The 72,089-nt window shown below is 37.8% G+C and overlaps 1 protein-coding gene across 4 annotated transcripts; it reads left to right on the top strand.

Moving 5' to 3' along the window:
* Positions 1 to 17,017: 17,017 nt before the first annotated feature.
* On the top strand, positions 17,018 to 71,816 carry TSC22D2 (TSC22 domain family member 2). 4 transcript variants are annotated; one of them, XM_079765003.1, is made up of 4 exons: positions 17,019 to 20,053; positions 32,951 to 33,022; positions 69,022 to 69,073; positions 70,052 to 71,816. In XM_079765003.1, the coding sequence occupies exons 1-4, from the start codon at positions 18,096 to 18,098 to the stop codon at positions 70,310 to 70,312; spliced, it is 2,343 nt and encodes a 780-aa protein (XP_079621129.1). In that variant the 5' UTR covers positions 17,019 to 18,095; the 3' UTR covers positions 70,313 to 71,816. The 4 variants fall into 4 exon arrangements, 3 of the variants coding, with proteins under 3 accessions (XP_079621131.1, XP_079621129.1, XP_079621130.1); XR_013813209.1 differs by lacking the exons at positions 32,951 to 33,022; positions 70,052 to 71,816 and adding an exon at positions 44,794 to 44,951 and having other exon boundaries at positions 17,018 to 20,053; positions 69,022 to 69,070; XM_079765004.1 differs by lacking the exon at positions 32,951 to 33,022 and having other exon boundaries at positions 17,020 to 20,053; positions 70,052 to 71,812.
* The last annotated feature ends 273 nt before the right edge of the window (positions 71,817 to 72,089 follow it).

The raw sequence follows: 72,089 nt of genomic DNA, 5'->3' as shown, positions 1-72,089 counted from the left end.
AGGGGTGACTGGGCCAGCAGGGGAGGACAGTCAGGGGTGACCAGACTGGCAGGGAAGGGCAGTTAGGGGTGACCAGGCCGGCAGGGGAGGGCACTTAGGGGCAATCGGGCCAGCGGGGAGCAGTTAGGCGTCGATCAGGCTGGCAGTGGAGTGGTTAGGGGTGATCAGGCTGGCAGGCAGAAGCAGTTAGGGGTATTCAGGCAGACGCAGGTGAGCGGTTGGGAGCCAGCAGTCCTGGATTGTGAGAAGAATGTCCCATACCTCAAGGGGTCCCAGATTGGAGAGGGTGCAGGCTGGGCTGAGGGACAGCCCTCCTTCCCTCCCCCCCCCCCATGCACTAATTTCGTGCACTGGGCCTCTAGTCTATATATATAAAACCCAGCGACTGGAACAGCAGAACCACCAGAATGACCAGTGGCTATAACACATACTGCGGCAACCAACCAGCCTGATCCGGCCCCCATCAGCCCATCAGCCCACAACACCTTGATTGGGGGTGGGGCTAGCCGACCAACCTCCTGTGACCCCTCCCCTCAGCCGTCCCTGCTCCCAATCGGCCCCCAACACCTCAATCGGGGGCAGGGCTGGCCAGCCAACTTCCTGCAGCCCCTCCCCATCAGGGCGGGCTAGCCAGACCCCACCCATGCACGAATTCATGCACCAGGCCTCTAGTTGGTAAATAAAAATGCCATAATTTCTGGGTGTTAATTTTGTATCCTGCTACATTGCTGAATTCATTTATTAAATCTAGTAAAAAAATAGTTTTTTGGTGGAGTTTTTGGGGTTTTCTATGTACAATATCATGTCATCTGTGAATAATGACAGTTTTACTTCTTCTTTTCCAATTTGGATGCCTTTATTTTTTTTTTTTCTTGTCTGATCACTATGGCTAGCGCTTCTGGTGCTATGTTGAACAGGAGTGGTGAAAGTGGGCATCCCTATCTTGTTCCTATTCTTAGAGGAAATGGTTTTAGTTTTTGCCCAATGAAAATGATGTTGGCTGTAGGTTTATCATATAAGGCTTTTATTATGTTTAGGTATGATTCCTCTATTCCCACTTTGCTGAGAGTTTTTATCAAAAAGTGGTGTTGGATTTTGTCAAATGCTTTTTCTGCATCTATTGATATGATCATGTGATTTTTTTTGTCTTCCATTTTGTTTGTATGATGTATCACATTTATTGATTTGTGAATATTGTACCAGCCTTGCATCCATGGAATAAACCCAATTGGTCATGGTGTATGGTCTTTTTAATATATTTCTGGATCTTATTTGCTAATATTTTGTTGAGGCTTTTAGCATCTATGTTCATCAGGGATATTGGACTGTAATTCTCTTTCTTTGTAGTATCTTTATCTGGTTTTGGAATTAGGCTAATGCTAGCCTCATAAAAAGAGGTTGGAAGTGTTCCTTCCTCTTGGATTTTTTTTCATAGTTTGAGTAGGATAGGTATTAAGTATAAACATTTTAATCCATGGTTCTATGTGTTTCTTGGGATCAATGTGGTTAAATACTTAAAGTCAACTCACATAGGCTCTCTAACTTTATTTCCCAAGTTAGATGAATAATAATACCTTACATTTATAATAATTCATTTGTTTTAAAAAGTTCATAATGCATTGAACTACTCTGTTATTAATTCTGAAGCATTTCTATAGACCTTGTAGAGGGCATCTATTAAATGCAGCTTACTAAATGGAAACCATGCCCATGGGCTGAGTGACTTGCCCAAGGTCACACAGGTATAGGGTTATAAGGATCAAATTATATGAAGCATGGCAAGAGTTTGACAACCATAAAGTGTTTCACAAATGCAAGATATGATAAGAGATATAAATAGGTCTGTAGTGAGTTCTTACAATTATTGACTGCTATTCATAATAGTTCTTCCCCTGGACTTTCTGGCCAGAACTAAAATAATACTTGCCACCAAAAAAAAAAAAATCTCATGGAACATAATGAGAAAGAAGAAGTTGAGATGTATACAGAACTCCTTGGAAATGAGTGGTGCCATGTTATTGGCACCATATAAAAAAACATGGTGCCATGTTATTTTTATGGATATTAATAATAACCCTGCTATTGAAATAACCTCCACAACTTATTTATTTATTTATTTATTTATTTATTTATTTATTTATTTATTTATTTATTTATAGAATAAGACCATTAAGTTTGGAATCCTGGCTAAACTCTAATTTGGTGATTAACTTTCAGTACTTCTGAATCTCTCTTCTGCATCTACTCAATTTCCTACTTGGCTGGAAAATTCTTGAAAAATCTTGTAGTGCTTTTTAAGTACTTACTACATGATGTTCTCTACACAGCTACAGAATACCAGCAAGACTTGTGTATTATTCTCCTTTATTCGCAGAACTTTTCAGAGTGTAATTATCTGCTTCAAAGGTGTTCAGGATGTGCCAAATACCATGGTTGCTATGAAAATTATCAACCAACTAGAAACGTTAGCTATTTTATGCCAAAAAACACACAACAACAACAACCCAGTGTCTTAACAATGATTCACTTTTGGTCATTAGCTGATTATTTGGAGTTCTCATTATCTTGAAACTATATTAGCCACAAGAAAAAAATATATTTTTTCATATTTGGCTTCTTTTATGTGATAGTTTCATCTCTCATGTACCAACCATAAATTCTTTGCCTTTGGGACTTCAAATGCTTCAGGATGTAATGGAAAATTAGTATCACATGGCAAGACATTTGTTCCCATTGCAGAGTGGGCCAGCTCTGAAATTCAAACCCTAATGAGAACAAGTATGTAAATGAGAGCAGCCAAACCAAACAGATGAAAAACAAAGCCAAAGGAGTCTATAAAAGACATTTTTTTAGCCAAGGTATTCATTAATCCACAGCTTTTAGACTCTGTGAATTCAAAGTAGAGCCTTTTTTCCCAATAATTTGTCACTATAGTGACATATCTATAGACTTACATTTTAAAAAACTAAATGATAAGAACTTTTTATCTAGAGTGGCTCTATTTATTAAATTTTATTGTAAAAATGTTATTTAAACTAGACTAGTATACCAAATAAAAATATTTTAATCACTGTGAATTAAATATGAATAAAAATGGCTTGTGTCAAAGGAATGTGTATCTTGATTAAAATTTTAATCTTATGCTTCTACAGAATACTGAAGTGCTATATTCTCAGAAAATAGAAATCAGCTAGAAATAAAGTTCATTAATAAGGTGGGCTATATAAGTTTGGGTAATATTTTTCAACCCATAATAAGGTGCTATTGTAAAGTAATATGATCAATGGTCATAAACTTCATAATTTAGTTGTAAGATAATTTAAAAGTTTTAGAATGATATTTAATAAAAATGCAACGCTAGAACATGTGATTCCCTCTAAAAGAAAGGCAACCCACCAATAACAAAATGTTTGACATTGCCTCCTACCCCTTCCATAAAGTTACCTCATCTGTGGCTCTTTTAAGACTTGCTGAATGCTTCAAAGCATCCCTAGATTTATCTATGTATATTTTTATCTATTGGAAAAATGAGGCTCAGCCTTGAGCCTCCCTAAAATTAGCTCTACTTGTTAGAAGTTATCCTTATCAGGTGGTCTAGCACACTTATCTACTAATTACATTTAAACAAAATTGTTCCCTTTTTAACTACTGTTCAGAGTTGCTTGTTGTTGTTTTTCAAGTGGTGCATTTCAAGTTCTTGAGTAATCAGAATCACTGCCTTAAGTTACTTAGGGTTTCATTGGAAAAAAGATTTCTCTCTTATAGGTATTTAATTAGTTGTTTTGCTGCAAAGTTATTAAATCTCTGTATAAGAAATGTCATGTAAATTCTTAAATATTTCTACCATTTTGGTACGATACAATATTATGTCCCTATAAAGATAGATTTATCTTTGACAGTGTAAGAGAAGTTTTTTTTAGACCTTTCTAAACATAATACTCAAAATATTTTAAACTATGAGAGGTAAAGAAAATAAAAAGGGTTCTTTTTTCAATGTAAATTCTCTCTTGGCTTCTCATTACATTTAAAATACAATGCAAGTTCATTTATTTGGCCACAAGGTCCATAGGTCTGGCTCTTGATCCCTCCAGATACCCTCTTAAATGCCCTGCTTCCTCTCAGATGCCCTGAGCTTCCTCCCCACCACACACTAGTTTCTACCACAGGGTCACTGTCCCCATGTCTCTCTTCCTTAAATACCGGCTATCCAAGAGCTTGCTCTTGGTTCTAAGAGCCTTTCCCCTCAGGTCCACTTGCCAGATGCCTAATGTGCCCTTGTCCTCACTTTCCACTGTTATTTTGTTTCTTCTTAACACATATAAGTATTTGAAATTACCACATTCAGTTGTTTATTTCTTTGGTATCTGTTCCTCTATTAAAATATAAGACCTATTAAAACAAGGGCTTTCTTTTTGTTGGCTAGTTCATAACTGTTTTCCCCAAGTCTAGCAAAGAGGCCTGCACATAGGAGGTTTCTAAATATATGCTGAATGAATGAACAAACAGATAGTTGGAGCTGCTTGTTCAAAATATAAGGTTGTTGTTACTGAAATTTATTTTTTATTTTTTCTTACACCAAAATAAAATATTTCAAATGAAATAGTAATAAGCAAAATTATTTTAAACACAGTAGTTAAGCTTAAAGAAATTCAGTGGAGCCCTGGGTGGTTTGGCTCAATGGATAGAGCATCAGCCTGCGGACTGAAGGGTCCCAGGTTCGATTCCGGCCAGGGGCATGTGCCTGGGTTGTGGGCTCGATCCCCAGTAGGGGGCGTGCAGGAGGCAGCCAATCAATGATTCTCTCTCATCATTGATGTTTCTATCTCTCTCTCCCTCTCCCTTCCTCTCTAAAAATCAATAAAATATATCTTAAAAAAAAAAGAAAGAAATTCAGTGGAGAGTACTTGACTAATATGAATCATCACTACATAATCTATCTTTCTTGAAAAGATGTATTTTTGTGGGATAGGTTGACTTTTTTTTTCCTTAGAGAGAAGTATTGTATTAATGGCATACCTATAAAATAGGCAAGGATGTAAAATTTATAAACTAAAAATCTAGAATCCGATCAGTTTTTGAATAAATATACACAATATGCAAAAAAATAAAGATTAGCATAAGAATACTGAAAAAATAGGGTGAAGATGGAAAAATATTCTAAATATTTGAAGATTAAAATATATTTTATATATCAATTTAGTTTAAAAATAGATAAGTATCACAAAATGGATATCATAGTAATGCTGTTCTAATTATTCATTAGGACTTTGATGGCCACAACTGGAATGACCCTATGGCTAATATTTCACCTGAATTTTGCATTTTCTCCTATTTATAACTATCTTCTTCTCCAAAGATCCATGTTACAGATGGGGAAGCAGAGTATTAATTTTCAGAGAAGCAGCTTATAACATAGCCATTTTAACTAACAAACAAATCCTTGTGCAAACATAGAACTTGTATTGAGCCTTTAATGAATATGAATGCTGTCAAGGTAGGATTTCAAGTATTCTAAAGTTAAATGCTAAGTGTTTTACTTCCAGTGACAAAAGAACTACTTATTTTGGAATTAAAACATAACCGGGAATACAAGGTAGTCAATATTCTATCTGTGCCTTTCAACCTTTATTCCTATGAATGACCTTCAGATAGATTATCAATTGAGAAAAAAGAGAAAGGACCAAAACAAATAAAATTATAAATGGAAGAATAGAAGTAATAACTGACTCCACAGAAATACAAAGGATTGTAAGAAAATATTATATGCCAATAAGTTGGACAATCTGGACAAAATGGATATTCCTAGAAACATACTATCTTTCAAAACTGTATCAGAAAGAGTTTGGCTCAGTGGATAGAGCGTCAGCCTGCAGACTGAAAGGTCCCAGGTTCGATTCCGGCCAAGGGCATGTACCTTGGTTGCAGGCACATCTCTAGTAGGAGGTGTGCAGGAGGCAGCTGATCAATGTTTCTCTCTCATCGATGTTTCTAACTCTCTATCCCTCTCCCTTCCTCTCTGTAAAAAATCAATAAAATATATATTTTTTTAAAGAAAATCTGAATAGACAGATTACAACTTGTGAAATTGAAGCAGTATTCAAAAAACTCTCAACAAACAAAATTCATAGACAGGATGACTTTATAGGTGAATTTTACCAAACATTCTAAAAACAACCAACACGAATCCTATTCAAACTATTCCAAAAAATACAAGAGGAGGGAAGACTCTCAGGCTCGTTTTACAAGGCCAGCATGATCCTAATTCCAAAATCAGATAAAGGAATTACAAAGAAAGAAAATTATAGGCCACTAACACTGATGAACATAGATTCTAAAATCCCCAACAAAATGTTAGCAAACCGGATCTAGCCGTACATGAAAAAGATCATACAACATGATCAGGTGGGGTTTATTCCAGGGATACAAGATTGGTACGTTATCTATAAATCAATAAATGTTATATACCACATACAAAATGAAAGATAAAAATCACATGATCATATTAATATATACAGAAAAACCATTTGATAAAATCCAGCATCCATTTATGATAAAAACTCTCAGCAACATGGGAATAGAGGGAATATACTTTAATGTAATAAAGGCCATATATGACAAACACTCAGCCATCATCATACTCAATGGGCAAAAACTAAAAGAGTTTCCCTTAAGATAGGAAATAAGACAGGGATATCTGCTTTCACCACATTTATTCAACATAGTACCAGAAGTTCTAGCCACAGCAAGAAAACAAAAAGAAGAAATAAAAGGCATCCAAATTGGAAAGGAAGAAATAAAAGTATCATTATTTGCAGTTAACATGATACCATATATAGAAAACCCTAAAGATTCTACCAAAAAACTACTAGAACTGACAAATGAATTCAGGAATGTAGCAGGATATACAATAAATATCCATAAACCAGTTGCATTTTTATACATCAATAATGAACTATCAGAACAGGAAACTAAGAAAACAATTCCATTTTCGATTGCATTTTTTAAAAAGAAATAAAATACCTAAGAATAAATTTAACCAAAGATGTAAAAGACCTGTTCTCAGAAAATGGTAAAACATTGAAGAAATTGAAGAAGGTACAAATAAGTAAAAGCATATCATATTCATGGATAGGAAGACTTAACATTAAAATGTCCATGCTATCCAAAGCAATCTATATATTCAAGCAATTCCTATCAAAATAACAATGTTGTATTTCACAGAACTAGAACAAATATTTTAACATATATATGCAACCACAAGAGACCCCAAATAGTCACAGCAATCTTGAGAAAGAAGAACAAAGTTGGAGGAATCATGCTACCTGATATCAAACTATACCACAAGACCATAGTAATCAAAAGAAAATTGTGCTGGCATATAAAAAAAGATATATAGATCAATGAAACCGAATAGAGAGCCCAGAAATAAACCCAGGCCTTCATGGTCAAGTAATATTCAACAAAGGAGGCAAGACCATACAATGGGGTAACGATAATCTATTCAATAAATGGTATTGGGAAAATTGGAAAGATGCATGCAAAAAATGAAATTAGACCACCTTCTTACACCATGCACAAGAATAAACTTGAAATGCATTAAAGACTTAAACATTAGACTTGAAACCATGTAACTTCTGGAAGAAAACATAAGCAGTAAAATCTCAGACATTTCTTATAGCAATATTTTTTTCTGATATATCACCTCCAGCAAGAAAAACAAAAATAAAACTAGACAAATGGGCCTAATCAAACTAAAAGTTTTTGCACAGCAAAGGAAACTATCAACAAAATGAAAAGACAAACCACTGAATGGGGGAACATATTTGCCAATAATACATCTGATAAGGGGTTAATATCCAAAATTTATAAAGAACATATAAAACTTAACACCAAAAAAGCCCAAACAATCCAATTTAAAAATGGGCAAAGGACCTGAATAGACACTTCTCCAAAGAGGACATACAGGTGGCTAATAGACATATGAAAAGATGCTCAATGTCACTAATCATCAGAGAAATGCAAATTAAAGCCACAATTGAGATATCACCTGTCAAAATGGCTAGCTAGCATCACTAAATCAACAAACAATAAGTGTTGGCATGAATGTGGAGAAAAGGGAACCCTCATGCACTATTGGTGGAAATACAGATTGGTGCAGTCACTGTGGAAAGCATTATGTAGTTTCCTCAAAAAATTAAAAAGGGAACTGCCTTTGACCCAGCAATTTCAGTTCTGGGAATATATCAGAAGAAGCCCAAAACACTGATTTGAAAGAATATAATAGCCATGATTTGGAAGCAGCCTAAGTGCCCATCAGTAAATGAGTGTATATAAAAAAGCTGTGGTACATTTACACAATGGAATACTACTCGGCTGTAAAAAAGAAGGAAATCTTACCTTTTGGGACAGCATAGATGGATCTAGAAATTATTAGGTTAAGTGAAATAAGCCAATCAGAGAAAGAAAAATACCATATGATTTCACTTTTATGTGGAATCTAATGAACAAAATAAATAAACAAAATAGAAACAGATTCATAAATACAGAAAACAGACAGACAGCTATTAGAGGGGAGAGAGATTGGGGGGCTGGTGAAAAAGGTGAAGGGATTAAGAAAAAAAACACACACAAAACCTCATAGACACAGATAACAATATGGTGATTACCAGAGGGAAAGGGGGTAGAGGGATGGGAGAGGTAAAAGAAGATATAAGGGGGATAAATGGTGATGGAAAGAAATTTGACTTGGGGTGGTGAACACACAGTACAATATATGAATGATGTATTATAGAATTGTACACATGAAACTTATATAATTGTATTAACCAATGTTACCCCAATTAATTCAATAAAAAATTATATATATACTAGAAGCCCGATGCATGAAGATTCGTGCAAGAATGGGCTTTCCTTCCCCTGGCTGCCAGCACTGCCTTCGCTCTGGCTGGAGCTGCCTTTCCACCTTCCCACGCTGCCCAGAGGCCCAGAGTGGCTGGGGTGGTGCGGAACACCTGCGTCATCGCCATGGCAACAACACAAGCGTCCTGCCCCCGACCACTCGGCGCCTTGTGTATGCAAATTAACCTGCCATCTTTGTTGGGTTAATTTGCATATTCACTCTTGATTGGCTGGTGGGCATCACGAAGGTACGGTCAATTTACATCTTTTTCTTTTATTAGTGTAGATGTGTATATATACATATATAAGAAAAAAGAACACTTAGACCCATGGTCGGCAAATTGTGGCTCGCGAGCCACATGTGGCTCTTTGGCCCCTTGAGTGTGGCTCTTCCACAAAATACCACAGCCTGGGCGAGTCTATTTTGAAGAAGTGGCGTTAGAAGAAGTTTAAGTTTAAAAAATTTGGCTCTCAAAAGAAATTTCAGTCGTTGTACTGTTGATATTTGGCTCTGTTGACTAATGAGTTTGCCAACCACTGACTTAGACCATTATTCATATCTAAAATCAGTTTATACAAGTTTCTACACCAAAATACATTTTCTCTTTTTTAAATTTTGTTTTTCAATTACAGTTTGCATTCAACACTTTTTTGTGCCAGGACCGGTTTGGCTCAGTGGATAGAGCATTGGCCTGCGGACTGAAGGGTCCCGGGTTCGATTCCGGTCAGGGGCATGTACCTGAGTTGCGGGCACATCCCCAGTGGGGGGTGTGCAGGAGGCAGCTGATCGATGTTTCTCTCTCATCGATGATTCTGGCTCTCTATTTCTCTCCCTTCCTCTCTGTACAAAATCAATAAAATATATTTAAAAAAAAAACAACAACAAAAAACAAACAAACACTTTTTTGTATTAGTTTCAGATGTACAGCACAGCAGATACACATTCAAGTTACAAAGTGTTCCCTCCATTAATTCAAGTGCCTAAGATAGTTATTATAGTACTAGAGGCCCAATGTACGAAATTTGTGCAAGGGTAGGCCTTCCTTCCCCCAGCTGCCAGCACTGGCTTCCCTCTGGCACCCGGGACCCGGGCTTCCCTCTGGCCACTGGCAGGCATCCAGGACCCGGGCTTCCCTTGCAGCCCCGGCTTCGTCCAGAGGTCGTCCGGAAGGACATCTGGTTTAATTAGCATATTATGCTTGTATTATTATAGACTAGAGGCCCAGTGCACGAAATTCGTGTATGGGAGGGGGTGTCCCTCAGTCTGACCTGCACCCTCTCTAATCTGGGACCCCTTGGGGGATGTCCCTTTCAAAATCTGGGGCTACTGACTCCTAACCATTCACCTGCTTGCTGACCTGATCCCTCTAACTGCTCTCCCCTGCCAACCTGATCATTCCTAACTGCCTCTGCTTTGGCCCCGCCACAGTGGCTTTGTCTAGAAGGATGTCCAGAAAGTCGTCCAGAAGATGTCTGGTCTAATTAGCATATTACCCTTTTATTAGTATAGATTAACTATATTCCCTATATTTTACCTTACATTCCCCTGCCTATTTTGTAACTATGAATTAGTACTTCTTAATCCCATCACCTTTTCTTTACCTCATCCCCCAATACCCCTCCCCTCAGGACTCCATCAGTTTGTTCTCTGTATCTGTAAGTCTATTTCTATTTGATTGTTTATTTTGTTCTTTAGATTCCACATATAAGTGATATCATATGGTATTTGTTTTTCTCTGTCTGGCTTATTTCACTTAGCATAATACCCTTTAGGTCACCAATTTTCAATCAGTGTGCCACAAGAATTTTTAAAACATGCAATTCCTGGCTATGTAGTCAGGGGCACTGACCTCTTTCTTTTCCATTAGATTGCAAAAAAAAAAAAAAAAATGACAACAGTCAACACAACCATAGTCATCTAGTGTGAATGCCCTGTCTTGAACCATATACATCTTATTGGTCATGTCACATAATAAGGTTGCATCTGATTGGTTAATTCTTGGTACCAGAAATCCTACATACAAGTATAGGCACCTGATTTTTTTTTGTTTGTTTGTTGTTGTTTTTGTTGTTTGTTAATCCTCACCCAAAGATTTTTTCCATTGGTTTTTAGAGAGAGAAGGGAGGGGGAGAGACAGAAAGAAAGAGAAACATCAATGTGAAAGAGACATCAATTGGTTGCCTCCTGCACGTGTCCCAACTGGGGCTGGGGATCCAGCCTGCATCCTAGGTACATGCCCTTGACCGGAATCGAACCTGAGACCCTTCAGTCCACAGGCTGACACTCTAACGACTGAGCAAATTGGCTAGGGGAGCACCTGACTTTTTAAAAGTCACTTTGGAGCAAAAAGGGTAGGTAATTACTATTATTTATTTATGTATGTATTTATTTATTTATTTATGTAAAGCACTAAAATTATACCTATTGTTTTGTCAAATTGGCAAAAAGTATATTTTTTTGGTGTGCTGCAGAATTTTAGTAATTAGTTTATGTGTGCCACAAGATGAAAAAGGTTGAAAGTCACCGTTCTGGGTCCATCCATGTTGTCACAAATGATAAAATTTCATTCCTTTTTGTGGCCAAGTAATAGTCCATTGTATATATGTACCATAAAAACTTTTTTTAAAAAATATTTTTATTGACTTCAGAAAGAAAGCGAGAGAAGCATCAACAACGAGAGAGAATCATTGATCGACTGCCTCCTGCATACCCCACACTGGGGATCGAGTCCGAAACCCAGGCATGTGACCTGACTGGGAATCACACAATGACATCTTGGTTCATACATAAGTCGATGCTCAACCACTGAGCCATGCCAGCCAGGCCATAAAAACTTTTTAAGCTGATAATAGCAACACTCAGAAAGAACTATAACCCAGAAGTCTAGAAATTGGCAATGTCTTTCAATGTTCTTTTATGTTAAAGTTACAACTTAAAATTACAAATATATTACCCACCACTTAGATATACAAAAAATCATGCCTGCTAATACACCAAATTCATATACACAAGAAAGACAAAATAGATGGTGATGACTCACCTTTCCAAAGTATATACTACTAAATATCTATAAATAACTTCTTCATCTATGATAGAATATGGCTTCTTCATAAAATCATGTACACCTAGCAACTGTTTTCTTTTTTAACCAACAAATGACATTGAAAATATCATTACCAATAGTATCACATTGAGTTGTACTCTTTTCTTCCAAAGATGCCAAAACACTACCATATGTGTTATCTTTTCCCATGCACTCTTTCAATGGGATTGGTAGTTTAAGAACTTATCAGCACCATGTTGCTTCTTTTTAGTAATGGGAAACTGAATGATTAACAGACTTATGAGCCGTCACAAAACAAGTTTATAGCAAAACTGGAGTGGGCTCTTGTTCTCAAGTTTTTTTCGAATTAGGCAATAGAGATATCTTTAATTTTATCCCAAGTGGTCACATCTATAATAATAAAAGCATAATATACTAATTAGACCTGAGAGCCGAACAACCTTCTGGACAAAGCTGGGACTGCGAGGGCCAAGGCAAGCCACTGCGGCTGCGAGGGCCGAGCCCCTTGCATGAATTTCATGCATCAAGGCCTCTAGTGTAATATAAAAAAGAAGAAATATAGTCATTAACAGATTTTTCTATTGAAGTTGCATACATTGCAGCATTTAAACTAGATTTCAGAACTGCAGAACTAATATTTTGGATTCTAAATTAAGTTCCATAATAAAAGAAAACAGGCTTTTATGGGACATTATATTTATTATTAGTTCAAAATGCACCCCCCCCCCCCAATTTCTATGTTTTGCCTGACCTTCAAAGGACTTTGGGACTCAAGGAAATCTTCACTATTTAAAAAATATATCATTGTTTCATAGTATAGCAAACTCTAGAAGAGTATCTTACAGAAATTACCTTAAATGTGAAAATTTTACACACTTCATTCTCAAGTAAAATTTGTGCATCTCAATCAGATTAAGTTTTTTGAAGAACTGACTTTTTAAGTACTTTTAAGTAAGTTATATGTACATATATTTTATTGATTTTAGAGAGGAAAGGATAAGGATAGAAAGATACAAGCATCAGGCTGCGTCCTGTACACCCCCAACTGAGGATTGAGCCCATAACTGGGGCATGTGCCCTGACCAGGAATAGAACCAGCGATCTCCTGGTTCATGAGTTGACACTCAACCACGGAGCCACACCCACCAAGCAGATTATGTTTTCCTTTATAAAAGCATTCATGGAATTTCATTAGTCGTAGTCCTTCTTTCATTGCATTTCTTTCCCTTTTTGGATAATATTACACAATGGCCTCACTGCAAGGGGTTATTAATAAGATATTGTTCCAGAAATGGAACCCAGATCATAGTAATAAATCAAGTACTACTTGTTTAGACAACTCATTTATTTCAAGTAAATGCTTTTTGGGACCTGAAAACTGTCTTTCTTTTTCTTTTTTTCTTTTTTTTTTAATATATTTTATTGATTTTTCACAGAGAGGAAGGGAGAGGGACAGAGAGTTAGAAACATCGATGAGAGAGAAACATCGATCAGCTGCCTCTTGCACACCCCCTACTGGGGATGTGCCCGCAACCAAGGCACATGCCCCTGACCGGAATCGAACCCGGGACCCTCCAGTCCGCAGGCCGACGCTCTATCCACTGAGCCAAACCGGTTTCGGCTGTCTTTCATTTTTTATTTTTCTAACAATTTGGTGATAAAAACATACAAAATAAATATAATCTATGTCTAAATCACAGAAAAAACTTGCTGACTGGGATACAGGCTGTCCAATTCCTAATGCACATAGGGAGTGCTCAATAAATGTCACTATCTGACTGATAGTATTACTTCTTAAGAGTTTCTTCTCTTAACCCAAGCAGTTGCTTAATTTGTACTGAAGGTCTGATTTTCTTTTCTCTATCCCAGCATATTTTGATTAATATACCACTACTATTTTAAATTAATATACCATTACTATTTTAATGCATTTATTTTTAAAAACAGTTTTTCTTGAGTATCTGCAGATCACATTCCAGGATCTTGTGACTATGAAACAATTTACCATCTGGTACTAATATCCTATATAATAAAAAGGTAATACGCAAATTGACCCTAATGGCAGAACGACCAGAACGACCACTCAACCAGTCACTATGAGGCGCACTGACCACCTCTCCGTCCCTTTCCCAGCCGACAGGCTCCCATCGCCCGATGGTGAACAGGGAACCAGTGGTGGGTGGTGGGGGACAGGGGCGCCACTGGTCGCCCCCCACACAAAGGGTGACCCGTGGCGGGGGCGGGGCCAGTGAGCTGGCGGGAACGGCCAATCTCTCGGCTCTGATCGATCATCTGATGGCGAACAGGGCGGAGGGGGGCAAGGGGCAGCTGGGGAAGATGGCCCTGATCGCAGGCCAGGCCTAGGGACCATACCGCGCACGAATTTCGTTTGCTGGGCCTTTAGTGGTTAGATAATAATCTAGTAGAATTTGGGGGTATGGTACTCTGAACTGATGAAAAGATCTTGCTGCAATAGTTTTTTTTTCCCATCGATAGAAAGTCCTTAGTTTCTAAGTCCTTCCCCCACCCCAACCCCACCCGTTTTGTTCTTCCTAAATGTACTTCCCATACATTGCTTCAAATTAAGTCTTTGAGGGAAATACCAGGACAGTCAAATTGGGGACTCTGGAGCAGTCAAATTGGGGACTCTGGAGCAGTAATCAAAGACAGTCAAATTGGGGACTCTGGAGCAGTAATCAAAGACAGTCAAATTGGGGACTCTGGAGCAGTAATCAAAGACAGTCAAATTGGGGACTCTGGAGCAGTAATCAAAGTTTTTACCTACGATTTCTGGGTGCAGGTATGGAGCTAGAATTGCATAAGACCCCTGGTTTTGAGGTTTGGGACTCCAGGGATCTCCCCATTTTCAATGAGTTAGGCTACCATGATTATTTGCTATCAATTCTCCACACACAGAGCATACATACCTAGACATAAATCCTGCTTTCTATAACTTTAATTATTTATGTGAAGGCTTTTAATCCTTTGTGAATCAAACATGAATCACATAGCTTTTTGTAGTTTCATAGTTATACAATTTTTTGTCCTCTGTAAAATGATTTCAAAGCTATTTACAACAACCAAAATTCTTACCATTCTTCATAGGAGTTTTATGCAATAAATACTCCCACATTTTTAAAGAGCACATGTATAAAAGAAACTAGGACCTTTAAAACCCTTGGAAAATTTACCTTTAAGAGAACTATTTTATTAGTTTAAACACACACAAATCTTTGAACATATAAGTAAAACATTTAACTTTATAAATCTATTTTTTTGCTAAGATGTCTTTTGACATTTCTAACCCCATCTTACCAGAAATATAGCTCACTAACTGATGATCTCTTCTAAATTATCTTTCTCATCACTTTAATTTCATAATAAATCCTTTACATGTTCATCAAGAAGAAATGGTCTTTCATATTAAGATTTTTCCTTAAACTGTGATTTACAGGTGCCATAACAAGAAATCAAGAAGATTATGTAATAAGAAGGTAATGGGACAAGTAGGCAAATGATACTTATTTTTCCAAAAGCTGAATGCATTTATCACCACTTTCAACAATCTGGTAAATCAATACAAAATTACATTAAGCTTTCATAAATTCACATTTTATTTAACCAGTTGATCTAACTTACTGATGAAAAGTGTCTCTAACAATTACTGAAATTACAGATTTAGAAATGAAACATTCCATTAGCTATCTGCCACAAAAGCAGCATAATGTTACACTTTGTTCCTTTTTTTCTCCCATCCCCTTAAGAAATAGGAATATTATGCGTTCTTATTTCACATCCTGACCTTAGGATGGGTTTAGAAGACATGGTTTCTACTAAGGTATCAGACATCTCTGTGTATTATTCACAGTAAGGACCTAAAAAATTCTCTGTAAATTTTAATTATCAAAACATCCTTTGCGTTAAAAAGTCTTTCTATTCTTCAAAGATTAAAGAACTGAGTATCATGACTAACTGATTTATGTAAGTGATCATATGACTGTTAAATCTGTAATAGAAATGACATTTTGATTTCTATCAAGATGTCTTAAACTTTACCTAAAAGATGCATTAGAATGTCAAAGTTCAAGAGCCTTCTTTTTCGTTTTTAAAAAACCGTTTAAATGGCTTTACCATTTTCATTTGCCAGAAAGTAGCTAAAAGATAATAAATTTGCCAGTACTTTCATAGTTGCTCTCTGTACTGGGATAGGAAAGGGTGCTTGCTGAATTGTTCGGGTTTTCATGACCCAATCCAAACCATATAATACTCTGGCTTCAACTAAGAATTTTAAAATAAACAAAAGAAAGAACTGTAACTATTTAACGCAGTAGGTTCTACATTTATGGAGCCCATAAGCTGATTTCCTGGGGAAAGTGAAAACAGTCTCAGGACTTTAAATGAACTCTTGGATGCTGGAATCACAGCAAATACAGGAAAATTAGGAATATGTTGGTAACCTCTAGTCTTTTTTTAAACTGACCTCACCCTGGGCAAGTAACCATCTCCTGATGCCATTGTTGGAGACAATTTCTGGCTGAAAGATCATTTTCTGACTCAATCTGGCTTGCTATTCTTGGTTAATCATCCCCATTTCTCTCATCATTTCACTCCTCAGACTATAACATTTCCTTGCAGGAAAGACTTTTTTAAGTGAGTTGGTACTTCCAGCCATCTCCCTCTTTATCCTAGCTAAATGCCCCCAGACCCCATTCCTATCGCCCTCGTTTCACGAAGATTTTGCTAAACATTATTAGACACAGCACATGACCTCTATCCAGTCTTTCAATGTCTCGGAACAGACATAAAGACATTCGATTGGTGCGGTTGCAGCTTCTCTATGCTAGGAATTTAAGAGCCATTAGCTCTTCTATTCTACTCTTAAAGACCTGCAAGGCAAAATTTAAATTTAAAAAAAATTTAAATAAAAAAAACCGCTCCCTTTTTTTTTTAACCTTTAGCCACGCCCACTACCTCCCTCAAGCCTCCACGCGAAACTGCAGGAAACCGGAGGGGGCGGGGCGGTTACGTCATGACGCCCTGCGTCAAGGAACGCCGGCGGCTGCGGCGCTGGCGGTGGCTGCGGCAGCGGCGGCATTTTAGTCGACAGCGGCGGCGGCGGCAGCGGGGCTGCTGCTCCTCCCAGCATCCCTGGCGCGGCCATTTCAGCCCCATCTTGGCCGAGGGGAGGGAGCTGCAGCCGCGGCTTCAGCAGTTTGAATTTCAGTTTCTCCGGGGTTTTGGAACCGGGCGCACCGAGGAGCAGTCGAAGAAGCGACCGCCGCTACCTCACACCTCCGGAGCGCCTCCGCTCGCCGGCCGGCCGGCCGCCGCCCCTCACTCTCCGGAGCTGTGAGGGGAGGCCGGGACTGCCGCCGCCGCCCGCGGGGGTGGCTCCCCTGTAAGGGGAGGACCGAGCCGGCGCTCCCCTCCCTCCCCTGGAGAGGGTTTCCGCCGGAGACGCTCGACATGTCCCCGGGGCTGAGCTCCGGCTAGTGCCGGGGAGGGAGGGCCTCCCGCCCGCGCCGAAGCCCCGCCGCCCGCCCGCCCGCGGACCTTCAGCCAGCCCCCGCCCGCGGCCCTGGGCCGAACCAGAAACCCCGGCTCCGGACCCGCCGCTCCTTGCCCTCCGCGTCCGAGCCCGGAGCTGACGCCGGCAGCGGCCAGAGCAGCCCGAGCGGGGCAGCACCGCCCCTCACGCCGCCGCCGCCGCCTCCCCTGCGCCCTCCCACTCCCGCCCCCAGCCAAGGCCTGCGGACCGCGCGGCGCGGGACTGACCGCGGCGGCCCGGAGACGGGAGGAGGACGCCGCCGGCCCGCCCCTGGGACCGCGCTCTCGCCGCCGCTGAGGGGATTGAATTGAGGCGCCGCGGCTGCGGGAGGCGAAAACGGAGGAGGAGCCGCTGCCGCGCGAGTGAGACGGCGGCCGCGCCGGAGACCGACGCGGAGAAGGAGAGGGAGAGGAGGATGTCTCCCGGAGCGGGCGCCCGGATCAGCCCGTGACTCCCCCGGCGGCGGGCCTCACCCCCGGCGCGGACTCGGACTGTGTCTTTGGGGGCCGTGCCCGGCCCTTCCTGGTTCCCAGCGAGTTCGCCGCGGAGCCGCAGTGCCCCTCGGCCCCCCGGCCTTCCCCACCATGTCCAAGATGCCGGCCAAGAAGAAGAGCTGCTTCCAGATCACCAGTGTCACCACGGCCCAGGTGGCCACGAGCATCACCGAGGACACCGAGAGCCTGGACGACCCGGACGAGTCGCGCACCGAGGACGTCTCCTCCGAGATATTTGACGTGTCTCGGGCCACGGATTACGGCCCCGAGGAGGTCTGCGAGCGCAGCTCCTCCGAAGAGACTCTCAACAACGTTGGGGATGCGGAGACTCCCGGGACGGTCTCCCCAAACCTCCTCCTGGACGGGCAGCTAGCGGCCGCGGCGGCTGCTCCCGCCAACGGAGGAGGAGCCGTGTCGGCCCGGAGCGTGATTGGGGCGCTGGCCAACACTCTGGCGACAGCTGCCACCTCAGCCCCCGCTTCGGGGGCACCCGGCGCCCCCCCGGCCGCGGGCTCGTCGGCGGGGCCAGCTCCATCGCAGCCCCCCACCACTTGCAGTTCCCGTTTTCGCGTGATCAAGCTGGACCACGGGAGCGGGGAGCCCTACCGACGCGGTCGATGGACGTGCATGGAATACTATGAGCGGGACTCGGACAGCAGCGTCCTGACCAGGTCCGGGGATTGCATTCGGCACAGCAGTACTTTCGACCAGACTGCGGAGCGAGACAGTGGCCTGGGCGCCACCGGAGGGTCGGTGGTGGTGGTGGTGGCCTCCATGCCGGGGGCCCACGGGCCCGACTCGGGAACTGACAATTCCCTGACTGCTGTGTCACAGCTACCCCCGTCGGAGAAAATGAGCCTGCCCGCTCCGGCCCCGCCGCCGAGTTTTGGCGTTGGGCAGCTCCAGCCGCCGCCGCCGCCGCCGCCCGTAGGTGGGGCTGTGGCTCCAGGCTTGGCTTCGAGGCCATCGTTCCCGGGAGCCGCGGCCGGGCCGCAGCAAGTGATGGCGGCTCCGCAGCCCAGCCAGCCCCAGGGAACCGGGCCGGGCGTCGTCCCCCCGGGGCCCAATGGACAGGGTCTTCCGCTAACGAATGTAACCCTGGCGCAACCCGGCGTGTCTCTGCCTCCGCAGTCTGGCCCGGCCGCCAGCGCTTCTGCGACGCCGCAGCCTCAGCAGTTCGCGTACGCCCAGCCTCAGATTCCGCCGGGGCATTTGCTGCCCGTCCAGCCCTCCGGCCCGAGTGAGTACCTGCAGCAGCACGTGGCCGGCCTGCAGCCGCCGTGCCCCGCGCAGCCCTCGGCCGCCGGCGCAGGGGCCAGCCTTCCGGTGGGCACTGGCCACAATGCCTCCTCGGGGGCCGCGCAGATCATGGGCCCCTCTTCCCTGCCCAATGAAGCCGTGGCTCCGGGGCCGGGAAACGCGCCAGGCGGGCAGGCCGCGCCTACTCAGCCGGCTGGAGTTCCCCCGGCTCCTGTGGGAGGCACGGTGCAGCCGGGCCTGGTTCCTACCGGGGCCGGGCAGCCCCAGTCCGCGCCTTCACCGCAGGTGGGAGGCAGCGGTGCGCCGTCAGCCGCGTCTGGTGGCCCTCACACCATGGTGCCCGGAGTTCCAAACGTGCCTGCCGCCGTGCCCGCTCCAAGCGTGCCCAGTATGCCTACCACATCTGTTACTATGCCACATGTACCCGCGGCCCTGGTCCAGTCGCAGCAGCTGAGCAGCCATACGCCAGTCAGCAGGAGCGGCAGCATAATCCAGCAAGTCGGGCTGCCTTTAGCGCAAGGCACACCCAGTGCACCAACAAGTCTACCACAGTCTGACCTAAGCCAGTTTCAGACTCAGACCCAGCCTTTAGTCGGACAAGCTGACGATACTAGAAGAAAATCAGAACCCCTACCTCAACCACCACTTTCTCTCATTGCTGAAAATAAGCCTGTTGTGAAGCCTCCTGTTCCAGATGCCCTGGCAAATCCCCTTCAGTTAACACCTATGAACAGTCTGGCCACCTCTGTATTCAGCATAGCTATTCCTGTTGATGGTGATGAAGACAGGTATGAAAATCTTATATAAAATATTTTATAGGAATGTTTGGTCAAACATTGTAGTTTAGGATGCAACTTTGGAAGAGTTCTTTTTTCAATTTGAGGCTGTTAGCAGTTTTAAATATAACAATTAGCGTTTAGTAAAGTTGATTTATCAATTCTTAAAAAAACACCTTTAGTTTTAAAGATTGCTCATGTAAAGGTGGCTAATGAGAGAATTAGTCTTGTCACAGTTGCTCAAACATACTAAAATGGATAGGAATGCAACATTTTTTATTCAAAAGGATGGATTTTATCTTAATCTTCTCAATTTAGAGATGGTAGCTAGTAGGTTATGCCCCACAGGATTGTCCCTTTTTTAGATGTCAATCACACTTGAACACTTATGGCAGACTTTTGTCAGTGTGAATTTTGAGATGAAACAATTAGAAGTTTGCCATTCTGGAAAACCAGAAGGTCCTTTAGTACAGAAAGATCCATGTAAGATATCTATCTCTGTATCTGGAAAGGCTGGAGAGATAATCTTGAAATGTCAAATCCAGCTTCGAAGATCATATCTTCGTTCAGCCTTTTAATGAAAGAGAATAGAAAGTCAAGAGGCTTCCCAGTGACTTACTTCTTTAGATACTATTTTTTTTTTTGAAAGTAAAAGTGTATCTGAAAATACTTCCATCATCAGTCTTTGTACTATAGGAAAGGGTGATATGAGCTGTAGTAAAAACCTGTAGTTCTTGGAATTAGAGTAATTTTATAGTAAAGGGGTAACTGTCAGCAATTGGCTCCATTTAAGGGAAGCTTCTTTAATTGTTTAAGTGGAAATTGGTGTATTTGCCATATCAATCCTACAACAGTTGATGTTTGGTTATTGTTTAATGAGGATTTTAAATGGTTTTGAGGAAATTAAAATGAAAAGAACATAATATACTTAACGCAAGTTTTAAAAACGGATTTGTCACAGCTTTAAAATTATATTTCAAAACTACAGAGAAAGTTTCAGGCACTTCACAGGTAGACATTTATTTGTTGGAGGTTTTGTTTTCAGAAAGGTTAATTTTAGATGTGTTAAAAGATCAAATCTGTTTTATGGAATAATTGGTATGTTTCCTCTGGGTTCCTTCATATACTTAACTTTTCATTTCTGTTTAGCCTTGTATTTTATATACTTCTGTTGGTTGGTGTGAAAAATGCTTACTGAAATTCATCTTCTCTGCTTTTTGTAATTCAAAGTTCATCTTTTTTTGTAGGTGACTTGCTTGTGGGGAGTCTTTCTTCTATTTGAGAACTCTTAGAGAATTCCACGTGTCCATAAGTGAGCTCAGCTAGCTAGTCATTGCGAAATTTTATGTGGATGGAACTACCAAGTAAAGAAACTGATTCCACAAAGCCACTCAGAAAAATCCCTCTTTTGCTCCCATATTTTCACACATAGGGCACACACCTAAAATGCAGATTGAGTTTAATTGTTCACCTTTGGTAATAGTCAACAGGTGACCTTCCCTTTTCTAGCTGCCAGAAACTATTTTTTTCTGGTGGGTTAGTAAATAAGCATTTGCTTACCTCCCTGTTCCTGTTTGACACTGCCCCCATATTTCTTCAAGAAATTATGACTGGTTTTCTAACCCACTCCCAAAACACCTGCACACCTGTGAATGAAGAATGTATTTTCTATTCTCTTCACACCTCTCTCAGTTTAGAGCATATGTAATTGCATTCCTCATAACTCTAATATCATGATGATATGGCATGAAGCAGAGAAATCTGTTGACAAATAGAAACTCTGGGATGTATTTTTAGAGTATACCTCTAAGATGCATTTATTTCTCCTCTCCTTATTAAAAGAGTTGATAATCTCATCTCATTTCTAAACATGTGAATGTTTGAACTGCAGATACTACTGTATCAGTTGCAACAGTTAATCCAGTGTAGGAATTTTGATGTGTGTGCAGTGCTATTTTAAATATGGCACTTCCCTCCCCAACCCAGCCTTTTAAAATCTGTTGCTTATCAAATGTTCATTTCTAATTTTTGTTATAGTCTTTCATTGGTTTTCAATTTAACAAGCTAGTTTCCAAGATGTAATGTTACACATTTGACTCTTTTGTCACTGCAACAAACATACCTGGTGAAGGAATAAATCCATTAACTAGAAATAGTTGTGTGTTTTTTAATGGGAAGCCTTTGGAAAAGAGGCATTTTAAAGTTCTGTGCTTGAAATTAAATAACACAGTTTTTCTAGGTGTATGTTTAAATTACTGATTGAGTACTTTTGAGGATAAAGTACTACTAGCACAGTCGTAATTTTAATATGGTGATTTGGGGTTGCTTACTAAATTAAAATCTGCATACAGTTTTTAAAAAGTTGTGTTGAATTTATTGGGGTGACTGGTTAATAAAAGTATATAGGTTATATGCAGTTTTATTTACAGTCATTCAAATGTAAAATAAAATGAAGTGAGAAGTCTTGAGTAATTACGAATTAAATTTTATGAATAGGTTGAGACAAATTTTAGATCTTAAGAAAATATTTGTAAAGTAAGGTGTTTGCTTTAAAAAAGATGAGAAAAGAAAGGAAAATGGAAGATTAACAAAAATGATTGAGGTGATTTTGGTTGATATATTGAAAACTTTATGTTGTCATTTTGGTTCCATTACTAATACAAGGCTCTCCATATTGGCTCATTTTGAGACTGCCTATTTTAACGAATCAGAAAAGAGCTTATATTATTACATCATAATATTATCATGCCTTTAAAAGGGCTGATGTTTGTTTATACAAAGTAAGAAAATATCATAAAGTTCTTGGTTAACGTTGCCCATTGGCCATATATTATTTATCACCATAAAGTTAGCTTTTCTCATTAGGCATATGATCATTTGTTGAGATGCACCAAATTGATTTTGTGTAAAGTGGAGGCTATAATGGTGGTTGAAAATATATCATAGAAAAATGTGTAGCCATTTTTACAGTGAACGTTATAAAATTTGTTTAAACTACATGTATACTTAACAGGCTCCTTTTTGATAAGTGGGGGAGGTACAAAATATTACTGACCTTTTTTGAAAACGAATGCAGTACAGATAATTTTCCATAGATAGCTGACCAATGTGAACTCTGTAAGCCACATTCCAGGAACTCTTATGAATGGCTGCAATTGTGAACTGTCAATTGCAACCAAAACACTGTTGAAAACATGATTGTAAGTCCTAAATCAAGGAAGGGTATTAGAAGGTGTCAGGTTCAGACAAAGAACTGCAGAATATAAAAACCAGAGACAAAGGGACACGAAACATATTTTTTTTAGATTGATTTTCCTATTAGAGAGAGAGAGAGAGAGCAGGCTTTTCCCATTTGGGGCCCCTCCCCAGGGGGTGCCCTTTGGGGACACCCCTGCCCAGATGGAGTTTGTATATGCTTCCAATTAACTTCTACATATTTATTTAAAAAAACAAAACATGATTGTAAGGATCCCTTAGTGGCAAATATCTCTGTATTTTGTTCATGGTTTTATTTGTGTTTGTTATTTATTACTGGTAAGGTATTATAAATTGTAATTGGTTGGTGATGTGTCCTGGTATGTTGCTATAAATAGAAATTTTGTTTGTACAGTTTTAGACATATATACGTAAATGTATATCAGGAGGCAGAATTATAACTCAATAGATAATTAGAGCTTATTTTTCTTTATCTATATTGAATTGTGGAGGTAATTTTGCCCTTCCAGCTTTATAGTTGATATTTAAATTACACAGTAGATGCCATCTATACTTATCTAAGTACTCTTACCAAGGATTTTGTAATCCAAGTATAAAATCACGTGTATGAGTGACATATTATTTACTAAGAACTGATGTTGATGTACACTCATCAGAGTGCCATGTCGATGACTAAAATTAAGGAAATTATCATTGATTCATCCAGAAAGGCTGATGATCACAAAACCAAGAGTTGTATGAGTAGGAATATGGCCTTTTAAATTCAGTGACACATACATTGTTTAAAAGTTTGGACTAAATCATATAGGCTGGACATTGATTAACTCTTTAGAAAACATGGGCTTGTATGTGTGAGGATAAGACGTACTCGAAGTAACTGTTTTAGTTACCCCTGTTTTTTCCTTGCAGGGGAAGGAGTGTATCTTGAACTTAATTGCTTTTATGAGAAGTCATTTTTTATAGTACTGGTAGTGGGGTGGGGTATATATGTTCTCTTATTCCTGAGAATAAATTTTAATACCAATCTTTTGATAGCACTAATTTGGAAACAGTAAAACATGGTACTGGATTTATGGATCTGGTACTTGCTAATTTGGAGTGGTGTTTAAGTCTTTCTCCGTACCAAAGGAGATTGGAAGCAGTCATGCTCTCTAGTGCCCTCCAGTAGCAAAGAGCAGCCCCACCTATTAGATGGTAAAGAAACCAAAATGAATCTCTTTCCTGAGGAATGGTTGCTAGGGAAGTATTAAAGGATCTTGACTTTTCTTTCCTAAAATAAGAAAATTGGGGGGAGGGCGGCGGGGGAATGTGAGGGTAGAGAGTGACGGCAGATAACCAAGACAGAAAATATAGTGAAATGACATGAAATGTGATCTCAGAAGGATAGGAGCACTTGTTACTAGTGAGGAACCATAGTCTAATTACTTCTAATAATTGTTTAACCAGTATGTATTTCCTTTTCTGAACAGAAACTGTTTATTTCTTAATTGCATTATTCTTGAGTATGAGGAAGAGAGGCTTTAAATAAACAGGTCTGGTTAAATGTAGCCTGAATGAATATGTATCCTAAGTCATTTCCTATTAATGGGAAGAGCAGATTTTTAATAAGAAATCTTTATAATTGACGGACAGTATTAAAGGAGTATATGTAATACAATTCTTGAATTGGAATAAATCATTTAAGTTTGTTTTAAATACTAAACCAGTGGACTTGTGATTAGATGGTATAATATGAATTACTACATCCACAAAGAATATGCCTACCTGAATTGTTATAATTTAGATCTTTCCACAGCAATTTTTGAACATATCAAATTATTACTCAATTTTATTATATTATTTTTGCCCCCATTGACCCCCTCCAGTCCCTTCCCCCACCCTCCATCCCCCCAGGCCTTCAGCACCCTATTGTCTGTGTCCATGGGTTATGCATATATGCCTACAAGGTCTTTGGTTAATTACCTCCCACCCCCTTCCCTCTGAGATTCCACACTCTGTTCCATGCTTCTATGTCTCTGGATCCACTCCTATTTGTTATATTCTTAATCTTAATTCTTAAGACAAAAATTGGGATTCTTTCATAAAGATTTAGGAATAGTAACCAATTTGTATCATTACCTGACTTTCATTATATATGTTAATGTATACACTTTAAATTTGATTGATAATGTTAAAGATATATTGATTGTCTGCTTAACCTGTAAAAGGTATGTGTATAATTTCTACTTCTAAGTCAGGTGAATTAAATTTCACCTGTGCACTTGGATTATTTACCTTTCAAATTTAATGCCCAGAATTAGATACAAGTTTTTAGTTTTCTTTGTACTCAAGCTAACATCTGTTTTAAAAAATGAACTCTCATCCATTAAGTTGTACATTTACATATGATGGTTATGTGACAGTTCTGCAGGTCATTGAGTTAATTTTAATAAGTTCACCTAGTATACAGATTATTAGTAAGTGCCTTGCTAATATATACTAATCAGAGTAGACAAGACACATAGTTTGAATGTTAAGTTGCATAAAGTCTCCTTTCCCATAAACTCACTAAAATTTGACTAAAGATTTATTGATGTCTAGAAGAGAAATTGATTAGTATGTCGATTATTATAAATGCTGGTTATTTTTAATATTTTAGGCTATCCCTCTTCGTTATCACACAAGTTAATCATTAAATTTGTGAATGAGGGATACCCAAAACAAAGTTTAAAGCCAACTAGTTTCTAAAGTAGAATTAGAATTCAGTTTTACTTAATGGTTTTGTAAGGTAAACCAAAACAAATCCTTGCTTGGTATATGGTCTACCTGGACTTTGAAAACAAAACCAAAAGGGAGAGGGAAACTGTTCAAAGAAAATCAATGGTGTGTTTAATTATAGCATTAGCATGTTATATGACTGACAATTACAGATAATGGAGTCAGATATGTCTGGGACAAAATCCAACTTCCTTCATACTTGAGGCATCTGTCCTTGAGCTATTTATTTAGTCCTCTAAGCTTCTTGTTTCTCCCTTTGAGAGTTTGAGAGAATTAAATAAGTTATGCAATTTGTGAACTATCTGCTCATAACATAAGGCAGTATGTATGGCAAGCATACATCATAGAAACGTCAGTATTTCAGTGTCCTAACTGCCCTCCCAGATCACCTCTGACATGCTACAAATCATACCAAGAGTCTTCTGTTTTGATCTGAAAGTGTAATTGCATGGTATGGATGTAATCAGAAGAGGAGATATTGTTTCAGGCCAGAAGTATGGCAAATTGTGTTGTAATCTTGGCTCCTCTACCACTTAGCTGGTTTCTTTGGTCAGGTCATTTAATGTCTCTCAGTTTTCCTCTTTGGTAAAATTAGAATTTGAAACTTGGTCAGGTTTTTTAAGTTCCCTATGTATGAGTTCATATATTTAGACATATTTCATAATAGAGCTGCCGTCAAACCCTTTTCCTACCACCAGATTATTGTTTGACCAAAAAAATGACATTTACAGCCCTGTGTGGTGTGGCTCAGTTGATTGGAGTGTTGTCCTATATAAGAAAGGGTCTTGGGTTCGATTCCCAGTCAGGGCATTGATCCCTGGTGAGAGTGTGTACGGGAAGCAGCCAATAGATGTTTCTCTCCCTTCCTCTCTCTCTCTCTCTCAAAATCAATAAAGAAATATCCTTGGGTGAGACTTAAAAGATTTTTTTTAATGAAGTTTACAAATAGTAAGTAGGTTGAATATCCAAGAAGACATTTAAAGCAATGATATATCAATCATTCAACTACCTTTGAGCTCTCTGAGTCTGAGTCCCGGGATACAGAAATAGGACTATTCTGTCCTTAAAGATCTCAAGCTGTCTGAAAATAATTAGTAAATATAAGGTGCTGATGGAAACAATTTAGGATATCCATATATCAGTTTGGTGTGGGGAGGAAGTAGTTAGACTGACTTACAGTTTAATTTACTCTCTGCATAGGTAATAAATATATTTATACAGTTTAAAAGGCAAAATGTACAAGAGTATAAATTGAAAGTGTCTCTGACATCTCTTTCCTCTAACTACCCAGTTTCTGCCCTCAGAAGCAACCCATTATTACCTGTGCAGTCTTCTGAAGCTAACTCTTGAACTGAATCTTAAAAGGCTCATTCATATTAGGCCACTGATAAAAGAAGGGGATGATTTTCCAAGTAGAGGGAGAAGGCAGTTTGTATAATAGTGTGGAAGAGTGAGACTATGTCAGATTTGGGAAATGATGCGATTAATTTGACAAGAACCCAGAGTGATGGGCTAAAATGTCATGGTAAGAAATTTTAGATTTTTATCATAACTGTATGGTTGCTGTTGAAGATGTTTCTTGAAGCTTTTATTATTAAAGTAGTATGTATATTGAACCCATTGCAATACACTTTTCAGTGAATATTCTGTTTTTAATTAAAATCTTGTGATAAAATTGTGTACTAGTATAAGGAAATCCTAGGGGCGCTCTGAGTCCCAGAAGTCAGGATTCTCATTCATGGGAAAGTACTAAATAGCTCTAGCTTAAATATTCTGTTTACCTTAAGTAGTTTGTTTGCCTAAATATTACCTTAATAATGATGAAGTATTTTGGTATATGTTAAGATAGTCTACCAAAAAAGTATTTTTTATTTTTATTTTTTTATTTCTTTATTGATTAAAGTATCACATATTTGTCCTCACCCCCCCCCCCCCATTCCCATCCCACACCCCTCCCCACACATGCCCCCACCCCCCTGTTGTCCTTAACCGCTGGTTAGGCTCATATGCTTGCACACAAGTCCTTTGGTTGATCTCTCCCCTTTACCCCCACCCTCCCCGACCCTCCCTCTGAGGCCCGACAGTCTGATCCGTGCTTCCTTGTTTCTGGGTCTGTTCTTGTTCGTCAGTCTATGTTCATTATTTCCCCTAGATGAGTGAGATCATGTGCTGTTAGAAATACACTTATAAGAACCAAAAATGAGACAAACAATAATGGTTACGGTGACAGGCAAATGAATCAGTCTGTAGTGAGTTTCTTTCTGGGCCAACAGTTCTTTTGAGACCCAATTTCAATGTCCAGCAGTTCCTTATGTGTACATGTCAGCACTGACATTTCAGTTCGGGATGGTGGACAAATGGTGGTAATGCAGGTCCGACTCTCTCTGGTTTGGTCCTGGGCAACCTGCAGTGATGCACAGCTGCTGACTGCTAGTATGGCAAGGTGACGTCAGCGTCTTCCATCTCTGGACTGCTTCTCTTCTGTCTTCATGGCTGGAGTAGCCCAAAAAAGTATTTTTAATACAGCATGCCTTGGAAACTAACTCTATATTAAACACAAACCAAGGTTGTTTTAGGCTGTATGTATATGTAATCTGATTTGATCTGTTAAGCAACTCTAAGGAAGTGTTTCTACCCCTTTTTTATGAATTAAAGAAACTGAGGCTCTGAGGATTTGAGTCTCATAGATATTAAGTGACAAAGCATAGATTCAGACTCAGGCCTTCTGACTCCAAAGACAGTGCTCTTGGATATTCCCAGAGTTAGTTTGTTATCATTATTATTATTATTATTATTGCTTTGCTAACTGTAAGGAGGAAGGAAAAACTTACTATAGCCACTGATCTGTTGTATTGTTACCCATTACCTAAAGGATATATTTAATCATTTAAAATCCCTAGATGATAGATAATGTTGGAGTGGCCCTTGCTGTTCCTCTGCTTATTGTATTTCCCTGGTTTCTATTTAGAGATCTCTAAAGTTGAGTTTTGACATAGAGAAGAAGAAATTTGCTGAGTTCTGGGCTCATGTATGTACTTCATCCTTTAAACTTCTACAATTTTTGTAGCTTAGTTTTGAGGTATAGTATATATGTATGTTTTTTTCTCTCTGTTATAGTTAGTTATCCTACAAAGGTAGTACTTTAGTAAAGCAAGTAGACAAATGTCACATTTGAGTCAACTTTCTGATGTATTACTTTCGTGTCCTTGGAAATTAACATGACAGACTATTTAGTATATAAAGTAAGAGAGAAAAGAATATGTTCATTGGTTTTGAAAAATGATCAGGCCTGTCTGTATTTACAAATGGCTCTTTTGAAATTCTTGGTCAGCTAGGTTTCACAGACTTGACTCCTTTAACCTGTGCCTGTTAATCAATGTTTTGAGACTAATTCTTGTTAAATTTGCTAAAAATCCCTCAGTTAATGGGTAACACCCCAGCTGAAGTATTCCACAAACCCAAAATTTCATATGTTATACTACTGTCTTTATCCTTGGAATATACTGAGTTTTTCTGTAGTACATAGATTGTATGACTTCATATAGTTCCTTCATTTTGAATATATGTAGGAAGTGATTTTTAACTGCAAACTTTAGCAACCTCACTATTGGTTCTGACATTTAGGTTCATTTATAGTAGGGGTGGGGAACTTTTTTTTTGCCAATGGCCATTTGGGTATTTATAACATTATTCACAGGCCATACAAAATTATCACCTTAAAAAATTAGCCTGCTAGCGGACTGGCAAGAGTTAATGGGGGGAGAGAGGGTTGAGATGTAATACTTTCAACAATATAGAATTATTTTTTTTTTTAATTAGCTTGCTATATTTGGTCAACCATTTAATTAACTCACCCCTAATGCCTTGGCAGGGCCAGACCAAATGATTTCTCGGGTCTTATATGTCTTATACGGCCCGTGAGCCAGACATTCCCCATCCCTGAATTATAATATTTTATTTCACAGGTTCTTTTCTCACCACAAGATATATGACTAATGACAGATAACTTCTTTTTTCACTTCTACATTTGACTTTGAGAACATTTCATTATTAGTTTATGCTGTAAAAATACTGGAATTTCATAACTTAAGTCATATGACTATTTAAAACCAATTTATTTGGCATATGAATTTTATTCAGATTAAATATATGTGTGTTTTTCCAAAGTCAGGATCTGAATTTCTTTTAAAGAATGCTATCCTTATAAATATATTGTAAATACTCTTTAATGAATTTTAAATTTCAGGCTTGCAGAATAATTTCCAAGTTTACTCTTTGTTACTCTCTTGTATTTACTACTTTCCCTTTTTAAGTCAATCTGTTTATTTTAAACCCAAGGTCTCCAAACAAACCTGTATGAATAGCATACTTGTTCCCATGTGGTCCTGGGTAAGCCTTGTAAAAAAGCCAAATTGAGTTTTCAATTGGTTCAGTTGGCTTTCATTTAATTTGGCAGACCAATTCTAAGTACAGTGGAAAAAAGAGACCTGACAAATATATCTTGAGAGAGGATACAAGCTGTTAAATAAACAGTAGTTAGCAGCCTCTTAATCCTTTCTTGATATCTAATCAGTGCCTTTGATTGCCTTAGTCCTAGTCAAGAGAAAAAAGGTTAAAAGAATAGAAAGGAGTTGAAGTAGGACAAGCAAAAAGAAGTGCACATACTGAAGACTCCTAATTAATCAAATAGTTGCTTTGGTGACACTCTGGCATCTGCTTTGTGTCTACCTTTCCTAGTTTTGGATCACCTTAAGAGGTACCCTACCATTTAAAATTTTTTAAATGCCTCTTAAAAATTTTTGTGTGTGTGTGTTTTCTTTTTAACTCAGTAGATAACACAGTGGGTCTTAATCTGATTTTTGAAGTCATGGAATTTTATTATTTTGTTTGATCATTGATATTTGATTGCTATTCTAGTAGAACTTGGAAATAGTTTTCTTATTGTAATAACACTGCAGAGACTCTCTTAAGGTACCTGGTAGGGTCTCAGAAATGTCATATTGTATCTGAACCTCACTTTTATGATAAAATAATAGCTGTCATTTATTAAGCATTGTCTATCCACCAGGAGCTTTCCATATAGTCTTTACATATGAATCACTCTGCATTATTTAACTGATAAAGTGACAGACCTAGAGAGATTAAAATTTAACTCTGCTATATATTTAGCATAGTGATTTAGGAGTATGAACTCTGGGACCAGATTGCCACCTAACTAACTGTGACATAAGGCAAGTTACTTCTATCTGACCCAGTTTTCTTATTTGTGAGATGGGAATAGTAATAGCACCTACTCTTAGGGCTGTTGTAGAATTGAGTTAATAAATGTAGAAAAGTTAGTGTTGAGTATATAATCACTCATATTCTTAGCACATGCTGCTGTTATTCTGCTGAAGCATGAATCAAGAATTTTAGACGTGATGTCTCAAGTTTTTGTTAGTTCCCTAAAGTACAGGTTGGGAGTGGGAGAGACTTTAGAAATATGCTGCACTGGAGGGGAACTGTAAGAGCAGGTTTGTCAAAAGTTTAGTCTCCTGCCAGGCTTCCCTGGCTCAGTGGTTGAGTACCTACCTATGAACCAGGAGGTCACTGTTTGATTCCTGGTCAGTGCACATTCCTGGGTTGTAGGCTTGATTCCCAGTGTGGGGCATGCAGGAAGCAGCCAATCAATGATTCTCCTCATTGATATTTCGATCTCCCTCTCTCCCTCTCCCTTCTTCTCTAAAATCAATAAAAATAAAAATAGAGATTAGTCTCCTGGAAAGCCGTTACTGAGATGTGAGGTAGATCATGCTAGCTGTGAGCCTGCCCAGGTGAGCCCATCAGTTAAGATTCTATAGTTAATAGCCCTAGGGCCGTAGTCGGCAAACTGCGGCTCTTTGGCCCTTTGAGTGTGGCTCTTCCACAAAATACCACGGCCTGGGCGAGTCTATTTTGAAGAAGTGGCATTAGAAGAAGTTTAAGTTTTAAAAATTTGGCTCTCAGAAGAAATTTCAATCCTTGTACTGTTGATACTTGGCTCTGTTGACTAATGAGTTTGCCGACCACTGCCCTAGGGAAAGTGTCCCTAGGGAATAGTAGAGATGGAAGGTAATTAAGATGCACCAACTGTTACCCCTTAAAGGGTCACACTACTAATACTAGAAGTTAGAAAGCTGCCATACAATTCAGCACCATTTTTTGCCCTACCTGAGAGAAACCACACATAAATAGACTCTGAAGGTGAAAATTTTGTTAACCTAGAAAAGGACTCATTGTTCATCATCAAACCCTATCAAATAGATCCTATGAAGAATTTTGTATTATGAAGGTACAACTTATTTTACATGTACCTCACAACAGCTTTATTAAACTGCTAAACACATAGGGATTTATGAAAGTATCTGATAAAGGGTAGTGTTGATTAGGCAATGAACTGGTCACATTCATGTATATTATATATAAAGGTGTAACCACAAACATAATTGAATACTAGCTAATATTTGATTTGATTTTTATTACCCTTTTCTTTTAGAACTGTGATCCTGAATTGTCAGGGTCTGCTGGATTATTGTGCAGTTTTAATTTCACTCAGAATGCCTTTTTTTTTTTTTTTTTGAAATTTTATTGATTTCAGAGAGGAAGGGAGAAGGAGCGAGAGATAGAAACATCAATGATGAGAGAGAATCATTGATCCTGCAACCCAGGATGTGACATTGACTAGAATCGAACCCGGGATCCTTCAGTCCACAGGCGACACTCTTTATCCATTGAGCCAAACCAGCTTGGGCTCAGAATGCTTTTAAGCAACCTTATTATGGCTCTCACTCTCCCTCCCTCTCTCTCTGGAAGCTGTTATACTGTATTAAAAATCTGAAATCTTCCATCTTTTTTTTTTTTTAAGTAGTGAATTTACTATATTTTCTCAACCTCATCTCAAATTCTTGGATCTCACAGGAATCCTTCAACTGCTTTCTACCAAGCGTTCCATTTGAGCACGTTTCAGGAATCAAAGAACCTCTGGGATAGGTATGAATACTCACGTATGGAATGTGTACATGCAAAGGTGTATGCATGAATTGCTTTGCACTGTACTGGTTTCTCATCACTAAAACTGATATTTCTTATTTTAGAGGGGGACTCGTGTTTAGCATGGGAAAAAGCAGCAAAATAAACCAAAAGGACAGTCTATATTTTATATAGGCTATAAACATTTCTTCTTACTGAACTTTTAATTATATTTATTTTTGGAAGGATTTACATATTCTATTGGATTTTATTATATGAAATATTTACTTGCCCTTGTGTATTTTAATGTTAAAATATATTCTATAAAATAAAGTGCCTACAGTTATTTTAATTTTGTGCTACTTTTATTTCTCTGTAAAAGCCTTAGTGACTCAAAGCAAAATGTTATTTTATATTAAGAAATTGGAGGAGGGACAAAACCAAGGAATTAAAGTAGTAGTCATTGTTTAACTCTTGGCGAGATACTTTACCATCAAACTTGTTTGCTAGAATTCATTAGATCTGCATCACTGTTTTATAAATCCCTAAAACGGTTTGTTTTCTCACAGAAATGTGTACATTTTACTTTTAACTTTTAAAAATATTGAATAAAGTCGAGTTCATTTATGGTAAAAGATACTTTGGTTTATCTTTCTGCGTAATACACATTTTAAGTAGTATATGCTCTGTTGAGTTATTTTGCTAAATGTTTATTAGCACTCCATCATTCTGTGTCTAATTAATAGAAGTTGAGCGCAAATAATGTTTTTAAAATTCTCACAAAGCTTTGTAAAGTTCTTTCAACTCTGCCTGGCAACGCATTTGTGTCCTCTGGCATAGTTTGGATAACACTCATGGACTCAACTCCATCTCTTTCATTTGGAAAGAGTATTGCTAAGTGCATGTCATGCTTAACATGTCATGTTAAGACATGGTCTACGTTGCCTAGAAATAGTAACAGTCTTCTAATTCTTTGGCTTGATTTGCTTTGTGTGTCACTCGAAAGAAATTTTCTAACAAACTGTCTTTTTTGTGATGTGTTCCTTACTTCACTAAAAATGTTTTTATAATAGTTACTTGTAGAATAAGACATTTTAAAATTTATAGAACCATGTTTATAAATTCCATTTTTAAATTGTTCAGCTAAAATTAATAAGTAAAATTGTTCCACTGTAGCAATAAATTAAGGCATAAATGTAAATTGTGGTATGAAACAAGCATGAAGGTTTAATCATTCAAATGGCTTGCCAGATGTAGCCAGCCAGGGTGAGTACTTTGGTGTATATTTCATACTTTTCCCTTAGAAAAAGGAAGAATAGCACTCTATATAGAAATGTAAGAATAGTTTTCACATGTATAATTTATTCCAAATAGTTAACTTTTGTGAGCTGCCATGACATCAGTATGAAAGATAACTACTTTCATCAAATCAATGTAGAAAGGTTTGAGCTTTTTTTTAAAATATAATTTGTATTTAATACTAAAAGATTGCTTTTGTTTCATTATAAAACAACCATAGAAATTACCTGCTCTTCATTTGTTTTTACGGCTAAATGCTCCTTATCTGTTTTGTTTTGTTTTTAGATACCAGAAACATTTAAGGTATCAGAAATGAGGCAAGTTACTGTATCTGTAGTTCCTCATGGGTTGAAATATATTCTCTTTTCCTTGGAACCTGTTTTCCAGAGCCAACAAAGTTAACGGATTATTGTCTATAGTATGTTAAAGCCAAAATATAATCAGAATTCATATTCTAGATCAGCTGTATTCAATGTAAATTGGCCTGTTGGTACTGAGGCTACAAGCCTGACCTGGTAGAAACTGACCAGTGGCTTCCTTTTAACTTTTTAACCAGCTTATTAAATTTTCAATTGAGAAGAGTAGTAGCAACTAGCTTTATTAGTTCCAAAACATCTACCACATCACTTGGCAGATATCTAGACTTTTGAATTAGCTAAAAAAGTATTGTGGGACTATTTATTCTTTTTCATTGCAGACAGAGGTTGAAGATTTGTATGTGTTAAGCTTTTAAAAATATTATAACTTTTCCTAACCTCATTTGTATTAGATCTCACCAAATTGTCTTGTTCATTTTTACTATTATTAATTTTTAAAAATTTTACAACTAATTTGGCAAGTAAGTATTTAATAGAATCATTCAGTATTTAATAGCGTTTAAGGGACTGTAAATCCCTTACATCTTCTACTTGCTTTGAGGTATAAATTTGCCTATTTAAGTCTCCTATTTATGAAGTCTTGGAAATCATTTTCGGTAGGGGAAGCTTTTAAGCCCTGTACCAGTTTTCATTAAGCCTGCCCTAGAAATCCGAAGAACCCTGGTTTTGCCTACTTCAAAGACTGGGATCTTTTTCTAGGATTCTTTTCGTAGAGTATCTTTTAATCAAAATATAAGTAGCTAATTTACCTTTCTCACATTGACTTAGAGTTCTCTCATAGCCCCTCTGTTTTCTTCTCTATTTTAATTAGAATTACCAAGTTGAGAAGCTTTTCACCAGTCTGCTTCTGCCTATATTTAAACATTCTCTTTCCTTTCCCTTTTACTGTAGGTGCCATCATTGTTTTCTGGCTCCCCATTTGTCATTTGCAAAGTCCTCAGAGAATCATTCAGCCGAAACTGTCACTAAATGTGTATAAGGACAGTAAATACTGATATGTCAAAAATAAAACAGGCCTTTCTTAGGAAGCCCAAATGTTTGTGTGGACTATTTATTAAAATGAATAATGTAGCTTCCATAGTTAGCTTTGTGGGGATTATTTTACCATGAAGAGGTTCATTTTTAGTGATAGCTTAGCCAGTGGTTGGCAAATTCATTAGTCAACAGAGCCAAATATCAACAGTACAAGGATTGAAATTTCTTTTGAGAGCCGAATTTTTTAAACTTAAACTTCTTCTAACGCCACTTCTTCAAAATAGGCTTGCCCAGGCCGTGGTATTTTGTGGAAGAGCCACACTCAAGGGGCCAGAGAGCCGCATGTGGCTCACGAACCGCATTTTGCTGACCACGGGCTTAGCCTATTAGCATTTCATTATAGTAGCTTTAAATTTTGACTTTCTATTTTCCTGCTTTAAAGAACTGCTTTCCAAATTTAAATATTGGCATTGCTTTGTTAAATCAATAGAATTATTTTTGAAACTTAATCACTAGGGAGCAGGCACTAATTGTGAGTCTTTCGAATGCAAAGACTCAGAGTAAGAATTTACAACAATTTTATTCTCTTGTAAATATCAGGTCAGTAAGGTAGAAAGTACTAGAGGGAAGAAACTTTAGCTCAGGTAGATTAAACAGGAAATCAGGTAGCTTGTAAGGATTTAACCTAATTGATAAACAACTTGCAATATATCTGTGTTAGTGAAGAAAATGCATAAATGTGGTTAACAGATAAGAGTTATAGTTGCTAGTTGCACCATCCCCTTGAATCAACTTGTCCTTCTTTATGATAGCACCAATATTTTAAGAGAAATAAAGAGTAGTACACATGGGTTATTAACTTAATGTCTAAGTAAGTTTATGGTATGTCTTTTACTAGATACTTGATGATTTTGCTTAAATTTTATACAGTAATTATTTATAGCTAGTTTTAAAATCATTAGGTTAGGAAGAACTTGTGTTTAAATAACCTAAAGTATTTTATGGTAGAAAAAGCTTCCAGTATTTTCTATCACTTTTCTGATGAGATTTTATTTTTGAAATTAGGAGTAAATTAAAACTAAGCTGCTTGTGTGAGACTCTTTGTGTTGTTTTACTCATCCACCAAGAAACTTTGATTCATTATTAACACCCACCAGTACTTGTTAACCCAAATGGTAAAACTCAGGTTTCAGAACTTGGCTAATCTAATCTATATTTTGAATGCTCAGTGATACATCTTTGTAAAAATCATTTTATGGAAATATAATTTGTATCAGAAAAGTACACCATTCATAAATGTACAGCTCAAACTGAACACACCTGTGCAACCAACATCCAGATCAAGATGCAAAATATTATAAGCTTAATGACCCCTTTCTATCACTTCCCACCTCAAACAAACTTCTAATAAATAGAATAATTCACTATATATTTTGTGCCCTTTGATCCAGTATTATGTTTAAGATCCATCTATATGATTCAGCATAATTGTAGGTGTAAACTACATACTTTTCAAGAATCACCAATAGTGGATAACTTGTCTGAGATTGTTAATGGTTTAATGTCCTCTACTAGCGGTTATATTAGTTCTCTCATAGCCCCTCTGTTTTCTTCTCTATTTAAATTAGAATTACCAAGTTGAGAAGCTTTTCACCAGTCTGCTTCTGCCTGTATTTAGATATTCTCTTTCCTTTCCCTTGAGTATATGAATCTGAGCTGTTTTATAACCACCTTAAATATATTCCTTAATAATTTGTATCTAGTACTTAGATAATTTATTATCTGATTACATTTTTACCTATTCTAGTTAAGGATATCTAATAGAGGATAATCAAAGACACTAAAAATTACAGGACAAAATTTCTATAACCTGTCACCTTTTAGTACTGGATCTGATTTTAATGAAAACCTTAAGGACATGCTTATAAAATGTTCAGATGACATTAAAGCAGGAAGTCATAGCTATTACTGGATGATAGTATTTATAAATTTAATAATCTGAAGCATGAACAGAAATTGAAAAATTGAAAGAACTTGTATGCAAATTTGGGAAGGTTGAATAAGTAGAGTATATTAGTTGACAGCATTTATAGTTTTAGTTAGCGAGTGACAGGCCTGCTACAAAAGCTAATGAAATTTTAGGCAGTGTTTTTATAACTAGAATAAACAGGAAAAGATGGTGGCAGGCCTATTATGCTCCATTTCTATATATAGTCATGGCTAATGCAAAGCTAACTAGACAATCTACTTAGCATACTCTTATCTGGACAACCAAGTGGGTGTTTCAGCAGGCAGGCTGGAGCTAACTTTCTGAAAGTGGATGGGCCCCCTAGAAAATAGTTTTGCCATCACTAGAAAAAATAAAACTGTCTTACTGGCTGTTAATTAGGAATGTTAACTTTGAGTAAGATTTAGAGCCAATTACTTTTTTTTTTTTTTTGCCAATGTATATGTTTAATACTATAAGTTTTCCTCTCAGCACTGCTTTAGCTGCATGCCAAAATTTTTGGTATGTTTTACTTTGATTTTATCCAGATTAATGTATTTTTTGTATTGTCTAAAGTTTTACATGTCTCCTTTTTTATAAGCCAGTTGGAGAAAGATAAATATCACATGATCTCACTCATGTGGGATATAATGATCAACATAATTTGATGAACAAGAATAGATCAATCTAGAGACAAATGGTAGGGGAGGGAGGAGAGCAACCAAAGGACTTGTATGCATGCATATTAGCATAACCAGTGGACACAGACACTAGGGTGTTGGGGCTTACCCAGGGTGGGAATGGCTGGCGGGGGAGTCCATTGGGGGAAAAGGAGCCAATTACTTTTTAAATCCCTACTCTTGTGAAGTTTTATTTCCCTTAGTTCTAAATGGAAAAGAGGCCAGAAAAGCATTAGAATTGAGGTTTTTTACTTCTTTTTTGTCATTGGCCATGTTATCAGAAAACCTCAGAAAGTTGTATATTTGCTTAAGGAATGGAAGGCTAGCAAACTATTCTCCATTCAGAAAGAATCCCATATCATAGACAATTAAGTGGTGGTCCCAAATAGAGAAACCAATGAGCTGTGTCTTAATATGGAAAAAAAAAAAAAAAACACAGGTAAAAACATCATCATATGATTGAAAGTGATAACTATCATTTAGAATTCAAGCATTTTATACCTCAGTATAGCTGGAGGGATTGTTCAAGGCTTCTTCTTTAGGAGGTGGCTTTTTGAGTTGAAACCTGAAAGGTGAGTAGAATTTTGTCATGAAGAGGTAAAGAACTGAGGGAAAGAGGGAGCATTCATTCCAGTTAGAGAAAATACTGTGAACCACTGTGAAAGTACAGGGCTAACGTGATAAGGATGGTTAAATTTGATTGGTCATAAAATAATGGAAGACAACAGAGAAGAGATCTTGGATTGGATAGATACTAGAAAGGTAATGAAGGCGTTAATTAGACAATGAAGATGAAGAGAGTGGTTATCAGAAGTTAGGAATTACACAATTTTGCAACAGATTGGATATGATATGATAGGGAAGCGGTCAAATTTGTCTGCTTAATGTCACACTTAATTGAATGAGGGAATGATGGCACTAAAAGAATTGGTTTGGCCCTGGCCTGTGTGGCTCAGTGGATAGAGCGTCGGCCTGCGGACTGAAGGGTCCCGGGTTCGATTTCCGGTCAAGGGCACATGCCCGGGTTGTGGGCTCAATCCCCAGTGGGGGGCGTGCAGGAGGCAGCCGGTCCATGATTCTCTCTCATCATGGATGTCTCTCTCTCTCTCTCTCTCTCTCCCTCTCCCTTCCTCTCTGACATCAATAAAGATATATTTAAAATAAAATAAAATAAAATAAGAATTGGTTTGGAAAGAAGAAAATAGTGATGAGATTCTGTTTTTAGCTACTTTTGGATGAGTTGAAGGGCTGATGGAGAGTCAAGGTGGAAATACTTGGGATATAGCCGGAGCTGCAGATCTACAGCTTGGTAGAGAAATTAAGGCTAGAAAAGACTGAAGGTTGATTGACATATTTATATATAGCATTTCTTCTCTCTGAGCTTTGCTATGGCTAGCTGAAATGGGACACCTGACATGCTAACATTATTTTCAGCGCATGACAGAACTTCAGAATTGGTGATGAGAAATTATTAATTGCTCATCTATTATTATATGCTTCTGCACATATGTTTACCACTTTCCTCTTTACTTAGTAATTTTCTTAACGTAAGTCACCACAGCCTACTCTTGACAGGTCATGGTAATTATTTTCAGAATGAAATCTGAGAAGCAATTGAAAAAGGTGGAAATAGTTGGTAAGGTGTTTATTTTGTTTTTATTTTTCACCAAATGGGTTTTAAGTAAACCAAGGCTTTGAAAAGAACAGAAACTTGTGTGCTTTTGTTTTCATTAAAATTTGAGTTGATAGTAGTAAGATGAGAGAAATGGCTAATATTCTAGCTCAGTGGTCAGCAAACTGTGGCTTGCGAGCCACATGCGGCTCTTTGGCCCCTTGAGTGTGGCTCTTGCACAAAATACCACGTGCGGACGCGCACGTACAGTGCGATTGAAACTTCGTGGCCCATGCGCAGAAGTCGGTTTTCTGCTCTCAAAAGAAATTTCAGTCGTTGTACTGTTGATATTTGGCTCTGTTGACTAATGAGTTTGCCGACCACTGTTCTAGCTGACATTTGTGTGTGTGTGTGTATGCACACATATTAATATTCTAAATCACTTAAGTCAGGAAATATATTAGATCTTGTGATTGATTAGAGCATGTAAATGTGTTAGCTTACCAAAAATTAGCTTCTGTGTTTAGGTATCAGTTGACTACTTCTAAAATATTTTTCATATTTGACAAATTCATTTAAATGTGATAATTTAAATGTGTATCATTGATTAACATCCTTAAGAGCCAGCATTTCTATACCATTTTGTTTCCTGATTGTTTCTAAGGTTGAATATCATTATAAATATTTAACAATTCAGAAGGTGCTCACTGTCATCTTTTTTTTTTTAAGTTTTTAATTGTGATAATTGGCCCAGAAATAGTGATGTATATATAACCTGTGTCCTGGAATCCAAAAATACATCTTTCTACATTTTTACTTGGTAAAAGTATAATATGCTAATTAGACTGGACAGCTGAACGACCTTCCCGATGTCCTTCCAGACAAAGCCGGGCCGCAGCTGCCAGGGCCAAGCCCTTTGCACGAATTTCGTGCATCGGGCCTCTAGTATCAAGATAAATAAGGTAGTCTCTCCCAAAATCCACACACTATTAGAAGGGGAACAAGGAAGGAAAAGAGTTGATCTGACTAATCCCATTCCTTCTATTCACAGTGACTATTAACCATTGAGCTTCAGAAAATTCTGTCTTTATTTGGAGCAGCTGTTTCTGTTTTATTTATTTTTATTTTATTGTTTAAAGTATTACATGTCTCCCCTTTTTCCCCCATTGACCCCTCCCCGGCCACTCCCACTCCCCAGGACAAGCCCCAGTGTGCATGTCCATTGGTTATGCTAATATGAATGCATACAAGTCCTTTGGTTGATCTCTTACCCCCCTGCCTTCCCTCTGAGGTTTGACAGTCCGTTCGATGTTTCTCTGTCTCTGGATCTATTTTTGTTCATCAGTTTATGTTGTTCATTATATTCCACAAAGGAGTGAGAACAGATGATATTTATCTTTCTCCAACTGGTTTATTTCGCTTAGCATAATGCTTTCCAGGTATATCCATGCTGTTGCAAATGGTAAAAGTTCCTTTTTTATAGCAGTGTAGCATTCCATAGTGTAGATATACCACAGTTTTTTAATCCACTCAACTGCTGATGGGCCCTTAGGCTGTTTGCAAATCTTAGCTATTGTAAATTGTGCTGCTATGAACATAGGAGTGCATATATCCTTTCTGATTGGTGTTTCTGATTTCTTGGGATATATTCCTAGAAGTGGGATTACTGGGTCAAATAAGAGCTGTTTCTATTTTAGATATTGCTTAGTTTTTCAGGGGGAAAAAAAAGTTAGTTATATATCTGTGATAATCATAAACATACTTTGTTTTAAGAAATGAGATATCAATTCTTAAAGACTTAATATGTGGTGATACCTTAAATTTTAAGAACAGTTATATCTCCTTTATGTTAGCTGTTATTAATAAAAGCTCAGAGTCAAGTGTTCAGCTTTCTGTTAGCAAAGCCTGCAGGTCCTTATTGCATATATTTGAGTGATACATAACTGGCTTCCACTTACTTTTCCATTTTTATCTTCTTTTCCCACCCCCATTTTCTTTCTTTTTTTGTATCTCTATAAACTTTTTACTTTTGAAAGAATGAGTAGTATAAGTCATTTGTGAATAAACATGGTCTATTAAAAATATTGATAACTTATCTTACTAGAGCTTTTCATAACTGTATTAATGACATTTTTTAAGCCATACATTGTATTTCTTCCACCAGTAGATGCATTTGATATAATGCATAACATGCTTAGCAACTATGTTTTATATTTAGTATCTTGGCTCAACCACAGATATATATGAGTTTTCCTGTAATTGTGTATGTCTTTTTATATGTGAATTTCTTAGAATACAGTCTTTCTAGTGTTTTCATTCTAATAGGTACCTTTGGACTGATTATTTTCCATAAATTTATCTTTGATATTTCTTGCATTATTTCCCCAATACATAATGTATGGAAAGACTGTATGTAATTTATTGGAGGCATACAGAGTTACTCCACTTTCCCATTTCTCCATTCAAAAATAAGCATTTCTGACCTTTAGAGAAGCAAGCATTGATTTATCATGTCCAGGATTCCTTAAAACAATGTGTAGTGAACTTTTCAAAGAATGTGGTTAATACCTGAAAATGAAATTTTGTATCAAATGAAGCTAAGCATATTTATTCAAATAATTTCCTTTAGGAACACTTTTAAGTTTGTTTGATTTCACATAACAGTTTTGAAATAATGACTTGAAAATTAAATCATCTACCTTTTTGCCCCTGTGCTATTTTGTTTCGTTAATATCAATTTGCCATAAAACTATCTAAATAATGGTGAATATAAGCCTAGTTCTTGCTGGACTGTACTATCAGAACTTTTAATAGCATATTCTCAATTAAGTGGGATTTTTCCTCCCAAATTAAAGGAGAATGATAACTATCAAAGTGATCAGGATTTGTTTTTTATCACAATCTTGAGACAGAATCAAGATTATGATTGATATATTCGAATAGATTTCTAAGTAAATACTCATTTTTAGGAGACTTCTAATTTCAAATTAATTTTTAGATGATCTCTAATTAATCTTAATTCATTCACAAGCCCTTCAGTTACCTAAGTTTATTTTAGATTTTAATAAGAATTTTTTACATGTTGGAATTTCGTGATTAGATATCAAGTGTGACCCCTGTACTTAGTAGCAACTAATTGTGAAAACCCATGCTCAGGAAAATTTTGATATAGAAGTTTTATCTTTTTTAAATGTATATAGCTCTTAAAGTTAAATTTTACCGTGCATTTGTGTAATGCACACACACTTTAAAAATTTTTTCTGTAAGCTGCATTAGTGAAGTAGCTAAATTTGCTTTTTATGGCTGGTTTCTATTCTGGTTTCCAAGGCTTTCCAGGCATTTGTCATAACAATGCTTGTTGTTGGCAGGCCTTTTAAAACCAAGTGTCAGGTAGTTTGCCCTTTAAATGATCAGCTCATCAAAGCCTTACAGACAAGCAAATTACCAGCATACATATATTTCAGGAAAAATTTACTTTGCTTAATATGGCTAGATTTTATTTCTTCTCATGAGGCTTGTTTCACAAAAGAGTAAATTATCAAAATAACACTTTTAAAAATGTAGTACTTTAATGGTGGTATTTTGGTTGGTAGGAGACAAGAGTTGCATTAAACTTTCAAAAACCATTTCGGTAATATGATGATGAAATGACCAACTTTAAATTACTATTTATCTTCATAAACATGGATTTTTGCCTTCACCAGGTGATTACATTATAAGGCTGTGCTTTGACAAATGACAGTAAAGTTGTATGATTTTATTGAAGTCAAATGTGTTGTGAGATTACATTTGGAAAGATATTTATAAATTGGAAAAATCCTAATAGTTCTTCAGATTATGTTAGAGTCTAGAATGACACTTTGCAATGTAAAAAATGCCATTAAAAGTTTAAAACTTATAGCCTAACTCCAACCCCTACATTTGGGTCACATATCTCTGGAGATGGCTGCAGATTTTCTTTACAATGCTGTCTTTGAGTCTTCTATAACTTTGCACATATTGATATTCCTTAACAATGTCCTTCCCCCACCCCTCAGCCCCATGACATCATTAGGTAGTTAATTTAGGCAAAAATATGCCTATATATATGTGGTTTGCCTTTTCTGTGGATTACTGGCAACTGAAAATATAAATGAGCATTCTTATCAGGAAGAAAATTTTGTTAATATTACCCTTCAGTGATTAAAACAGATGCCCAATTTAAAGCTTTCTTGTAAAAATTTAATAAGATTATATTCTTAATGAAGTAATTGATGCCATTATTAACTCTTCCTACTCCCAATTTTCTTAATGTGCCATACACAGATGAACAGTAGGACCACTTCTGAATAGGACACATTTTATGGCTATTATAAAAACATATAAAATAACATTTTATTCTTTCTATCATGTCTAATTTTAAATTGGGGGTGGTAGAGACAGACTAGGATTTAGGTATAAAAATTGCTGTCTTAAATGGTCAATATAGATCATAACTAATCCAGTCACCTGTGCTATAAGTCTAGAGACTCATAGATGGACGTGGACCAAACAATAGAATTCCAGTGCCATTCTACAGGACTACAAAGCTGTCTATAGGAAGTTATGGTGTTAAATCATAATTTCTGGATCATGATCTTAAACCTATAATTGATTCCATTTCTATTGACTCTTTACTAACAAGTATTCCTGATGGCCTCAAAGTCCATGCTGAAATTTTAAAGTTTGAAGTATCCAGATTAAATATGAACTTATTTTACATTAAAAAAATACTTAAGTGCAAAATATCAGTTGTGTAATCATGGTAAAACATAAAACGTTGCTATAAAAGATTTTTAAAGGCTATTTGATTAAAACATTTATTTACTTAAACTCTTTGCTAGAATTTTTTTTAGAATTCAGCATCGGAGGAGGAATGTGACATAATAATGATGAAAGCCGAAAGTTTAAAAGTTGTGATGCCCTCACATGGTTGGAGGGTAATTCTAGCTTCTAAGGACTGAATGTTGTCCACAAGAGTGTCTCATCAGGTCATAAATTGGTAAGACATAATGGATTAGATTTTATGTATTATACCTGATGTTATTGTATTGAGATGACTATTTATGAACAAAGTGAGCACATTGTATAACTAAATATAGTATTAAATATAAGTTAAAACTTAGAATTTTAAATACTTGATGTAATCCTTTTCAAAGTCTCATGAAGCTAAAGGCCATATGTTTGCAGTGGTGTTTAATAAATAATCAGGTTTTAAAATAAAGTGGCATCCTGTATTATAGTAAGATTATGTAAATGTTGCTTTTGCATCTGCTATGGATGCTTACTATATAGGTAAGAGCCCCAAATACTTTCTAATTATTATCGCAGGAGATAATTTGAGAAATAATATATTGATTTTTTTTAAACTTATATTTATTTTCTTTATAAACTAGTTTAAATTAGTTTATTGCTTTGGGGATTTTATTTTTCTTAATAAAAGGCATCTTTCTTCTTGATGTCTCTAAAAATAAAGCCAAGAAAATTTTCTCAGTTCTTGCACAGAACACCTAAGATGCCATTATCAAATGAAAATATGTTAGAAGTCAATATACATTTTTTGTATGCCCTGAAAATTAAACTATTTCCTTTCAGATTTTATTCAGCTTAGAAAACAAATTTTTAAACTGTTTTGTGTGCCTACTTACTTTGCTTTGTTTCTTACACAGCTATATTTTACAGGGGGTTTCTTGGAATAATACAGTTTAGATTAGGAAATCTTGATCTGCAATCTGAAGATAATCGTATTTTGCAAATGAAGAAAAAGAATTTGGTTTAAGTTATATGTCATGGTCATATAGTTGAAGAATTAATATTTTCATTACAGTGCGCTGCACAGATCCTGCAAGTCTCTTAAAGATTATTTGACATTATCATGTAAACAGGCTACTGTATCTACTTGTGACTTTATTCTTAACCAGAGATAGGTTATTCTCTCTCTTTCTCTCTCTCTCTCTCTCTCTCTCTCTCTCTCTCTCTCTATCTATCTATCTGTCTATCTATCTCTCTCTCTTTCACTCAATCACTCACACCCATCCTTATTTTTTAAATAATGTTCTACATTGTTTCTGATATGGTATTCCATGACTTTATACGGATCATATTCTATAAACTTAGATTTCTTAAACCAGTCATTGTAGTCAATGGTAGTCTAGAAGGAAATACAATAAAGTAACAACAGTTGTCCCTTATTTTATATACCCTTTTTTTTTTACTTTCTACCATAAATTGTGTAACTTTGGTAATTAGGAAAATAATTTCTAACTTTCAGTGTAGCATGTCCATATTTAGTAGTCAGTGAGTGAGCTTCAAAGGATCACGACCCCTATGGAATTTTGGATTGAATGTTATGTATGTTCAGTTTTCAGTGAAAGGTTCAGAGTATTTGTCAGATTTTCAAAAACAGTTGAGTAACATTGCTATTGAATGTGTGTGTCTAAGGGCCAAAGCCTTGTTAGACACCTCAATGTGTAACTTATAAAAGAAATTTTTAATGAATACACTGATTGTAACTATTACTGATATTTATCCAAGACTGGTTTATTATAAATGACCATTAGACTGATGGAACAAATAGATCCTACCTGCTCTTAGTGTACTGTCAGTCTCTGTGCCCAAGTGTTGATTGGATTTCTCCACAGAGTAGTTGTTTTTGGTACTGAGTGATTACTACAGTCAGACATAGCTGAGTATTTTTGGCATGTTATTTAATTTTCACAACAGCCATGTTATATAGATACTATCAATATCCTCAGTTTACCGAAAAGGAAATTGAAAGTTTTAGAGAGATTAAGTAACTTGCTCGGGTCACATAGCTGTTAGCTCTGATGCAAATCTAGCTTTCTAACTGGATCTTGGGCTCTCAGTTGGTATGGCAGTATGCAGAGTAACCCTGGAAAATTTGAAGGATAACCTGAGAATTTTAATGTATGTTGATGTAAATACATGAATTTGATTTCCTTTGAACTTCAATAGTGATGGCCCATCCTCTATTATAAAACCATCTTTTAAAGCACTTGCCAAAAAATAAATTTGGTAAGTTGCTTACTATCTAAAATTAAGTATTTATTGTATTAGAAAATAACCTATTTAATGCTTATAATTATAAGCACATTTATTATGTATTATTATAAAAGTTTTAGTACTGACTAGAATGGTAGTGTAGTACTAACTACTAAGGAACTCACCCTTTAATATTTAAGGTTTATTAATAGCAAACACTGGGGAGGGGTTTAAAAACCTACTTTAAGCTACAAATGTTTCTTGGTAGAGGAATGAATCCCAGGTAAAACCCTTTACTAAGTGCTGAATTAGTTTCCTATTTGTCCTTAGTTGTGAATAATTCCATCAAAATCTTCTTTTATGTCTACTTTTAAAATAATTATGCAGCAAAATCTATTTTTTGAATATGTGGAATTTTTTATTGAGCACCTACTTTATGTGAATTCTTTAGGTTAGTTTAATTTTATTCTCAAATGAGCTCCAAACCTTATAACCATTTTCCTGTTTTTAAGTGTTTATAATAAAGTTCCTTTGTCTAAATATGGCTTAAATTTGAATACACGATAATACTGCTTTAAAAAAAAGTGAAACCATAAGAATTTGTTTATTTTTTCAGTTAAATTTAAACAGTCTCCAGATCAAGTATAAGCTTAATTTCTTCAGTGCCATTGTTCAAAATATATAGACAACTTGATATGTCATCAGAAAATGAGAATTCTACCTTAAAAGTCTTCTTTTAGATAATACATTCGTACATTAGCTCTTTAGTAGTAAAATAGTTGCCTTTTCAAAATTGAAATTATGGAAGGTTTGAGAAATAAAATCAAACCTAATCCTTTCTCTGACTGACTTATTTCACTTAGTATGTAATACCTTAATAAAGAAAATTTTTTTAAAAATGAAACCTAGTCCAAGTTTTTAACACTATTACTGTTACAATGTTCACATATTCCTTTCCTGACCTGGAGTATATTTGCATGGACACTAATAATTGCAGTCATGATTAAGTAGCTCTTAAGTAGTTTTTAGTGTTCCAAATATCTGTCTATTTGTACACAGCTAATAGTGATATGTCATAGGTTTTGAATTTTGGACCGATATTCTGACATCTTTGAAATCATCCCTTCCAGTTTTTTGTGTTTTGTGTTTTGTTTTGTTTTTTTCCTACCTCTGGTTATTTCTCCTCAGTACTCTTAGCAGACTTTTCCTTTCTATTTGTCCTCAGTATTTTTGGTGTCCTCAGGATGCTGTCTAGACCTTCTTTTCACATTCTTCCTAGGTATCTCTCCTTACATTCAAACTTCCCTGGTATCACATAGCTATTTAATCAAATAGTACTGCCATGCTTGTCTTCTGAGTATTTCTTTACCCTTTTCACTTCTCTCATTCCCATTCAGGGCACAGTCCTTTCTTATGAGGAAATTCAAAACTGGTCTTCATTATTTGAATTTTCTAACATGGTCAACTGTACCTATTGTTTTTACTTGGGATATTTTTGTGTGTGTTCTTTTCATCTCTGCCCAGCTGTGGCACTTCCTCTACTAAACATTCCTTCCTGACCCTAAATCTTGATATGTGCCCCAAAAATACCCTGTAAAATCTTTTTCTGTCTTAGCATTTCTCACATCTCAATTTTGTCTGTCTCCTGCACTAGACTGTAAACTCGAACTCTGGGATTTTGTTTATTTGGTATTGTAACCCTGTAATCAGCATTTAAGTACATTAAAATCCTTTGTAATGTGGTATCTGGAAAGAATGTTAGAAATTATTACATATAGTCAGAGCAATGAGCCAGATCACCTGACTCCTAAGTCAATATTCTTTGTGTATTTCATTATATTTAGAGTTTTACCATAAGCTTTACTAATATATAGTTAATGTATTGAGTGCTTACCATGTTCCAAACACAAAACTAATGCATTATTTCACTGAATCTCTGTATCTGGTCCTATTATTATCCTTTGGAGAAGCTAAGTAACTTGGTGAAGTCATATTGTAAAAGTGATAAAGTTTGGACCATCTCTGAGTTTATCTTCTGGGTCTAGATTATAAATCTGTCTTGGGAGGGAATTTAGTAGTATTTATTGCAGCCACTTTTCTTACACATGAACCATGTTTACCTACATCTTTAAAGTTGTCTTTTGAACACTTCAAGTGATGTTTATCTTGGCATCCTGGTCTTTCTTTTCCCATTTTATGTTCAAACCTTTTATAAACCATTTCCTGTACAACAGGGAATCTAAAATGTGAAGCAGAAAAACCAGATGATTGCCATTACTAAAAGCATTTAGGAAAGGAATTAGGTTTGTGTGAAAATATAAGCTGCACTACAAAATCTGTGGAAACGCTGAGCTGAAAACATTCTCTAATTAGTTCTTTGGTTTCATAGCTGCCATATTTAAGAATATGGGTCCCTGTTCATGGCTATAAGTTATTGGTATTAATACAAAGGTAGCTCTAAAGGTATTTTGTTTTTTCAAAAATGAATAAGGAGACATTAACATTTAGCGATCACAAAAATGTTTTCCCACTGCGTAATTAATTACTGGTTATGCTGATGATGCAAGGATTTTTTGGGACTCCTTTAGGTGTGCTTTGATCCACTCATGTAAAAAGAGTGAAGTGCATCTGAATTTCTTCAGAGTCTGGGATCTAGACCTTCTGTTTGTTCATGAGGCATGTTTAAAGGCACGGCAGTTTGAATTGTCTTCTATATCTGACCTGATCAAACCAGCAAGCTTTTGGCCTCCTTTTTCCACCTTCAGGGATAGCTGTTGATTTCTTTTATTTCTCCCCTTTAGATTCAGTTCTAATTGTCTGTAGAATATGATATTGGGCATTTGAGAGAACCCACATGAGGTATGATTATACATTTAAGCCTTTCACTAAGTTTACAGTACGATTTCTCCCTGAATCCATGATTCTAATGTAAAATCTGGGATCCCTCTCACAATCCAGGACTGCTGGCTCCCAAATGCTCGCCTGCCTTCTTGATTGCCCCTAACCGTTTCTGCCTGCCACCCTGATCACCCCTAACAACTCCGCTGCCAGCCTGATTGATGCCTGACTGCTCCCCTGCCAGCCTGTTTGCCCCTAACTGCCCTTCCCTGCAGGCCTGGTCACCCATAACTGCTCTCCCCTGCAAGCCTGGTTCCCCCCCCACCCCCAACTGCCCTTCCCTGCAGACCCGGTCGCCCCCAACTTCCCTCCTCTGCCGGCCTGGTCACCCCAACTGCCCTCCCTTATAGGCTTGATCACCCCTAACTGACCTCCCCTGCCAGCCTGGTCACCCCTAACTGCTCTCCCCTGCAGGCTTGATTGCCCCCAACTGCACTCCCTTGCAGGCCTGGTCCCTCCCAACTGCCCTCCCCTGCTGGCCATCTTGTGGCCACATGGGGGCAGCCATCTTGTGTGTTGGAATGATGGTCAATTTGCATATTACTCTTTTATTAGATAGGATAGAGGCCTGGTGCACGGGTGGGGGCTGGCTAGTTTGCCCTGCAGTGTGTCCCAGATCAGGGTGGGGGTTCCCTTGGGGCATGGGGTGGCCTAGGCGAGGGGCCTGTGGTGGTTTGTAGGCTGGCCACGCCCCCCGGTGACCCAAGCAGAGGCCCTGGTATCTGGGATTATTTATCTTCTATAATTGAAACTTTGTAGCCTTGAGCGGAGCCAAGCCTCCTGCTCGCTCCATGGCTGCAGCCATTTTTGTTGGGATTTATCTATCTTCTATAATTGAAACTTTGTAGCCTTCAGTGGAGGCCTGGGCCAGCCAGGAAGTTTGGCTTCCTCCATCGCTGGGGAAACCCAAGCCTCCTGCTCTCTCCAGCTCTGTGGCTGCCGCCATTTTTGTTGGGATTTATTTATCTTCTATAATCGAAACTTTGTAGCCTTGAGTGGAGTCCAGGGCCCGCCAGGGTGTGCAGAAAGTTTGACTTCCTCCATTGCTGGGGAAACCCAAGCCTCCTGCTCGCTCCATGGCTGCAGCCATCTTGGTTGGGTTAATTTGCATACTTGCTCCTGATTGGCTGGTGGGTGTGGCTTGTGGGTGTGGTGGAGGTATGGTTAATTTGCATATTACTCTTTTATTAGATAGGATTATTCCTTAGAATTCAATAATATGAATCTACTAGAGGCCTGGTGCATGAAATTCGTGCACTGGGGGGGGTGTCCCTCAGCCCAGCCTGCACCTTCTCCAATCTGGGACCCCTTGGGGATTGTCCGATTGACCCCTATGGGATCTGGCCTAAACCAGCAGTCGGACATCCCTCTCACAATCCAGGACTGCTGGCTCCCAACCGCTCACCTGCCTGCCTGCCTGATCACCCCCTAACCACTCTCTTGCCAGCCTGATCAATGCCTAACTGCTCCCCTGCTGGTCCGATCACACCCAACTGCTCTCCTCTGCCGGCCCCGTTGTCCCCAGCTGCCCTCCCCTGCAGGCCTGGTCCACCCACCCCCAACTGTCCTCCCCTGCAGGCCCCGTCGCCCCCAACTGCCCTCCCCTGCCATGCTGGTCACCCTTAACTGCCCTCCCCTGCCGGCCTGGTCACCCCAAACTGCCCTCTCCTGCCGGCCTGGTCGCACCTAGCTGCCCTTCCCTATAGGCCTGGTCACCCCCAACTGCCCTCCCCTGCAGGCCTGGTCCCCCCCCCCCAACTACTCTCCCTCCCCTGCTGGCCTAGTCCCCCCCAGCTGCCCTCCCTCCCCTGCAGGCCTGGTCGCCCCTAACTGCCCTCCCCTGCTGGCCTGATTGCCCACATCTGCCCTCCCCTGCCGGCCATCTTGTGGTGGCCATTTTGTGACCACATTGGGGTGGCCATCTTGTGTGAGGGCATGCTGGTCAATTTGTTTATTACCTCTTTATTAAATAGGATATTGAAATGAGAAAAAGTTGTTAAATGTTAAAAACTTTTTGTCACTGCAAATGTACCTATTTGAGTATAGTTCCGCTTGAGTGAAAAACATTAAAACCCTTTAGATTGTATAGTAATGCTACTTTCTACTTTTCTTTATTGTCCTGTACCAGAATCCCTTTTTGAATTTAATTTCAAAGCAGTGATCCTCAACTAGAGTAATACTTGGTTCAGAAGCAAAGCAACATGTTATCCCAGTGTTTTGATTCATGTTTAGTAATATTCATTGTTGAAATTTCATATAACACTAAAGGAAGGCATGGGATATTTTTAATTAAATACTGTTTCAGAATTTATTTATAATCAAACTAGAGGCCCGGTGCACAAAATTTCGTGCACGGGGGAGAGGGGGTGTCCCTCAGACCAGCCTGCACCGTCTCTAGTCTGGGACCCCTTGAGGGATGCCTGACTGCCCTCTCACAATCCAGGACCGCTGCTTCCCAACCGCTCGCCTGCCTGCCTGCTTGATTGCCCCTAACTGCTTCTGCCTGCCAGCCTGCTCACCCCCTAATCACTCCCCTGCCAACCTGATCGATGCCTAACTGCTCCCCTGCTGGCCCAATTGCCCCTAACTGCCCTCCCCTGCTGGCCTGGTGACCCCTAACTGCCCTCCCCTCCAGGCCTGGTCACCCCCAACTGCCCTCCCCTGCAGGCCTGGTCCCCCCCCCAACTGCCCTCCCCTTCAGGCATGATCGCCCACCACTGCCCTCCCCTGCTGGCCATCTTGTGGTGGCCATCTTGTATCCACATGGGGGCAGCCATCTTGTGTTTTGGAGTGATGGTCAATTTGCATATTACCCTTTTATTAGATAGGATTAATTGTTATATCTCAGTGGCCTTTGAAAAATTTCCTATAGGAAGTTAAGATTATTTTTATCCTTTACGATGAAACATTGAGATCTTGGAGAGAATCAATAAGAACTTTATTAAAATGCAGTTCACAGGAATGCTGTGCTAATCAGTAAAGCTGTAAGTTTAACTCTCAAGTTAAATAATTTTTATTAGAGTATATTTTGTGACTGCATTAAATCTTTAACATGTGACTAAGTACAAAGAAATCAAATAAACTTAAGGCATAACTAGGATTATTTCATTTTTTGTCATGATACATACATACAAAGGCTGTGGGGGTTTTTTGTTTTGTTTTTGTGTGTTTTTTGTTTGTTTGTTTGTTTGTTTTTAATCCTCACCCGAGAATATTTTTCCATTGATTTTTAGAGAGAGGGAAAATCAGAGAGAAATATCAATGTGAGAGAAACACATCGATTGGTTGCCTCCTGTATGACCCCAACCAGGGCCTAGGTTAAGGAGGAGCCTGCAACCCAGGTACGTGTCCTTGATCAGAATTGCACCCAGGACCCTTCAGTCCGAAGGTCGACGCTATATCCACTGAGCCAAACTGGCTAGAGCCAAAGGCTGGTTTTTAATATTAATTATACTAAATGTGTATTTATACCTCAATGCTTCATTTGTAACAAGATATACTGGGGTAGTAGACCTTATATAGTGTCGAAGTCTAATTGATTCATACAGTAGAAGAAACTAATTTGTGTTTACTATTGTAAAAAGTCTCATATAATCCTCCAATCAGTTCCTTAAGGTAGTTATAACTATGACCCCATTTTACAGATGAGGAAACTGGCATAAGTATATTATCTTGGTAGGATCACCCCACTAGTAAGTATAATGCTAAAGCCTGTCTTCTTAAGCCACGTTATTATTCCTTGATAATCCAGCCTTTTGCTTAGACAGATGCTAAAGAGGTAAGCTCTCTTACCCCCAAAATGAAGTAGAGAGCAAAAGAGAGTTAAGCCTAGTGGTAGAAAATTGATAACCTAGAAAACTAATTCTTTGGGGCATATATTCCCAGTACTGTCTCTATGTTTATTGAAGATGAGCAATGTATTTTTTTGCTCAAACCCAAGCCAATCAAAATCTTTAAACATCCCAAATGCAAAACATTCATTGATTGATTAAAAGTAAAAGTAGAACAGATTTTTTTTCCCCCTCATATAAAATTCTCTTTTTATTAAGGGGTGATGACCATGCTTGGTGCTGTCCCTTTGATCTAAATCTGAATGAAACAACTGTGTCTTTAAAAACCTCATGGTACTCTTATTCTTCTGGTTTTATCTGTTTCAAAACAGTTCCTCAATAACCTCTATTTTTATTCATTACTATCCCTGGACTTTGGGGACAAATTAGGAAGGAATATAAGGAAGCAAAGAAAGATTAGTTAACTACTTAGGAACAAAAGCTGGGTTTGGATCAGATCATCCTAATGGCTAGCCTAATATAATTTTACTTTGTCAAATATGTTGCCGGTAGAATTATGCTTTTTCTATAACACTTTTATTTTTTTTAATATATTTTATTGATTTTTTACAGAGAGGAAGGGAGAGAGACAGAGAGTCAGAAACATCGATGAGAGAGAAACATCGATCAGCTGCCTCCTGCACATCCCCCACTGGGGATGTGCCCGCAACCAAGGTACATGCCCTTGACCAGAATCGAACCTGGGACTCCTCAGTTCGCAGGCCGACGCTCTATCCACTAAGCCAAACCAGTTTCGGCTATAACACTATTTTAAATACACCTCTGCACCTTCAAAAAAATGGGCATAAATGGGGAAAAACAAAAAAGATGAGTTATGATGTGAGCAAAATTATCTATGTGCTCTTCCCTGATATTTGGCATTTGGTATTACAGGGAATAGTCTTATTTCCACACATTTGGTTAAGCCTCATTGTGGAAATGGGATTGAGAGGATTTGTTCAAGAATAGCTGTTTAATTGAAAAAAGTAGTAGAATGCTTGAGAAAAAAGAGGGAAATATGAAGCCAGTCGGTGAAATAAAAAAATAAAAAATAAATAAAAAGAGTTTTCCCAAGAAGGTTAGTTTCCGGAACTCTTCCATATCTATTTATATGTTGGTGTTTTGAACCCATTTGATTTCTCACTGTTTAAAGCAAGCTCACCTCTCACAGTTTGAGCTACCCACCACATTTGGGCAACTCTCAACTCTAGACTTCTAGGTCAGAAAATACTCCTGAGTTCTAGATGCCTATTTCCAGCAACCTTCTTTCTATATTTCCAGGATCTATAACTCAGATGTCTCAAAATTCAATCCCAAGTGAAACTTGTATTTCTCATTTTCTCATCTTTATTCCCAGATTCCTCTGCTACTCACTCTTTACCCCCAACAAAATCTAGCTTTCTTTCTGTGACACATTAGCCATCTCCCCAACTCCTAGTTGCTCCAAGCTAAACACTCCAGTCATCCTTGGCTTTTTTTTTTTTTTTTTTTTTCATTATCATCCCTCTGATCTCTCACAGATTCTCTGTGCTTAATTGTAAAAACTGTATCATTTTACCTTGCTTAATTCCCATGAACAAGCATTTTGCAGTCATACCCCTTTCCCCTTACTTACTTAGGTAACTTCTTTTCAATATCTATCTTGAATGTACTATCTTTCCCTCTCCCCCTCTCCCCCTCTCCTCCTCCCAAGACAAAAAGAGATCACATTTGAGTGGTTGGTTACACTAAGTTCTATAAAAATTTTTTGAACTAATGTTGAGGGGAAAAAGCCCAATGAGAGTAACCTGAATTCCACATCGGGTGATCTTCCCACTGGTGGACACTGTCCAACTTCATATTATTCCAACCAATATTTATCAAGTGTTGGGCATTGTGCAGAGGAGACAGACTGGGATTTATCATTTTTCACTAGAAAAATAAGTGTTACTGAGACTTGGCTCTATAGGAAATAGGAGGCAAAGTTAGTTCAGTTTGGTATTTATGACTCATTGCCTCCAAAGGAATTTAGATTACCTAGATGTATGAATTACATATTAGGCAGCAAAAATATGTGGCAAGTTTGGTTTCAGACTGAAAATGAGGAATGAGATTAAATAATTTTTCCTTAATTATTTGTTTTTAGTTAAAATGATAGCATTACCGCCCTAGCCAGTTTGTCTCAGTGGATAGAGCATCGGCCTGTGGACTGAAGGGCCCTGGGTTCCATTCCAGCCAAGGGAACATGTATCCCCTAGAGGGTGCATGCAAGAGGCAGCCAATCAATGATTCCCTCTCATCATTGATGTTTCTATCTCTCTCTCCCTCTCCCTTCTCTTAAATCAATAAAAATACATTACAAAAAAAAAAAGCTTTTCTTTTTTTAAAAAAAAACAAACAAACAAACAGCATTACCCATATCCAAGAACTGCTTGGAAAATAATTTTGCTGTTAAGTTTAGGAAATAGCTTTGAGGGTAATCTAGTAAGTACAGCTACGTCATTGTTATAGCTAGAGAAACTACAGTTGTAATATATTTAGGATTCAAATTCCAGGTATACAATTTGCGAGTCCAGGCTTCTATAGCATATGAATCCTTTAGTAGATGGCTGCCAGCCTTATAGTAAACTAGAGGCTGGGTGCACAAAATTCGTGCACTTGTGGGGGGGGGGGTGGTCCCTCAGCCCGGCCTGCACCTTCTCGCAGTCCAGGAGCCCTCAGGGGATGTCCGACTGACGGCTTAGGCCCGCTCCCTGTCTAAGCCATCAGCTGGACATTCTTAGCGCTGCCTTGGAGGCAGGAGAGGCTCCCACCACCGCCACTGCACTGACCACCAGGGGGCAGCTCCTGTGTTGAGCGTCTGCCCCCTCCCTGGTGGGCAGTGTGTGTCATAGCAACTAGCCGTTCTGCCGTTCGGTTGATTTGCATATTTGCCTTTTATTATATAGGATTTTGTATGCCACATAGGCCTTTGTCTAGTAATAAATAGAAGCAACTATTAAAACACAGCCTTGCCCTAGCTGGTTTGGCTCAGTAGATAGTGTCATCCTGCGGACTGAAGGGTCCCGGGTTCGATTCCGATCAAGGGCACATGCCCAGGTTGCGGGCTCGATCCCCAGTAGGGGGCATGCAGGAGGCGGCCGATCAATGATTCTCTCTCATCATTGATGTTTCTGTCTCTCTTCTCCCTTCCTCTCTGAAATCAATTAAAAAATATATAAAAAACAAATAAAACACAGCCTTATATGATTAGTGCCATAAGAGTAGTATGGGACATGACTCACTATACTACTTCTGAAGGAGTTAGAGAAGCTTTTACAGAAAATATTTTAGCTAAAGCTATAAAAGAATGATAGAATATCCACTGAAGTATTCAGGTAGTAAGAGTATGAGTAAAGAGAGTGCAAGTAAACCATGGAGGATCTCAGTGAGTTTAGGATATCCAGTTTAAAAGCTGATCTGGCATTTGGAATGGGGGAAAGAATTCAATTAGTAAAATAGTTTCTGATTCCCTACTCGCTTTGGCCCATTATGTCATTGCTGAAGAATTCTGAATTACTTTTAGAAATGATAGATGGATTTGCTTGCATTAAAAAGTTTTTACACCTATGGCTGGGTGAAAATTTATTCAGTGTTGGTCCCTGAAATGAATCAAATCTTAGAGTTTTTATTTGTATTTCCCTTGATATTCTTTTCTATTGTGTCCTTTCTCTAGTTTTGTTAATTTCTATACATTTACACTACTTAAGTAGTGAAAGTGCTATTATTTGCTTGTAGTCAGAGGGAGGGAATGCTATTATCACCCTTTTGAAGGAGAATTAATCTTTATGATAAAATGGCAGTTAAACATAGTCCTTTCCCTGGATGGTCTTTTCTAAATCTTTATTCTTTTTCTAACACAGCTGAAGTAATTTGAATTCCTATTTAAGTTTTTAATGTCTTAATTTATATTAATAATTTTTGAATATTTTTCCTGCTTAAATTTTGTATTTTCTAGGAAAGATGGTTCCTAATATCAGTATTGAAAAACATAGATCTTGCCCTGGTCCGTGTGGTTCAGTTGGTTGGGCATCATCCCAAAAGGTTGCTGGTTAGATTCCTGGTGAGGGCACATACCCAGGTTTTGGGATCGATCCCCAGTAGAGGGTGTGCAGGAGGCAGCAGTTGATTGATTGACTGATGTGTTGCTCTCACATTGATGTTTCTCTCTTAAAAAATAAAAGTATCTTTAAAAGGAAAACATAGATCTTTTACTATATTAAGGTATACTTCAATTGCTAAATTCTGATGTTTATAGAAGTTGGGTGCCAGCAACTTCCATCCCAAAAGACTAAAGGAATATTTTTAAAATATCTAGAAGGAATATATGGAACTATATCCACTTTATTCCTTTCCAGTATAACTAGGTTATTCAGATTTTTGTTCAATATTCTGAGCTAGACATCAACTGGCAAAATTTGAAATCCTTTCTAATCCCTCTCCCCTATTTTACTCATAGGTACCAGTGTACATCTGAGTCTAGATAATTATCAGTCATATACTATTTTCCCAGTCTCCAGGAAATAATTTAAAGTAGCCAGGACTATAGTGTCGAATTTTTAATTTGGACTTAAGCCCCTTAGCATGTATCCTTCATTCCCTAGTAATGAATTGTGCTATCATCAAATGATTGCTACAGTGTAAACAGTACAATGAAATCTCTGTCAAGAGAGCCTGCTCTAAATGTAAGCATTCCAACACTGAGGAAATGCCACCCTCCTCCCGCCCCGTTCTCATACCCTTTCTTACTTCATTCTGACTCAGAGGAAGGAAATACATTTTTCATCCGGTCAAACCTTGCTTAATGCTAGTCTAATAAGAAATCACTAGCCAGTGGATATGCTCATTTATCTTAAGTAGGTATGATTTCATGTTCTTATACCATTTAAGTATTTAATTTGAAATAATATATTAATTAAGCCTTTATTAATTTATTTGAAATATTTGAGTTGTAATGCTGAATTGTATTTCACTTTTGTATCAGTTTTTAGTTTTTCCAGACTAAATTTTTATATCTCTCATCTTGAATGTTTTAATAGAATTTTAATTCAGTTCGTTTTTTAATTGTTTACTTAGAGTGGCTCTACAAGAAAAAGCTATAATTATATCAGAATTTTACTACCAAATAATAAAATAATTTCCCCCAAAGATCATAACTTAGAAATGTTAAAGAGATTTGGAAAAAGAAGGTAAAGTTAGGCTCTAGCCGGTTTGGCTCAGTGAATAGAGTGTCGGCCCACCGACTGAAGAGTCCTGGGTTTGATTCTGGTCAAAGCCACATGCCTTGGTTGCAAGCTCCTCGATCCCCAGCCTTGGTCAGGCTAGAAGCGGGAGGCAACCAATCGATGTGTCTCTCACATCTATGTTTCTCTCTCTCTCTGTTTCTCCCCCTCCCTTCCAATCTCTCTAAAAGTCAATAGAAAAATAGCCTTGGATGAGGATTAACAACAAAACACACACACACACACACACACACACACACACAGAAGGTAAAGTTAATATTAATCTTATCTACACCTTCTTTGAAATGCATTTTTAATGTAACATTTTTATTATGTAAGTTTTATATAGCCTCTTATATTATAGATGTTTATTATAAAATTTTACTGTTTACTTACCAGAATCACTATAAACAGAAATAACTATACTGGGCATTATAAACATTATTTAAACCATATTTTTAAGTGACTGTAATTCAACCTAAGCCAAGAAAATAAATTTTACAAATCACAAATATAACATTTATTGTTGTTTCTTATGTTGACCATAGATAGTCCTTTATCTTCTCGAATGAAACATTTCCTAAAGGAAATGGAGTTGTTGGCTCCTCTTTCCTCCTTTCCCCTTTTTCTGTTTGCCATTTGTTCATGTCTTGAGTTCACACTGTACAGGATAATAACTCCATTAGTCACTTTCATTTTGGAATATTTTTCATTATTCTCCAAAATTCAATGAAAATAGTCTTCTGTCCCTGTCCCCTATCTGCCTGCCTTCCCAAACATATAACCATTTTCATAAAGTGGTTTCTTTATGCATATACAACAAATACAATATACATTATTATCTCCCCCTTTGACAAATGCTAATATACATGGGCACTTGTACACACATCTGTATCTTTACTTTTAACCCTTTGCACTCGCTTGCTTTTTTCTCAAGCTGCTACCGATGCTAACCGTGTCAAGTCACACTCGACATCCGAGTGCAAAAGGTTAAAGATCTCCAAGGCACATTGTTTCCATTTTAGTACACAGAAAAGCATCTTTGTGGGTGTTTTGTTTTGTTTTATAAATGGGTAGTATTCAGTTGAATGGGTGCTCTACCATGATTTCTTTAACCAGTTCCCTATTAATAGAGCATTGCTGTTATAAACAGTGATGTAGTGAGTACCCTTTTAAATACATTATTTCTTGTGTATGTGTAAATATCTATAGGATAAACTCAGATGTAGGATTGCTGGCTCAAAGAGTAAATAAAAGTACCCATGTTCCTACAGCCTCCCTAGCAGTGTATTAAATTTTAATATGTTTGCCAATCTGTGTAGGCAAATGGTATTATATTATAGTTTTACTAGAGGCCCGGTGCATGAATTTCGTGCACAGGGGGCTGAGGGTGTCCCTCAGCCCAGCCTGCACCCTCTCCAATCTGGGACCCCTCTCACAATCCAGGACTGCTGGCTCCCAGCCACTCGCCTGCCTGCCTTCCTGATCACCCCCTAACCACTCCCCTGCCAGCCCGATTGCCCCTAATTGCCCTCCCCTGCTGGTCTGGTCACCCCTAACTACCCTCCCCTACAGGCCTGGGTCCCCCCAACTGCCCTCCCCTGCTGGCCATCTTGTGGCGGCCATCTTGTGTCCACATGGGGGCGGCCATCTTGTGTGTTGGAGTGATGGTCAATTTGCATATTACCTCTTTATTATATAGGATTCTGTATTTTTATTATGAATGAGATGTTGAGTATTGTTTCATGTCATTTCTTGTGAACTGTACATGTGAATTCTACCCATTTTTCTCTTACAGATTTATAGAAGTACTTTATATTTAGGGAAATTATTGAAGTTTTTTATTTTGAGACATAATGAGAAAGGCCTCTCCCACTCCAAAGTATTAAAGACTTTTTCCTACATGGGTTTTGTTTTTTTTTTTTTAAAGTATATATGAATTGACTTCTGAGAGAGAGGAAGGTAGAGGGGGAGAAGAGATAGAAATATCAATGATGAGAGAGAATCATTGGTCAGCTGCCTCCTGTACGCCCCCTACTGGAGATGGAGCCCGCAACCCGGGCATGTGCCCTTGACTGGAATTGAATCCTTCAGTCCACAGGCCGAGGCTCTATCCACTGAGCAGAACCAGCCAGGGCAATAATGGGCTTTTTTCTTGTTGTTGTTAATCTTCACATGAGGGTATTTTTTCCATTGATTTTTTTAGGGAGAGTTGGAAGAGAGAGGGAAAGACAGAGAAACATCAGTGTGAGAGAAACACATCGATTGGTTGCCTCCTGCATGAGCCCCGACCAGGGCCCAGGGCCCTTGACCGGAATATAACCTGGGACTCTTTTGGTCTACAGGCCAACGCTCTATCCATTGAGCCAAACCAGCTAGGGCCATAAATGGGCTTTTTAAATGGTCGCTAATATAGAGAATACAAAGGGAGCCTGAGGTAGGAGAGGGACTTTATTGGTTTTATACCCTTTTTGTGTATACTCTTTTGAATTTATTTTTTACCATGTGCATGTATTTTTTAACTCTTATTTTGAAATAATTATAAATTATAATTATAGTCATAAGAAGTTGCAAAAAAAAAGTACAGGGAGGTCTCATATATCCCTTCACCGAGTCCCCCCAGTGGTGACGTCTTACATGACCAAAGTATAACAGTCAAAGCCAAGAAATTGACATTGATCCCTTTTTCCTCTCTAAGCATTCTTTTCTGGCCAGGATTTTGACCTAAAATTAATTAGATGAATATAAAAATATGTTGAGGGCATTGGCGAACAAGGTTTTTGTAGATCTGTCAAAAAGAAATATCAATCTTTATATAAATATTTACCTGGGTTTTTAATAGTTCCTTGGTAAAAGCTTTTTTCACGCCATTGTAAGACTGATTACTGGAGAAAATAATAGTATTTAGTTTTGTGAGTGTCCATTTTACCTGCTTTGTTTAGCATGAACAATAGCCTTCATCATTCACAAAAATCACTTAGTTTGTGTTACCAATAATAAAAATCTCCCTGGGGCATTTTTGTGAGTTTTTAAAATCATGAAATGTTGCACATTATTTGGTTTTACATTGGTAGAACTTATTATCAATAATTAGAATACACAAACATTTGAGGTCTTAGCTTAATTTTACTCTTAATCACAGAGGTGTGCATTTGGCCAGAGATTAAGTCTACATCAATTTTATCTATTTGGGATCTTTTTTTGGAAGGAGAGTTGCTATTTGCTGTTAAATTAGTGTTAAGCTATAAATATTTTTAAAATTTCTCTTACAGAATAGTGATGGATTTTTTTTCCCTCCTTAGCCTTCACAGGCTTACTAAGCTAGGTTCATTAGATTTATTTTTTAATCAGCTTAATGGTTTCTTTTTAAAAAACAAAACATTCCTTTGTTAGAGAAGAGGGAAAATGTTACCTGGATTAGAATTAGTGCATTTTAGCAGTAATGATGTTATTTATAGAGCTTACTTGGGATGGGGGGTGTTGAAGGTTGTAGATGATATATTAGAAACAGTAGGTGATTCCTGAGCCTGGCCTCCAAAAACAATTGTAGCTTCTACTTGAGAGTTTATAAAGAATCGTTTTTACCTGGTTTGGGTGGGGCTTGACACATAAGTATATCAGATTTGCCAGCTCAATCAAAGAAGTTTGTTCTTAATACAAAAGATTTGATTTTGTAATTTGGGAAATTTCTATAGTGGATTTTGTGAATGTGGAAGTTAGAAGCGTCTTTGGGTAAAGCAAGGTAATTTTTTTTTCTGCAATAGTCTGCGTATAGATACATATATTTTGAAGATATCTTCAGCTTTCTAACAAACCAAAAGAACATTAGTTCTTAGCGAATAGGTAAACTATACTGGCTGAAGAAAGATCACTGAGCAAAAACGCCTTTTCCAAGAAGTTACGTCCCTTGTTCTCAGAGCAGACCCTCTTCTAGGAATGTGCTAGATAAGATAAATGGCAATTATGAACAGTTTTAGTCTATGGATCCATGCTTATGGTTTCGAAACTAGCACACACTGCTTAGTCAAAGCACTGTTCATACACAATTCTTTATTTCAGGTCATTGAAGGTACTTGCTTTCTTTCACAGTCTTACTGTTATGGTAGAAAAAGCATGTGTTTTGACATTAGTTAGGTCTAGGTTTGAATCCTATCCCTAGCATTGTGTCTTTGAGGAAGCTACTTGACCTCAGTTTTCTCAACTGTAAAATGACAATATTGCTCATGTTTGTAGGAAGGACTCACTAAAGTGATGTGTGCCTGCTATAAAGTAGGCAGTCATTTAAGTGTTGTTCTTTTTCTCTACCTTATTGCTTTGTTAATTAGCTTCTGTGTTCAGGGAAGAATAGAAGAAAGACAAAGTAGTCAAAATGTAAAAGAAGAAATTTGCACTATTTTTAAACAAGTAGCCATGATGTCTTTGTTCACATTAATAAAGAAAAAAAGGGGGGGTTCCTCATAGTTGTTGTGTTTTGAATTTCGTTGTGTATGTTTTTTTTTTAATGTTTTTTTTTTTTTTTTTAATGTGAGATCAAATTAGCATGACTCTCTGGTTTTACTTTTTAGAAAGGAAAGACTGGAGATGGTTTGTACAAAGTTGTTGAGCTGACAGTATGAATGAAGCAGTTAGTCCTATTAAGAAGGATGTCCCTAGCCAGTTTGGCTCAGTGGATAGAGCCTCGGCCTGCTCACTGAAGGGTCCCGGGTTTTCTGGTCAAGGGCATGTACCTCGGTTGCAGGCATCTGGCCCTGGTTGGGGGCATGCGGAAGACAACCAATCAGTGTGTTTCTGTCTCTCCCTCCCCCTCCCACACCTTCTAAAAAGCAATGGAGAAAATATCCTCAGGTGAGGAGTAAAAAAATATATGTGAAAATATGGGGAACTTATGAAGCTGGAGGTTTATATCTGGCCTCCTCTTCTCAGTGAAGTTGCAAGTGATCTGTTGTGGTAAAAGTAAGGAGGCTTGGGAAGAAAAGCTGTGATCAGGAGCCAGTTGGGATGAATTAAAACATGAACAGCAGTATGGAAAGCCAAGCTATCTTGCAGTAGCATTGATTCTTTTGAGTTTTACTTACCTTTGAATGTGATTGTAATTAACTTTTTTAAAACACTAAATTCAAGCTCATTTGATTCTTTGGGGGCTGCATTTCCAGTAAATAAAAATCCATTATACAAAAAATAGTTATTCTTATTCCCCCCTCCCACAATTCTGTATTTCTGTCCATTTCTCCATACCCACTATTTTTATATATATATACTAGAAGCCCAGTGCATGATTAAATCATGCACGTGTAGGGTCCCCTAGGCCTAACCTGCCATCCAGGCCATATCCACTGCCCCACAAAGCCTAGCACGCTCCGCGGACACTGCTAGCAGCCTGCTCCCCGCTTTTTTTTTTTTTTTTTTTAGTTTTCTTTAATCTGTGGGGTTAAGGTTTTGGTCACATTTAGAAACTTTTCAACTATTAGTTCAAGGATTTTCGACTCTGTCTGTTTGGAATGCCAATATCTGATTAACTTCTGTGATCTCTGGGAGCTGTTCAGCTTACACTTTTTTTCCTGCTCCCCGCTTTTGATGGCAAGGGGTCCGCTGGTGCTGGAGCGGACACACAGATCCCCGCTTTCGATCACAAGGGAGCTGGCTGGCTGTCCACTGGTGCACCAGGCCTTTCAAAAGCCTCCGGCACGGTGGAGGCTTTCAAAAGGCCTGGTGCCGGAGCGGACAGACAGCCAGCTCCCCCGCTTTCGCTCCCTGCTTTTGATGGTCCGCAGCAGGACGTGGGCTCGCTGCCCCAGAGGCCCCTTCTGTGCCGCAGCACAGCCATGGCGCAGATGCTGAGCTCGCGCTGCTGCTGGCGACGCGGGCTCAGCGTCCCGCCGGCCCAATCGGCAACCCCGGCCACGCCGAGTCCCCGCCCCCTGCACCTCCCGCTGGCCCAATCGTGGGCGTAGCGGAGTGATGGTAATTTACATATTACCCTTTTATTATGTAGGATGTTTTTTATTGATTTTAGAGAGGAAGGGAGAGGGATATAGAAACATGGATGAGAAACATCTATCAGCTGCCACCTGCACGCCCCCTACTGGGGATTGAGCCAGCTACCAGGCATGTGCCCCCCACCGGCATTCAATCAAGGAACCTCTTGGTTCATGGGTCAACACTTCAACCACTAAGCCACACTGGCCAGGTTCCATATCCACAATTTTTAATTCATCTAGTAAATGCTAATCAAGGTATGATTTTATTCTAAAAGAGTGACCCATAGTAAACAGGAAGCTTCTTAAAAAAAAAGTTATCCCTTGCCTTTATATAGCACTTAAATTTTACAAGAATAGTTATAAAGTCTTAGGAAGCCTTCCTTTAAGGAACTTAAGTTCAGACACTAGATAACCATCAAGTTCTAGTGTGGTGAGTGCAACAATAAAAAAGAAAATAAGTATAATACTTAGTGTTAGGTCAAGGAAGGAAGATTATTCATCATTCTGCTTCAGTTGATCTTAGAGAACATGATCAAAGAGAACATGAAGCTCAAACCACTGTGTTGGCTTTGAACACAATAGAAAACTTGTTGTCCTCATTGAAACAATGTTCTCAAACCACTTTCTGGGATCTTAGAATACCCTCTTTTCTGCTTATTTAAGACCACCTATCATAATAGTATCTTTGTTGTAAATCAGGCTATTTAAAGTAGTGGTTCTCAAACTTTAGTTTTTATCAGAATCACCTGGAGGAGTGATTAGACTTCCTGGGTCCTACCTGAAGAGTATCTAATTCAGTAGATCTGGGATAGACCCAAATATTTACATTTCCAAGTTCCAGGTAATGCTGATGCTGCTGGTCCAGGGACCGTACTTTTAGAATACTGATCTAGTCAAACTCAAAAAATTTTAATGGCTCTCTAGTATAAGTCAGTAATTGTTTCAAGTCCAATTACTATCACATTGACTCTTTTAGCATGCATTTGAGCTTCTATGTGCCAAGCACTGTGCTCACTCTTCACACAGGTGAAGAAGATAAGCAACCTCCCTCCACGATCACAGTTAACAGTGGTAGTATTGTTTAAGCCCACTTAATTGTCACAGGAATTTATGAATTAGGGCATGTAATCCTTATTTAGATGGGGGAAAAAATGAGGTCTAGAAAGGTTTAATAATTTCCCAGAATTCACACAGTGAGTAAAGACTTGTGGACCACAGGAGGGATGGAGTAATTAGTTCTACCTTAGGAAATCAAAAGGCAGCACAGAAAAGATGGCACTGGAGCATCTAAAGCAGGGGGGGCGGGGGGACATATAGTGCCCGAGAAATCATTTGGACTGGCCCTATCAAGGCATTAGGGGTGAGTTAATTAAATGTTTGAGTAAATATAGCAGGCTAACGTTTAAGTTGATAATTTTGTGTATAGCCCTTGAAATGATGTTAAATATATCCAAATGGCCCTGGGCAGAAAAAAGGTTCTCCACCCCTGAAAGGAACAAGTGAAAGAGAACCAGGTGAATTAGAACTGTCAGCATTTCCAGTTGAGGGAGCAGTTCTCTGCAAAGGCATGGAAACCTGAGAGAATATGTGTTCCACAGACCAAAAATAGTTATGTAAGACCATAGCACAATAGGCCAGATGGAGTATGAGAGGAGAGGAGACTATAGAAAGCAGGGTCCAAGGTCATGAAGAGTTTTCTATACCAGGCTAAGAAGTTTTTTAAATAGAATTAGGTTTTATTATTCTTTCTCTTACCACTTTCATCTCTGTAAGCCAGTGGTTCTCAAAGTGCATATGATATGGTCTGTCCGGCAGCAGGGTCAGCATCACCTGGACACTTGTTAGAAATGAAAATCCTGGGCCCCATCCAAACCTGTATCAGAAACTAAGCAATCTGGATTTTAACAAGACCACCAGATGATTCTGCTGCTAAAGTTTGAAAACCACTGCAATAGGTTCTAGAATTCACAAATAACAGCCTTCAAAATAGCTAAAGGTCACTATAATGATAGTAATTGTATCTGTGATTGATTTAATTCTGTTAAAGTACAATGCTTAACAAAATTGAAATATTAATACCTTTTAAGTGACACACATATTTTCAGCATGATTTATTTATGTTTAAAAGCCTGTTCCTCTGTATCTGTTAAAAGTGGGCTGAGCCAGGACTAGAGTTTACTAAATCAGCAAAGAATAGCATGCTAATTATTGTTCCTTAACTAAAGGAATGGTTTGGAAACTTACTGATTTTAATTTTAAAAAGAGAACCAATGAACCCTTTTTTTAAGAGTTTGAGCTTTTTTGTTTTTGTTTTGTTAATTTATAAAATTGGAAGTTAAAATTAGCATTTCAGGTGTTTTAATTAAAACATGTGTTGAAAGAATTGAATGTATTTAAGTCATGATATGACTAGAACTAATTCAGTTTTCCCTTGACATAGAAATAAGAAATATAGAAAGTGTATTCTAAGATTCTCAGGCAAACTTTAAATGCCTATCACTATCTTTTTAACCAAGTTGTGGCTAATATAAATATTTATTAATTATCCTATATAATAAAGAGCTAATATTCTAATTAGACCGGATGGGATGGTGTAATCACCTTCTGGAACTACCAGTGGGCAGGACCATGGGACTGTGGGGCTGCAAGGCAGCCAGGCCTCTATCTGAGGCCCTTGCACGAATTTTGTGCATCGGGCCTCAGATAGATAGATAGATAGATAGATAGATAGATAGATAGCACTTTAGGTATACAGAAGCCTTTTTTCATCTTAGAAAAAATAGCAGCAAAAGGTGAAGTAGTATGCTGCAATTAATGTGGTTAATGCTCAGATAAACAAGCTTAGTGTTTTCCATGTATTGATTCAGAGTTATGAGGATTTAGAAGTGGCAAAGACCTGCCACTTCTATATCCTCACCAGGCTAAGCAGTTTTTAAAATAGAATTAGGTTTCATTATTCCTAGTGAGGAATTGACACCAATCCCTTCATTTTACAGATGAGGAAACTGAGGTCCAGGGAAGTTAAATAGTTGATTTGGTAGTGGTCATGTGGGCAGTGAGTAGCAGAACCAGGATTATGACCAGAACTACTTGGATTATAATGTAAAAGGCACTACTACATCAGACAAATTTCCGAGCCCCAGTTTGGTATAACATTGAGGGTCCACATCATCTAAAGTATAGTAGTTAAGATATGTTACCATCTACATTTTCTTGGGTGGGGTATACTTTATAAAGAGTATTTAGTGAAGTTTTATATAAAAGTTGTTTAAAGGCCTTTTTTTGTATTGATACAATGGGCTAAAGTATTCTATTTGTCTTTATAAAAAAAAAACTAATAACTGTCCTTCAAAATTTACAAAAACACCAAGGAAAGGATATAAATCCTCACTACTGCCAAAGATGACAGTTATTCAGCCTTCTTTGTCACTGTCATACAAATGCTGAAATTTGAACTTGGGATGTACTTACCTGCTAGACTACTTCCAGTTATTTCCAGGAAAAACTGGTCCAAACCACATACCTTAGTAAGTGATTTTGCCAGCTAGTAACCTGCAATCAAAGCTTGTAGATCTGCCTGAATGTTGAGTTCCTTGTTAATCAACACTGCAAGTACTTTTTGCCCTAAAGCCCTCTGAATCATTTTTTATAAGCCAGTTTAAAAATTTTTTAAACCAGATGTTAAAATATCAAATATATAGAAGAAAAGTCATCACCTGACGTTTAATGCAATAAGTAACTACTGGAATTTCCACCTGAAAGACAATTTAGGATATATAGTTGGTAAATGAAGTTTAAGAGGTATGGAGAGGGTACAATTCATTCAAAATTTATCTTTTTAAAGTCACTGAATTGAGAATAGAATAAAATTGGGAGTTACTTTTAAAGTAGCATATATTGCCATAGGCAAATTAGAAAAGTTGGAATTACAAATGATTTTTAGAAGTCATCTATTTATTGAGATCCTCATTTTCAAAATGAGAGCTCTGAGTACTGAAATTGTGAGAATAGACTTAAATTACTATTTTTTGTTTTAAATAAAGCACAGATGTTTTTATTTTAAGAGGTGAAAGGGAAATTGCATTTTTTAGAATAATTTAATGAAATATTATAATTTTTTCCAGTGCATCTGGGGCAGGTGGTGTAGCCATTGACAACAAAATAGAACAAGCAATGGTAAGTAGAAGTTTATAGTCCTCTCATTTTATAGATTGTTGGTTCTATTGAAGCACTTGGTTTTTATCAATTCTAAAAACAAACACCTACTTTATTTAAAACAAGATGACCAAAGTATCTTTTTTATGAGATTTAGTTGAAGTTGTTCAAACATTGAAAATTTTTAGCCTAAAAATACCAATGGAGTTAATATTTTCCCCATTTCAGCATCTCACATTTCATGCATTACCATTGATAAAAGACCATCTTGGGGGATATACTTAATCAAAATGCATTATGTTCCCCCCAAATATTTCAGCATCAAAATGAGTTGAGAGACAAAAGAGCATTAAAATGAAAACTTCAGCTGGAAAGTTTTGTCATCCTTTGGTCATTTACAGGCACTGTTTATACTCTTAATAAGTAGACTTGTTTCTATTGATTCTGGTTCTGATTTCTATTACTATTAAAACTTTTTGTTCCCTTAAAGATAGTCTGTTTATATTATATAAAATATTCTTATATATTTTATATAATATATAAAGCTAAAATGAGGACCATTAGTCTCAAACTTTTTAAAAAACAAGGTTTTAAAGTTGGAAATTATAGATCACTTTATCTCTTAAGGTAGTACTATATAACCAGTTTAATAAGAGACACTTTCATATCCTTTGTTCTCTTAGCCCAACATCTAAGCATGTGGTTTTCAAACTTTGTTGTTGTTGTTGTTGTTAATTCTAAGCTTATAATTGACAATTTAAGGAGCTAGTATTTTTGGAAATCTCTCCAAACTTTGGGGGAAAAATCCTGGGCTTGCTGCCCTACTTGGAAACTGAGTTTTTTCTTCCTTGGGGCCAGTCATGATATAGTAGAAACATTAAAAACAAGAGCAGGAATATAAAAACAACTTACATTTATAAGGCACCAGGTAGGCTAGAACCAAATAGCAACACCTTTTCCTTTCTCTCTTTTTGACATTCCTAATTTTTATTTTTACAGGATCTGGTGAAAAGCCATTTGATGTATGCAGTAAGAGAAGAAGTGGAAGTTCTAAAGGAACAAATAAAAGAATTAGTTGAAAGAAACTCTTTACTTGAACGAGAAAATGCACTGTTAAAATCTCTTTCAAACAATGATCAATTATCCCAACTCCCAGCCCAACAGGCCAATCCTGGTAGCACTTCTCAACAGCAAGCAGTGATAGCACAGCCTCCGCAGCCAACGCAACCTCCACAGCAGCCGAATGTCTCCTCAGCATAAAGCTTTCTTGCCTCATTAAGAAAAAAACTGAAAGCAATCTATCCTGTGTGCCACTGGTGTTCTTTCCACTTTATATGAAAGCAAGTAGCCATGCTTCGGTGTGTGTTTGGCCTTTTCAGTATTAGACAATCATTCTACAAGAGCTTTTCCTCTCTGAGATGTCATGCAGTGCTGTTGATGTCCAGTTTATGTCATCAGTACACAAGGAGAATAGTCGATGGGGTTTATTAAGGCAAGCAAAGTCTGCATTTTACCTGGTGCGCATGAGGTCCTCTAAGAGCTGTAGTGGCTCTTCATGTGTCTGTCATCCATGGATGTTCCCTGAGCCTTCCTATCGTATTACAAATAACAGTTCATCTAAAGAGCCACTTTTCTTTCAGTATCAGTAACATTTGCCTACATAAGTTTTCATTTATTTGTGTTTTATTTATTACAGGGCTGCTATTTTCATAATGTACATGAACAATGTCACAGAACTTTTTTAATTTTTGAATAATTATAAGTATCAGTAAAGGAATTGAAAGACAGGATTGCATTTAACAGATTAAACGTTTAGGCAATAATTGAACAAAAGAATCCTGACATATTTCTAACACTAATGGCAATTTACCTTCGGTATTTATTTTTAGTAGTAAAGACCCAGCTTGAATGTAAATTTTGTATAGTGTAAGTATGAAGAACATAGTGCAACTGTACAGGTAGTAACCAGTTATTGTGATATAATAAATAATTGGGCTATTTTGATGAAGAAAACTTTGTTCATTTGTTTCTACTTTCTAATAGAGAAATTGCCACGATTCCTCTGCTTTTCAACATTTCGTATGACTTTTTTTGGGGTAGGGGGTGGGAATAAAAAGCTGTGAAATTGTTCAACCTACTTTGTAACCAAAGAAGCAAAGCTGTGTAATGGAGTTTTGGGGGTTTTTTTGTTTGTTTTTTTTTATAATGCACATTCTTTATGTATTTTTATTTAGTGTTTTCTTGGTCACAATTTTCTTTGCTGTCTAGCATGATCTGCATGACCTATACTCTTTGAACCACTTTTGTACCTCATGTTTTTATTCAGCACTCTTATTGTAATATGTACTAGTCTGTGAACAATGTCAAATAAAAAGAAAGAACAGGTTAGTATGGTGGAGCTGAGCTAGTGTATTATACACTAGTTGTAAAGTACAAAAAAAATGAAGTGAGCCATCTTTTGTTCATTTAAAATGGTGTTTTGAATTTCATATGCAGAAGACGTTTTGTTACATTGCAGATTTTAATGTATTTAATAAATGCAACATGCAGATAAAGTGCAGTGTATACTGAGTATTTAAATTAAAATGTACATTTCATAAATACAGTTTCAAGAGAAAACATCATTTTGTGTATACTAACACATTAAGTGTATGTCAGAAATTGATGTATAAATATATATTTTAACACATTTTCTGAAATTAAACTGCAGTTTTGTTGAAATATTTGGCTCTATATGTGTTCAAAACTTAATTTGATTCAATTTGTATTTTCACAGTTCAAAATATTCCTTAAATGAAAACCTATGTTATTGACTTCATGATAGTTTTTAAACTTTCAAAGTAAAATAGTTTAAAGAATGCAAGAATATTGAGCAATATTTGTACTTAGTATTCATATTATGTCAATGACTTTCAGTAGGAAATCCTTGTCTACCAAAACATTTACTTGAATTCAGAAAGGTGCCTATAAAAATTAACATGCTCTGTATCTATAGCCAGCTAGCTAATCAGGAGTTAATGTTCTTTATCTATTTAAA

Source organism: Cnephaeus nilssonii (assembly GCF_951640355.1).
Source record: "Cnephaeus nilssonii genome assembly, chromosome: 3".
NCBI classification, from domain to species: Eukaryota; Metazoa; Chordata; class Mammalia; order Chiroptera; family Vespertilionidae; genus Cnephaeus; species Cnephaeus nilssonii.
This window is presented reverse-complemented; position numbering and strand designations above follow the sequence as displayed.

Bases quoted from the DNA above. Each gene is read 5' to 3' on its own strand.
- TSC22D2 (XM_079765003.1), top strand. From the start codon at position 18,096: ATGTCCAAGATGCCGGCCAAGAAGAAGAGCTGCTTCCAGATCACCAGT. The intron at 33,023-69,021 runs GTATGAATACTC...AATTTTTTCCAG, and splicing joins TCAAAGAACCTCTGGGATAG to TGCATCTGGGGCAGGTGGTG. The intron at 69,074-70,051 runs GTAAGTAGAAGT...TTATTTTTACAG, and splicing joins ACAAAATAGAACAAGCAATG to GATCTGGTGAAAAGCCATTT.